The following is a 72,089-nucleotide window of genomic DNA, read 5'->3' as shown; positions in this document are numbered from 1 at the left end:
TTAGGGGGGTTAGAAATGTAAATACTTTAAAATAGAAGGTGTTACATAGCTAATTGTGGAGTACTTCTTTCAGGATCTAAGCCTTCAGATTTGGGGGTAATGTTTTCGTCGGTACAATCTCTTACAAATGTCGGTGATATCTGAGCAAGATAAAAAGATTAACAAAATGAAGATGATGGAGAAGAGTATTTAGAAGACAACGATGGTTTCCAATAAATGGTGACCTATTCGGAAGCTACCTGTTCAGCAGGATAACACAATGACACAACTGCTAACAAAGAGAAGAAGAGGAATTTCGGATGCAGGTATACATATTTTTACTGAAATATACACGGATTATAATCAATTCTTATTCTGGGATTTTTTTTAGGATTTGCGTTTCAAATCTTGGCATATTTTTCGTAAATTTGTTTGATTTGCTATTGACTTTTTTAAATAATGATAATTTTAGTTAATGGCATTAATCTGGATGCATTTGTTATTTGCAAGGATCTGTAGGAGCTTATAAACCAGTTGTGGTCAAACGTGTCGTGGATAGCATGACTATCAATTTAAGATCAAGTTGTTTCAAAAAAACTGATGTTGCTAATGTGTATTAAATTGTATTTTTTTATGACTCTCTAATCGTTTAGTTGTAATAGACTTGAGGTTTGGCCGGAACTGGAATCCAATTCCATTCCATATGGCATGGGTTGCAAATGAGTACCAGATTGAATCTAATTGAAATTCACAAATCCTTTGACATGTGGATTTCAACATTCTGTCCTAAAATCTATGAAATCCAATTTACTCGCATACCCTTTTGTTTTCAAAAGGGTAATATATATTTTTTAATGTATATTTTACATAAAAATGGTAAATGTATGAAAAAACATAGACTAACTATCTTAGCCTTTTAAGCAAGCGAGTGCCTACCATTATTATGTTCTTATTGGTTAATGCAATGTTTAATGAATAATGTTTGTGTTTTATATAAAAAAAAATTTCTATTTTCAAACTCTTGCATGAAGGGTAGAGTGCATGTAGGTGGACTGTTAATTATTTTCTTATTTTAAAGTGAAGTGGAATTCAAAAAATGAAATAATGTATGTTTTGTGCAAATGTTACAGGATGTCAAAACTGCAATTCAATATCAAAACCATGGAAGGAATAGAGTGGTGAGTACAAAAAAAATCTTCCGTTTAAATTGTGTTTATATATATTTTTTAAGTAATAATTAAAATTTGACATCTTTGTCTCTATGTTGTAGTGTTGGTAACATCCATGAAAAAACCAAATTGCCCTTTTTGTCCTTTATTCTTTCAATTGCACCAAGTCATTTACTATTAGAGTAAAATAAACAAATAATATAAACGTTTTGTTATGAAAATGTTACAACACAAAAGTATTATGTTATAATATGCTAATAAGACGATAACTATTTTACATTAAGGGCAAAAAGGACAATCATGCCCTTTTCTATTAATCTTTTATTTCTCAATAGAAAAAAAAACATGTCCCTTTTCTGTTATGTCCAGAACTATCAACAATATATCTATATTAGTATAGTAGACGATTTTAGATTCATACTTTCATTCATTTGGTAAATAGACATAGCAAAAAGTAAATTGGCCATTTGCCCTTTGAGTAAAAAAATGAAAAAATTAAACATTATGTAAAATGGCTACAAAATTGTTACAATATAAAAGTAAGACACTATAATATGCTAATAAGGCAATAAGAAAAGTAGATTGCCCTAAATGTTGCTTTGAGTTAACAAATGAAAAACTAAAACTTTCTGTTATAAAACTCTTATAACAGTAACTTATGATGCTAATTATTGGACAAATTTTTTTTTATGTTAAAAGAGTTTTACATACGAATAATATGATGCTATAATATGGTAGTTGTGTGAAGTTATCTTAACATGCCAATTTATGAAAAAAACAAAAACAAATTTTAAAAAATAGAAACATATATTATACAAAGTAGAGTATTTTTTGGCTTGACGATCAGAAAAGTATGAATTTCAGGGGCATACTTTTGAAGTTTTTCTTTATTTTATTTTATATTTTGTTTTTTTTTTCTGTAAAAGATGTAGAATTTCAAGGGCAAATCAGTCACACAGTAAAAATCATACTATCTTATGGAAAATTGTTAATTTTTTTAGAAAGTACAATGCTATATGATGCATATTTTCTAAAGTTTCATTGTTTAATTTAATTTTTCTATATAAAATGCAGAAAAAAATGATATGGCATAAATATGTGTTATTTTAAAGTAGAATTTTTTTTAGTAGGGGCAAAACAGTAAAATTCGTGGTCTCATTTGTATTTTTTATAAGATCATTCTTATAATTAGATTTGAAGAAAAAGAAAGATAACCTTGCAGAAATTTTTTTTTTATCAAAGTCCAATGCTATTTTTTGCTTACATTTAAAGTTTTTTTTACTTATAATTTTTTTTTTCTGCATATAACATTTAGAATGATAAATTACAATGTTAATAACAAAAGTGGTTATAATGAAACAAACTTAACATGGAATGGAACCTTGGATTACTATTCCGGTTTTTCATGGTCCATTCCTCGAAAAAAAAGTAACAGAAGGAGAAGAAATATCGTAACAGTTTGAAAAAAAAGTGTTTGAAACATTCTTCATTGTGTGATTATCATTTTGCTTTTATGATATTTCTTTTTAGATATGGTTCAGAAACATAACATGGAGAATAAAGATATGAATTGCAAATGAAGTAAGTGAGATAGACAGTAAGTACATAAATGAACTGATGAAGGCAGATTTTTTGGTTGAAATGGTCAAAAGTGTTGGAATAATTGTTGTGGTGATTTTGATTTTCAAATGTGAAATTTTGCCAGAAATGTCATAACAAAATACATTTTTCTTCACATAGTAATTTTAGTATATTTGTATTTATCGAATAGATATGTTTAAATATAAAATTGTTTCAGAATTGAAACACAACATTTATATCGAAATTGCCCCTGCAATATATTAATATACAGATTAGTTAAAAAACAATGTGAACATATGAAAGTTATATAAGTCTTTATTAAAAAAAAACTAATTAACAGTGTAAAAAAAATATTCATAAAAACTCATACGCTCTAAAAATAAAATAAGGACAAAAAACTAAAACACAGCAGCCCTAAATCGTATTGTCCCTATGCGAATAGTTTCAAAATAATTAGTAATTTTCGTATACTAATTCATTGTCAAATGTAAAAAACGTAAACAGTATAACTGTACAGTTGTTAAAGTGGAAGAATTAAGTACATAAACATCAAAACTATGAAAAATATATGCAGATATCGAATTTTTACAAATGAATGAATTCAGATTGCTAACCTTGTTTAGTTGTTCTTGTTCTGGAGGATGAATATGCAGCAAACGAACTGAAAATGAAGGAAATTATACCTGGTAAACAGAGGAAGGATTGAATACCGTTTGTAATGAGTTCTCTGAAGTAGAATGGTGAAGAAAATAGAAGCGTAAAGAATGAATACTGGTATATATTTCGGTATGAATTTATTTGGTGCAGATTTTTTGGGATTTATTGACTGGATAATAATTAGCTTCCCATTATAATAAACAAACTTCCATATTTTATTGGATTGCATATGAAGGAATTAGAAATTTTAAATTACGATTTCTGCATATTAATTTGATTTATTGATGCAGATTTTTCGGATTTATTGATTGACTGTATATCAATATGAGCTGGAGGGCAGTTTCGTAAATGTAGATTATGAAAAGAAGCGGGAAAAAACAATTTAGGGCTGCTGGGAGATTGACACGTGGACAGATTCTACTTATTTATTAGGATTAGGATATATATATATATATATATATATATATATATATATATATATATATAGTATGGGGTATTTTCGGGGAGCTCACTAAGCTTTGTGCTTACAGTTTTCAGTTTATATTGCAGGTACCTCCAGCTCGAAAAGGAAGGGTCCGACTTGATCGCACTACATCCAACCATGTTTTCCGCGTTATGTGATTTTAGGATTTGTACTCTGATATTATTTCAATGTGATACATTTTTGGTTGTTTTGACATGATTACTAAATGTTTTGAAATGAATTAAAAAAATGAATTTTTTGTCTCAAATTTTTGGGATGTTACAACCCAGTTGATGTTTCCAGGTTTTCCAGTTCTAGACTCACTTTACCAGGTCCCTTAACCGGAACCGAACCGGAATTAGTTCCTATATATCGGTCCGGTTTCCAGGTCCTACAAAATCCTGTTAACTGATTATGGATTTTCCGGGTTCGGGTCCATCAGGTTTGGGTTTGGACCCACTTTCATCCCTACTACGTAGGGAGTAGTGGGGGCGTGTTTCTAGTGAGTTATACAGGGTGTAACTTATGTTACGTAGGGAATAACTGCATAGAGTAAAAATCCTAATTTCGGGGTTTTGAGCCCTATTTAAGGACTCTAACCCCTTGTGGTCCTTCTTATCATCAACCTCCATCCTCTTGAGCCTACAACTTGAAACCATAGTCATCTTGTAAGGATTTTGAAGCATTTTGATCGTTCCTTGTATATTTTGAGAAGAAGGAGATCGTTGGAGGTGTGCTTGGGGAGTCCAAAGCTTGTAGATCCAGACTCTACTCTTCTTCAACATCCTCCAGGAGGTATAAATCTTGAACTTTAATAATTCATTAGATAAATGTAGCTTGTTATCGGTTTTATGAGCTTTTTGTCCCTTGATCTTCAGTATAGTGAGTATGAGCTACTACATGCCTCATGAGTGGCATGATCTAGCATTTTAGAGCTTGTAAAGTGATACAAATGGGAGCTTGGTCACTCCTATCCTCCCAAGCATTAGTATTTGGGAATGGAGTGTGTTTTGGACTTGGGATCTAGTATTGTCCTCTTTTAAGCCATGCAAATGCATAAACTTAAGAACTTTATCACTCTAGACGTATATTAGGTCCAGATATGAGAAATGGATGATTGGTCTTTATAGATTAAGAGCTAAAAATAGGGAATGGCTTAATAGGGCAAGTACGCAGGGCGTACTCTCAGTACGTATGAAAAACCAATACGCAGGACTTAAGTCAACTGGCTTTAACCGTTGACTTTTTGACCAGTTTGACCATTGGTCAACTGTAAGGGGTTGAGGAGTTGGAAGGGAAAATGGTCTTTTGCCCAAATAGGTATTAACATTGACTTTTGGACCTGTTAAGTGGGATATTACTTTAATTTCTAATTAGGGTTTGGTCTTGGATATGTTTAGTGGGAGAGACGTTAGCACCAACGGCTCATGTTTGAGATCTATCCATTACCAATCGAGGTGAGTTTTCCTCACTGTACCCATGGGTCGAAGGCACCAATGCGGACCCACTAAGTTGTATGATGTATCCTGGTATATAGGATGTTGTTATGCTGTAGTAATTTGTTAGATTGGTAGATCGTCCTAATTATCTGCTTGTTGGTTATATGTTTATTTGTTGCATATGTCGACATATTATGGTTGGGTTGAGCTGGTACGGCTTCGTGTTGTACGCCAACAAACCCAGGAGCAATCCAGACAGAATCTGAGGGTCGGTAGTGCAATCCAGACATAGGTTGTGGGCTATGAGGACAATCCAGACTTATGTTGTGCGCTCAGGGGTAATCTAGTCCGATGCCTGTGGACCCAAGGGTAATCCAGTCCAATAATTGTGGACCCAACATGCATGTTTGTATATGTTTATTGTGTGGAGTATTTTGGGGAAATCACTAAACTTTATGCTTACGGTTTTATGTTTATGGTTTCACGTACTTCTGTTTTCAAAAGGAAGGGCCCAGATTGGTCATACTGCATCCTCCAGAGATTTATTCCGCTCTGAATGTTTACAAATTACTCTGATGTTTTGAGAATACATTGACTCTGATTGTTTTTGGAATAATGAATATGAGTAGTTTTGACTTATTTAAAATGAAAAAAAAATTATTATGATTTTTGGAATGTTACAACTATGGTTATCAGGTGTACCTGCAAGCTTACCAATGGTATTGCTTTTGGTGTTATTTTTGTCTGTAGACAGGTTTGCTTTAAATCCCATTCTTTACATATTATAAATCATCATTCTCCTGCCATATGAAGTGTGATGATGGTTCTCATCAAGAGAAAGGAGTTTTGATATGTAGTAGACAGTTTGCTTTAATATGCCATTCTTAATTTACATATTATAAATCATCATTCTCCTGCCATATGAAGTGTGATGATGGTTCTCATCAAGAGAATGGAATTTTGATATGTATCTTGATGGCTTCTTTTCATTTCTCCCTTATTTTATTTGTTTTCCCCATATTTTCTCTAGACCTTCCGTTATTTTATTTGGCTGCCTCATATTTTCTCTAGACCTTTACATTGGGTGTTAAGGGTATGCAATAGTCACATTTTTTTTATTAAACAAAAAATAAAAGCCATGGAAAGTGTTCATGAAGAACTTAGAGCTGAAAATGTGGAGTTGGGAAGAAAAATAGAAGATGTATTCTTTAGTTTATTTTGATCAAACCCCATTTTCTCTGGTTTTTATTGAATTTCTTTAACTTAGTTTTAATTAAGTAATTGCAGATAAATCCAAAAATCATGTATGATTTTCATTTATGAATTAATCCAAGTGATATTTTGCATTGTGGTTTATGCGCAACAACTTTTGGATGAAATTCCTATTGTTAGAACTGGTAATGAAATCGGCCTGACCAAATTAGTTGGGATCTTCCTAAATTAGTTTGACTGCCTCTTCATAAGCAAAAACATAATTTCTAGTAATTAATTGCTTGAAACTTAAACAGGCGAAGAATATTAAGATGAATTGAAGCTATTAGTTCCAATATTTCTTCAGTTGAACAAACAAAATGGTATGGTGCATATACTCATGTAGATTTTAATACTGTTAAAAAGAGAATCCCAGTAATAAATTAGAGTCGCTTCTACATTACAAAAATAATCAAAGGATCATTATGTTAGATTTTTAATAATGCATGTGTATTACATGATAAAAAAAGAAGACAATAACATATATTTTATTTATTATTATAGAAAAAATAGCTGCAACGTTTAAATAGAGAAATATTTTAGTCTCTAATCTTTATTCCATAAAACAATAACACTTTATATTTGTAGTTCAAAATTATTACAAGTTTTTTAAAACAGATAATAATGGTGTAAATCCCTAAATACGTACTCTGATGTTGCTATCAAACAACGTCCACCAAAAAAATATAAATTATAATCTATAAATTATAGTGTTAAATGTAAAACATAAATTATAATTCAAAACTAATTAAAATATTTCCTAAAACAATTTTTATAAACATTAATAATTTCTAAATAAGTAGCTTACAAATAACTTACAACAATAATAATTAAAAGTAGCATTATATAAAAGAGTATATTGTTATCTTTAAAAAGAAACCAATGTTTATGTTTTAATCAAATACTTTTTTTAAAAATCTATTTATACAATTACAACTATAATAACATTAAACCATATATATTCTATTTAATTTTATTTAAGAATAACATAAGGACAGAAGTCATTGATCAATATTGTAATAGATTTATACCTTATTATATATTTCAAGATATTCAATGTTTTATACTATAATAAATTATTATATGAAAGTTAACGTCTATGATTTTTATATTTAAACAACATATATTTGAAACTTTATAGTTGGCGTATTAGCTTAGTTTCCGTAAACATCCACGCGTTGGTCGGTAATTCGTTAAAGCCAAAAAAAATTTCATTGGAAGAAGCAAAAGATTTTATTTTAGTTCACTCGATTAATTCCCAGAAAAAGGATACAATCAACTTATTGTTATAAAAATATAGAAGCCACGGCCATGCATGCAATGTTATGCATGGCATACGATTACTTAAAATTTAAACGTTTACATAGTTGTTTAAATAATAGGAACCAACTCCACTTTGATTTCGTCAATGGTCACATCGTCAAACCATACCTTTGGGACCAAAGTCACCAAAATAAACTCATCATCCTCCGCATGAATGTCCTCCAAAAGCTCCGTCAACCCAAACCTTGCCCCGCTAGTCATTAACATGTCGTCCCTATGGTTATGGGGCAACTACGCGAAACTACCTGCAAACTCACTATCTTCTAGAGATATTGCGCTGACATCATTTTGGACATTCACAAGCACATCAAACTTAACGAACATGTCGCTATTAAACTTGATTCCTTCAATCAACAACAGATCATTTGCTTTCTTCTTGTTTTTTTCACTTCGGTTATTGGCTGGTCTCTTCACTGGCACCTTCGTTATCTTGTCTAGCTTCAATGGGAACTTCACGTCGGGCACTTGCTTAACCGTTTCAACAGACTTCATGTTAAATGAAACGAGTGGTGGAATGGATCGCGCATTTTCCCAGAGGAGTGGGGAGTATTGGTAATCGTATTTTAGCTTTTCCAAACGGACACAGTCTTTGTTGTAGACACGTACAAGCTCTTGGTTTTCATCGTAAAACTGGTATGATGCGTTAAGCCAGTCGGAGTCACTAGGTTCTGTGTGTCACCACTACAAATGGGCGCACAGAAGGCACCTCATAAGATCCGGTTGTTTAAAAAATCGGGTTCTAATATACAAAAACCGGGCTTAATGAAGGCAAACTTTATAAGACCCGTTTTTCATTAAGAAACCGGGATCTATTGTGTAACTAAAAAACTCGGTTTCTGTCACAACAACCGGGGCTTTAATTAAAAATAATACAACCCGTTTTTTTTAAAAGAACCGAGCCTTAAAAGGGTAATACACGAATCACAGAAGGATCATTGAGCCCGTTTTTCAGCAACCGGGTTCTTTTTTTAGCAAAGCTTGGCACCTTTTGAACATATTCCCTATCTGCAACACCAAAAAACTAATTAGGAGATTTAAATATTAAACCTTATCAAACAAGTAAAACCCAGATAAAACTATCGATCATATATTTAATTTTAAAGCTGACTTTTAAGATTATCACTAAAAAGCAAATAAGATTATAAGATAAAAACCTCTTTCTGAAAATAATAATAACAAACAAGATTATCACGTTAGACAAATCATGAAACAAAGTCTATATTTTTTAACTTCATCAAATCAAATAATGATAACATATTTAGAGGATAATTTCCATTACTTTATGGGATTGGTTAGTCATACTAGGAATCCATATGACCCGTTCTCAACAACCAAGTGTTTTTACTTCATTTAGAAAATGCAAATGTGGCTTAAAGACTTATTTTTGTTTTGAACAACTATGACTTTATTAAGCAAGTAAGCAACACACAAGAAGAAAGTTGGAACAAAGTACAATATTAAGCAACAAGAAGAGCCAAAGAAACAAAAGCTAAGCTAAACAAACAGAGAACTAAAAGCAATAAGAAAACACCCCACAAGGGTAAAAATGTCCAAATAGCAAGTATGTATCCCACCAGCAACCTAGAGAGCATAACAGGCCAGAACATAAGCAAATGGATGAATAGAGGCTGAAAACTTCAGTCAACAAGCATCACACTGAAAAATGCCAAACAGGGGCAAAATGGTCAGTAAACCAAAAAAACCCCACCAACATCTAGAAAGAAATTAAAAATGAGCACAAATAGAACCATAGAAGATCAAGAAATTATGCCATCAGCTCCAAAGAACACATGAAAAACATATCAAGAAACCACCACAAAGATGCAAGACAAAACCAGGGGCAAAATTGTCAAAGGGATGAACTCATCTCAGCAAGAAAAATATACACCAGCAAGACTAGTCTAACATTTTTATTTTCGATCTAGGAATATATAGATAGCACTCCATACACATAATGTACATATTAGCCAAACCACACTCAAGGTCTCCAATTTGATCCTGGGCAGCAACAAATTATATTTTTACCCCTTCTTTCCCTGAAAATGGTTTTCCACTGTTATATCATTTATGTGGTGTTTATTTTAGTGATATATTAATATTAATATTTTCTATGCATAATAACCATTTTAAGTTATTTAACATAACATAATCATTTTTATAAAGCACCTCCTACATAAAAAGGATTTAAACGTATTCATTTTTAAAAAGAAAATCATTAATGATAAAAAATCCTAAATAGAAAAGTAAACAAATGGAATCATGGATGAGTAAACGAATAAACATATTTGAATAGGTTAAATTTATTGGGACAACTTACAAAAGGTGTCATGAACAATTAATGTCTTTATTTTAATTGTTATTTAATATATCACAATTATAATGATGATAGGAGTTATGTTAAAATATTATATTATTTTATCAAGTTGTTTTAAAATATTTAAATTTTTTTATTTGTTTGAAATTAAAAAAATAATAATAACAAAACATTAAACGTTAAGCACGTTTATAAATATATAAAAACAATTATATTACAAAATATCATCAATAATGATTATTAGTTTATTTGTTTAATTCTAGAAACCTATTTATATTCATATGCATGGAAAATGGAATATTTTTATGTATAGAATGTGGTATATTTTTAATTGATGAAAACGTTAAAAATTTATGACAAAATGTTTTAAAATTTTATAAAGGTATAGAAAAATATATTGGTTTACATAATAACTCATTATATTTTATAATTAAGTATGTTGGTTTTTTTAAATCTAGGTCATTATATATGAATCATAGGAATACATATTGAAACTTATTGAACCGTAATAAATATATTCTTCATCTTATCTAACAAATAAAAACAAGGTATTTTTTATTACTTTCAAGCGCTTGATAATATTTTTGTATCATTAACTTTGTATTATGTACATTACATATGTCTTTAGATGCATACGTTATCCTACATGCATGTTATTCATATATCTTTTATGTAATAACAGATGGATCGTAGTTACTGGATGTATGGAATTAAACGTTCATGCGATGAATATTTGGCATGTTTGAGTGGTTTTCTTAAAGTTGCAGAGGAGAATCGAGTGAATAAAGGAGAAAGCTACATATGGTGTCCTTGTGTAGATTGTCAGAATTGTTCTATGTACACTGATTCTGCCAAAATAGAAGAGCATTTGATAGTTCGTGGGTTTATGAGAGATTATACGTGTTGGTCACGACATGGTGAGATATTGGTTGATCATAATGCAACTACTTTAGAGTATAATGATGATATTGATGATACAGATGATAACAACTATGATAACTTATCTGGAATGTTACATGATTGTGAAGACAATGTTGTTGAAGATGATTATGAAAATTTTCAACAATTATTTGATGAATCAGAGAAACCGTTGTACACTGGGTGTACAAAATTTACCAAACTATCTGCTGTGTTGAAATTGATTAACTTAAAAGCAAACAACGGTTGGAGTGATACAAGCTTCACAAGTCTTCTAAAGATTTTGCATGAGATGCTTCCGGATGATAATGAGCTACCTGTGTCCACATACCAAGCAAAAAAATTGATGTGTCTAATGGGAATGGAAATTGAAAGAATACATGCTTGCCCAAATGATTGTATGTTGTATCGAAATGACTATGCAGATCTACATAGTTGTATTACATGTGGTACATCACGATACAAAAGGAAAAATTCTACAGAAGAAAACAATAATATGAGAATGAATGGACCGCCTGCTAAAGTCTTATGGTATTTGCCTATCATTCCAAGATTAAAACGGTTATCTGCAAACGCTAAAGATGCAAAGTTGATGTGATGGCATGGTGAGGAGCGTACAATAGACGACTAAATAAGGCATGTTGCAGATTCTCCTCAATGGAGAAATATCAATTCTAAGTTTGAAGAATTTGGTCATGATATTGGAAATATTAGGTTTGGACTTAGTTCTGACGGCATTAATCCATTTGGAAGCTTGAGCAGCCGCCATAGTACATGGCCAGTTCTTCTTTGCATCTACAATCTTCCGCCTTGGTTATGTATGAAAAGAAGATACATCATGATGTCACTGCTAATTCAAGGTCCAAAGCAACCGGGAAATGACATTGATGTTTATTTATCTCCATTAATCGAGGACATGAAAAAGTTGTGGAGTCCAGGTGTGGAAGTGTATGATGCATACAGTGGGGAAAATTTCCAACTTCGGGCCATGATTTATTGCACCATAAATGATTTCCCAACATATGGGAATTTATCTGGATACAGTACAAAGGGATCAAAGGCATGTCCAGTATGTGAAGATGACACTCAATCATTATGGTTGAAAAATTGCAAGAAAAATGTATACATGGATCATCGAAGATATCTTCCAAATAACCATCCGTATCGTAAGAAAAAAAAGTGTTTAATGGTAAAACCGAGAGCACGAAAGCAAGGCCACCATTACGAGGAGAAATTGTATTTTCCCGTGTTGAAAATCTAAACATTACATTCGGAAAAACCAAAGGTAAAGGGAAACGAAAACAAAAACGTAATGGTAAAGGTAAAGGTACAACTCCTATAGAAAATAATATTTGGAAGAAAATATCTATATTTTGGGATTTACCATATTGGAAGCACTTGCAGGTTCGACATTGTCTTGACATTATGCATATCGAAAAAAATGTTTGTGAAAGCTTGATAGCCTTATTGTTAAACATCAAGGGAAAAACAAAAGATGGGGTTAATGTTCGAGATGACATGGTTGAAATGGGGATTCGACCCGAGCTTGCTCCTATTAAGAATACTGGAAAGCGCACGTATCTTCCAGTAGCTTGTTATACCATGTCAAAGGCCGAGAAAACAAATTTTTGCAAGTGCTTGCATGGTGTGAAGGTTCCATCGGGCTATTCTGCTAACATTAAGAAGTTAGTGTCAATGAGTGAACTAAAACTTCTTGGTATGAAGTCTCATGATTGTCATGTTTTGATGGCCCACATGATTCCTATTGCAATTCGTGGAATATTACCAGATCGCCTTCGACACACAATCACAAAGTTATGTTTGTTTTTCAACATGATTCATTCAAAAGTTATTGATCCTGAAGTGTTAGATTCATGGCAAAGTGATATCATCTTGACGTTATGCCAGCTTGAGATGTATTTCCCACCTTCATTTTTCAATATCATGGTTCATCTAATATCTCATATTGTTAGAGAGATAAAGTACTGTGGGCCGGTATACCTACGATACATGTATCCATTTGAGAGATATATGGGTGTCTTAAAAAGGTATGTAAGGAATAGATATCGACCAGAGGGTAGTATTGTTGAAGGATACGCTAGAGAGGAGGTAATTGAATATTGTACTGACTATTTACAAGGTGTTACAAGTATTGGCATACCGAAATCTCGACACGAGGGTAGACTTGTAGGATATGGGACAATTGGATTGAAACGGGTAACTCCAAATAAAGAAGACTTGCATCTGGCACATTTTACAGTCCTACAACATATGACGATCATTGCTCCATACGTGAACGAGCACAAAAGACATATAGAAATGTCGAATAGTGGTAAGAGGAAAAGATGGTTGAGTACAGAACATAACAAAACATTCTCACAATGGTTAAAAGACAAAGTGAAAGCAAGTTATGGCGTGAACAATGTTGATCACGCCGTGGTACATCTAGCAAATGGTCCCGAACATGTTGTGGCAACGTACCAAGGGTACGACATTAATGGTTATACATTCTACACTAATCAACAAGATAAAAAACGTACGCTTCAAAATAGTGGAGTAACGTTAATAGCCTCAATAGAATTATATGGAGATAATCATGATGCAAGGTCAAGGATAGCTAAAGAGTCATATTATGGTGTCATTCAAGAAACATGGGAATTAAAATATGATACCATCATTATACCTATGCTCAAGTGCAAATGGGTTGACAACCAACGAGGTGTTAAAGTTGACAATGATGGGTTTACAATTGTTGACCTTTCCACAAACGGTTATGTATCAGAACCATTCATTCTAGCTAAACAAGCTAGCCAAATATTCTATGTTGAGGACCCAAAAGACTCGAAAAATCACATTGTCATGCATGGAAAACGGCATATACTTGGTGTTGATGATGTTGTGGACGAGGAAGAGTACGATCAGTTTGACGAGCTACCCCCATTTTCTATCGGCATTCCATCTTCAAATGATGAGGTTGACGACACTACTTACTTAAGGTCAGATCACAATGAAGGATTATGGGTGTCATAAAACCATATACTTTGAAAGGTAATAAACGAATTATTTGATACAAAACAAACAAATATGATTATAAATTTGTAGTAATCTAGTACAACCATTGTATTAACATATTTTCTTTTATTTGCGGGACAAAATCACAACAGAATACATTACAATATCAAATTGCAAACATGTGTAACAAAATTTCCAAACTAAGTTTGTTTAGATTTTATTTAATGTGTTTCAATATTTCAGTTTCAGTTTGACTTTGAATGTGGTACCTTGCTTTATCAATAGTTTTAGTATAATAGGATGTAGTATTGTTTTTTGCCATATGTACTCTTATATTTATATTAATTTTGTTAAATAAAATAGCTTCATTTTTAAGTAAAACTGTAACACTTTGTTTCGGGTCTGGCATGCCCTACCCGACCCTTAGTCCTCAGACTGGAATACAATAGATTAGCCCACAGTACGAGTCTGGCATGCCCTACCTGACCCTCAGCTCGTTTCTAGAATGCTTAGGAGTCCTCAGTATGAGTCTGACATGCCCTCCCTGACCCTTGGCTCATATCTGGCATACTCCAGGGTTTGTTGGCTACCACACGGAGCAGTACAACCTCAACCCACCCCATACAACATGTCGACATGTAACAGATAAATGCGCATACAGATAATCAAACATTATCACATGTAGTCCTACAGATCTACCAGACTAGCATATCAAACTAGCATGCATTATCTAGGTCATACTCAACATATCAATAACTACTAGGATATCAATCCAATGGGCTGAACTATCACATATCTCTACTTACCACTCAAGGTAAAGTATAGTGAGAAGACTCACCTCGGATAACTCGGTAAACCTCGAACTCGGAAATACTGATCTAGCCTTCGCCTAATCACATAAAATAATTACTCTAATTAATACGACTCTCAAAGCCTAGGCTATTCCCTCTCTAAGTTCTCTCAGGAGGGTAAAAGACCATTTTACCCCTCCAATGGCTCAAAAGTCCAAACATTGACTGGACCTTAAAAGTCAACGAAAGTCAACGGTCAACTTTGACCAGACTCGTCGAGTTCACATAGGTGACTCGGCGAGTCCAAGCGTGTCCTCTGGGTCTATCTAAACCTCACTCGACTCGCCGAGCGAACCTTCCACCCGACGAGTCACCACTGGTCATGAATCGCGGGTCAACCCGACTCGACTCGTCGAGTCCCATTATGGACTCGGCGAGTTCCTTCCATGGCAACACTCAAACGACCTTCTGAGGTCAGATCTGCTTCACCAACTAGTAGATATGACCTTCTAGCACTCAAAAGTCACGTAAAGGTTCGAACTTTAGGCCCATGCATCACACTATCATCTCTATATGCCAAAATAACCCTTAATATAATAACCTAGGCCCCAAAACTCATAAAGGATTGCATAAAGCTGAAGAATAGGGGCTATCTGGACCTCTCAAGGTCCAGATCTGATAATATTGTCACAAGGGGATATCACACACACTAGATCTCTTACCAAAGTGAAGAGATGAAATCCTATATTCATGAAATCTATTACTCAAATGAAGATAGACATGAATCCTTACCTCCCACAGCAGCTCTGAACGAAATGATGGAAGATTTGAGTCCCACAAGTCAGCCTAGCTCGAAATCCTTCCTTCTCTTTGCTAAAACACACCAAAGAATGATGAATTAGACCTCCTTTTGCACTACAAGCTTTCTCTCTGCTCTCTAGGGTTTCTCAGGGGTGCAATGGCCGTAAATGAAGGCCATAAAGGCCTTTAAATAGGGCACAGACCCCAAGACTTAGGGTTTCTGCCACCAGCACAGACTCGTCGAGTCACTTAGCCGACTCGTCGAGTCCATTCATTAATTCAATTAGCGAATCGCGATCCTACTCGACGAGTCCAGGCGCCAACTCGTCGAGTCCCTCTCTATAACTCAAAATAAAAGGTTAAAATAAAATATCTGGGAATCCGGATGTTACAGGAAAATTAGAAGAAGAGGGATGTAATGTGATATTGTCGCACGTCGGTAATCTTTAGTGTGTGTGTGTGTGTGTTTTTGATTATCAGAGAGAATGTTCATTTTAGGGTTTTCACCCTTCTTGAATTTCTTTCAATATTTTTTACCTCATTTTTCTAAATTCAACATTTGTTTTGATAAATTATACCTGCATAATTTATTTATAAAAAAGATTTGTTTATTTTAAGTAACCAACATCTATATAAGTTTTGATTATATTGTTTTGATAAATGATGAATTGAATCTATAAAGGTTATTATTTTTTATTTTATTATTTATTATTATTATTATTATTATTATTATTATTATTATTATTATTATTATTATTGTAAAACTCGTAATGCATTCACTCTCATAGTTGAATGACATTTAATCTCCTAAAATAATGTTTAAGGCATATGCTTATAAATTGCTTGGGTGGGATAAGATACGCAATTAAGCTAAATAAATTAAATTTACGATATAATTGATCATAATGTTTTTTTAGCCTCTGATTTCCATAAAAATTAATTTGCAACATATATTACCAAATAAAACAATACCGCTATCAATTTTTGTTATCCCGCCATAAATTTTCATTATCCCGCCCCTTCACACGATTCTGAAGCTACTATCTGCTTCTACAACTTTGAAAACCACCGAACGCAAACACTGACTCTCTAAATCAACATGAAATCGAAGTTTTCTGGCTGCTATATTCACTGAAGAAACGCTACGTATTGCTGTAAGATTTCGACTAAAACTTATTTTTTGTATCAAGTTTTGGAATCCGTTTACGTGACTTGAATTTCCGATCCTCTGTTTTGGTTTAATTTATGCGTGTTCGGATTTGGCTTTCTATATGTTTATTTCAACTTGTTAAAAATAAATAAAGATACAATCTCATATTTATTTATTTAAGTGAAAGGGTGTGTTGTGTTCAAATTATATTCTTGTGGGTTTAAGTGGAAATGCAGGGAAATACGCGGATCTGGAGTATGGGTCAAGTTGGATCCGTATTTGAAGGTTGACATATAAAAGAAGAGAGAGAGTGAAGATGAGATAGATTCTTATCTCTTCAGTTAGAGTTTCAGGGTTTTCTCTCGTGTTAGGGTTTTCTCTCATTCTTGCTTAGATTCATATTCTGTTCTAGATGATCTGTGATGTATTTTAGTTTTGTTTTGTTGTTCTAGATGAGTTTCATTCTAGATTTGTTATCATCAGCTGATCGTGTTAGATTAGGGTTTGAGTGATTAGTTTTGAGTGTAGATTAGGTTTCTGTAGTGAGGTTTCAGTTGTATGTTCATGAAAACCTTCTGTTTCTTAATCCTCAATTGATATAAGAAATGAAGATGTTGGGAAACTTGTGTTTGTCTAATTTCATCATGGTATCAGAGCTGTAAGGCTCGTTATTCTGATCCTGACGCTTCAGTTGTTGTTCGTCGTTTGATGTTCGTCGATTCAACGATCTGAGTAAGGTTTGTCTTCTTACTCGTCTAAACTTCTTTTCATTTGAATCTGATTAGTTTGATGTTCTTGTTCACCCTTGATTGAGGGTTATTATATGAGATCCTGGTACTGCGAGTTGTCTGATTGATCTTGCAGATTGTCGTGTTGGTCCGTTCGTGCTGTTGCTGGTTGGACTGAAACTCTGAAGTGTCGATTAATCCCTTAATCTGAAATAATCCTCTTGGGGTCGGATTTGATCACCGATAAACCCTTGTAGGGAACGGATTCAGGGAGTCGATCTTGAATCAACACTTTTGACCTAATTGCACTGTAAGGGTTTCTTGTTCCCTTTTATCTCTTTTCTTAGTAGTAGATGTGGGAGATCCTGGTGTCTTGAGTACACCAGTTATTTGTCTGTTATAGTCAGTTTGTGTTTTGATTTTGACTCTGTGTTGATTTTCTTGGGCCCCGACAAACCGTGGTGACCATCTGGACTTTAAGTCAACACAGGTGTTTGTTTTTTGTCTATTGATTTACTTGTTCTTTGCTTGATTGTGTGTCTTTTATGGCTGGTGAAGGGAGTGGTACTCCTAAAGATGTTCCTGTTGATTTTGATGATCCTTTATATGTTCATCCATCTGATAATGCTATTACATCTATAATCACAATTAAATTGACTGGTAATGAAAATTTTCGACTGTGGCGTAGTGCTATGTCTAGGGGCCTTAAGGCCAGAAATAAATTGGGTTTTGTAGATGGAACTATTACTCTTGAGAACACTGATAAAGCTAAATCTTCTAAGTGGGAACGTGTTAATGCTGTTGTGTGTAATTGGTTGTTAGGGTCAATTTCTGAAACTATATATGCTAGTCATGTTTATTCTGATAATGCTAAAGATATTTGGGATGAATTGTTTGAAACCTATAATAAGGCTGATGGTTCTGTAATTTTTAATATCCATCAGCAGATAAACACATTAAAACAAAATGGTTCTTCCCTTTCTGATTATTATAATAAACTCGATTCTTTATGGAAAGAATTTGATGGTTTGACTAGTTTAACTGAATGTGTGTGTGAGGCTGCAACCAAACTTAGTGATCACTCTAAGTTAATGAAACTAATGCAGTTTTTGAGTGGTCTTGATGATGTGTATAATCAAGTTAAAAGTCACATTCTCTTAATGGAACCTTTACCTAATGTCAAAACTGCGTTTTCAATTCTTTCTAGAGAAGAATCTCTTCAAAAGAATGGTTCTCTGAGTTCTGTTGTCTCTTCAAAACCTCAAGTCTCTGTTTTTAATAGTAAGATTACTGATTTTAAAAAAGGACAGGGTCAAAATAGGTTCAGAAATCAGGGGTTACTGTGTAAACATTGTAATCTCAAGGGTCACACAATAGAAAGGTGTTATAAATTGATTGGTTATCCAAAAGATTTTAAACCAAGAAATGAGAATAATAATCAAAATAAGTCTTTTTCTGTTAATTCATCTTCAGTTGCTCAAAATAGCAGTCCTATTGTTTCTTCTGAGTCAGTTCATTATAGTGATTGTCACTATCTTACAAGTGAACAATATACCAAGTTTCTTCGTCTCATTAATGAGAACTTTGCTAGTGAGGATGTATCTGCTGCTGCAAATATGGCAGGTACATCTACATTTCAATGTTTTAACTCTTTTGTTAGTTCAAGTAATTCTCAAAGTTGGATTGTTGACTCTGGGGCTAATCAACATATGATAGCCTCTGAGTCACAACTTCAAGACACTGTGGATGTGTCTAGACTTAATCTCATTGTGAAACATCCTAATGGTTCTTCTGCACCTATAAATAAGATTGGGAATATTCAGTTATCCTCTAATCTTACTTTGTTTGATGTTTTTGCTGTTCCAGACTTTAATGTTAATCTTTTGTCTGTGCATAAACTTTGTAAGGATAGTGGATGTGAGATTATTTTTTTCTGAGCATAATTGTAAAATTCAGGATTCACTGTCAAAGGAGATGGTGGAGAATGGTAGAGAGTCTGGGGGACTGTATTATCTAGATCATGTTCCCTCAGGTAATTTAGTGAGTTTTACTAATTCTAAATGTTGTGTTTCAAAACTAACTTGGCATAGTAGACTTGGTCATCCTGCTGACCAGGCTTTAAACTCTTTAAAGGATAAACTAAAACTTGGAAATGAGTCTCTTCCTCCTTGTGATGCTTGTCACAGGGCCAAACAGACTAGAGAGTCCTTTTCTCTTAATCAACATTGCTCAACCCAATTAGGAGAGTTGACTCACATAGATGTTTGGGGTCCTTATAGACTTGCTTCAGTAGAGGGATTTAAGTATTTCTTGACTATTGTGGATGATTTTACTAGGGCCACTTGGGTTTTCCTCTTAAAATCTAAAAGTGAAGTTTTTGATTGTTTTAAGTCTTTTGTGAATATTTTATCAAATCAGTTTAGTGTTAATGTTAAGACTGTGTGTTCTGATAATGGTACTGAATTTGTCAATAATCAAATGAAATATTTTTGCATAGAACGTGGTATCATTCATCAGACTTCCTGTGCTTATACTCCACAACAAAATGGGGTTGTGGAAAGGAAGCATAAACACATTCTTAATGTTGCACGATCTCTTATTTTTCAGTCAGGAGTTCCTGTAAGATATTGGGGAGATGCTGTTTTAACCTCTGTTTTTTTGATAAATAGAATGCCTACATCTGTTTTAAATGGCTCATCTCCATATGAACTTGTTTTTAAAAAGGCTCTCAGTTTTGATCATTTAAGAGTTTTTGGTTGTCTTTGTTTTGCTGTTAAACAAAATGTTACTGATAAATTTTCTGAACGTGCTGAAAAATGTATTTTATTAGGGTATTCTTCTGATAAAAAAGCTTATAAACTTCTTAGTCTGGATTCTAACTCATCTTTTATGTCCAGGGATGTGAAGTTTTATGAGTCTGTATTTCCTTACAAGTTAAAGTCAACTAATGTTGATAAAACTTTTGATAATTTTGGCCCTAGTGATCCTTTTTCCTATGATGTTTTTGATACTAATGAATACTTAAATGATTCTATTAACCCTGATGAGCTGAGAGTAGAACCTCCATTAGAAGGTACTGATGCAGCCACTCACCTGGATGATGTTAACTCTGATGAAACTATCAACCGTAGTGGCGAGGCAGTTGTGCCTCCTACTGCTGGTTCTGTTCCTTCTTCGTCTGGTGTGACTGAGGAAAGTAGTTGTTTACCCTTAATCCCTTCTGTTGAGCAGTCTTTAGGTGCTTCTAGATCTAGGCGTGAATCACATATGCCTGTTAAGTTTGCTGATTATGTTGTAGAAGGAAAATATAAATACGGTATAGAAAGGTCTGTCAATTATTCTTTACTAGATAATGCCACAAAATGTTTTGTTTCTAATTTGAATAAAACTGTTGAACCAAAGGATTACAAAGAGGCTTTGTCTGACCCAAATTGGGTTAAGGCTATGAATGAAGAGATGGAAGCTCTTCATCGTAATCACACTTGGGAAATTACTAATTTACCTAAGAATAGAAAACCAATTGGTTGTAAATGGGTTTTCAAAATTAAATACAAGTCTAGTGGTGAAGTAGAAAGGTATAAAGCACGCTTAGTAGCTAAAGGATATAATCAAAGAGAGGGAATAGATTTTGAAGAAACTTTTTCTCCAGTTGCAAAAAATTTTACTGTGCGTGTTATTATTTCTTTATCTGTTCATAATTCTTGGCCTTTGTATAAATTAGACATTAATAATGCCTTTTTATATGGAGATCTCACTGAGGATGTTTATATGTCCCTTCCTCCTGGTTACTATTCTACTGGTGATTCTAAGGTTTGTAAACTTACTAAATCACTGTATGGTTTGAAACAAGCCCCTAGAAAATGGAATGAAAAACTTTGTTCTTCTTTATTTCTGTTTGGTTTTCAACAAAGTATAAGTGATTATTCCTTATTTGTGAGAAAATTTGAAGGTTCATTAACTGTGTTACTTGTGTATGTGGATGATATAATTTTAACTGGAAACTGTGAACTTGAACTGAAAAAGGTTAAGGATTTTATGAAAACACAGTTTTTGATTAAAGATCTTGGTATTCTAAAATATTTTTTGGGAATTGAAGTAGTAAGAATTAATAATGGCTTGTGTTTAAATCAAAGGAAATATTGTTTGGAATTGTTGCATGAATATGGTATGCTTGGATGTAAGCCTGTAAATACTCCCTTGGAAACAAATGTTGTTATGGATTCTGGTGAAAATGATAGAGTCAATACACTATTAGATAATAAAACTGAGTTTCAAAAGCTTATAGGGAAACTTATATATCTGACTGTTACCAGACCTGATATCTCTTATGCTGTTCAAGTACTTAGTCAATTCATGCACAAACCTATAAAATCTCATTTGAAAGTTGCATTTAGACTTTTAAGATATTTAAAAAATAGCCCTAGAAGGGGAGTAGCAGTAACTAAGTCTGATAAATTTGAATTAAAAGGATATGTTGATGCAGACTGGGCTAAATGCTTGACTACAAGAAAGTCTGTATCTGGGTACATGGTTTATTTTAATAATGTTTTGATATCATGGAAGAGTAGGAAACAGCCTACTGTTTCTAGATCTTCTACTGAAGCTGAATATAGGGCTCTTGGTTCTATTACTTGTGAAATAATTTGGATTTTGAAAATCTTATTTGAACTTGAAATTAAAGATCTTATTCCAGTTTCAGTTTTTTGTGATAATGATTCAACTATTAAGTTGGCTCTAAATCCAGTGTTTCATGAAAGAACAAAACACTTTGAGGTTGAATTACATTTTGTTAGAGAAAAGATTTCTAATGGAGTTATAAAGTTAGTTAAAATTGGTTTTTCTGAACAAAATGCAGATATTCTTACTAAGTCTTTAAGTATAAAACAACATGATTTTCTGTCTAAGAAAATGGGTCTTATTGATGTTTTTAAAAGTGAAAAATAAATATTTCGATGGAGGGGATGTTAAAAATAAAGAAAGATACAATCTCATATTTATTTATTTAAGTGAAAGGGTGTGTTGTGTTCAAATTATATTCTTGTGGGTTTAAGTGGAAATGCAGGGAAATACGCGGATCTGGAGTATGGGTCAAGTTGGATCCGTATTTGAAGGTTGACATATAAAAGAAGAGAGAGAGTGAAGATGAGATAGATTCTTATCTCTTCAGTTAGAGTTTCAGGGTTTTCTCTCGTGTTAGGGTTTTCTCTCATTCTTGCTTAGATTCATATTCTGTTCTAGATGATCTGTGATGCATTTTAGTTTTGTTTTGTTGTTCTAGATGAGTTTCATTCTAGATTTGTTATCATCAGCTGATCGTGTTAGATTAGGGTTTGAGTGATTAGTTTTGAGTGTAGATTAGGTTTCTGTAGTGAGGTTTCAGTTGTATGTTCATGAAAACCTTCTGTTTCTTAATCCTCAATTGATATAAGAAATGAAGATGTTGGGAAACTTGTGTTTGTCTAATTTCATCACAACTAATCACTTTCGCACTCAATTTTAGTTGATCAAAATCGACTCACTGTTTGTTCATTTTTTCATAATCGACTCACTGTTTGTTCATTCAGCTAGACTATTTGCTCGATTCAAACTCCCCCGGTTCCACTTCCCATTTTGACCTCTAGCAGTCCAACCTTTATTTCCACCATTCCAGTTCAAGTTTTGGTTTCCAGAAAAGAAATTCTGATCCCCAGTAGTACCATACCTATTAGCACCAGCTTTTCCATTATTTCCATTATTATACTCCACCTTAGAGAACCCCTCGCCTTCTTTATTCATCACAGCCTTAGAAACATTGTTGACATCTGAACCATTCCCCGTGATAGCAGCCAAACACTTAGAATCATCATGATTAGAAGTATCCATAACTTGTCTTCCCTTATTAGCATCACCTAGAAGAGAAGGTTTCAGATTAATATTGTTGATAACAGTGGCAGCCTTCTGCAATATCAAATGTTCATCAGAAAATTTTCCCAGTGGGGCACAATCCTTGACCTCCCCTTCTTCCTTACTCAATTCGACATCAGAATCAACATCTGATTCCACCACCACATTACCACTATCATTCCATTTAGAAGATTTAGACAGATAGTCAAAATCACCATCATTCACCATAGTATTCTTCTCATTCCAGTCAATCACACCTGAAACCCCCTATCCATCATTCCATCTCTAAGACAATTAACCTCAACACCAGGTATAACCACCTTATCAGGAACATTCAACCATTTATCTTCCTCATTCAACATCTTATCATTTCCAACATTAACATCAACAACAAGTAAAATGCATACATCTTGTGATTATGAATTTGTATCAGGTGACAAGTGATTTTATACATGTTATTTTAGCTTATATAGACGAACACTTTGTTTGTACTCTAAACTTTATATGATTTATTTGCTAACTGATTTTATACATGTTATTTCAGCTTATATTATTCTTATATATTTCCTCCAGAGTAAATATGATGAATGATCAGCCACAACAAGAAGTAGAACCACAACCACAGCCACAAGAAGAACCAGAACCAGAACCACAGCCACAACCACAATCGAGGAAAAAAAGAACAGCCACAAGACTAATCGACCATAAAGAGCCACACGAAGTTGATTTCAACAATATTGGTCAGCATGTCGGGAAGAAACAAAGTAAGTTTGCTAACGAGTGTGGTGTTATTACGAGGTCGATGATTTCCGTTGAATATACAAGTTGGAAGAAAGTGCCAATTGCTCAAAAAAGATATGCTATGGTCGACAATTAAGGTTCGTTATCTACATAAGACCCATTACATGTACTTTCATCTAATTAAGATGTGTTATTAATACTTAGTATCCTTATTCTAAAACAAAAACAGAAACGTTGGAATATTCCAAATGACAACCGTAAAAAAGATGTGCTTAGAACATGCAACAGCCAGTGGAGAGCCTTCAAGAAAAGGCTTAAAAAGAAATGCGATAACCAAAGAGATCCACTTGAGACATACTCATATTTGGAAAGAAGTACATTGCAGAGCTTTAGACAGAGAATATCATCAGAGGAGTTCCAAGTATGTTGGACTTTAATTGCACGTAATTATATTACTTATTGTGTTGCATTGTTTTAACTGTGTCAATTAATTTCATTTGCAGGAGATAAGTGAGAAAGCGCGGGTGAGTTCAATGCATAATAAGAATCCTGCTCGTGTAGGACCAGTTGGTTGGTTATAGGGGCAAGAAAGCTGAGTGGGAACAAGAGATGGCATCTGGTCAATTGACATCCCAATTGTATCAGATAAAAAGCGAGCGTTCACTGCATTATGTTATGGGTAGAAGATCTAAAAATGAGTTGGGGTCGAACATAATACCGCCTACCATACAACCCCCCATAGTGGATAAGCTTGTAAGTAAATTCTTTTAATCATTTATATCTAACTAATTACTCTCACTGTGTTTGCTGTTTTCGTTAACAGGTCGATGTCCAGACTCAAATCTCTGAAGGAGATTTGGAGCTCAGTCCAGGAGAGGACTTGTTGACAAATGTAATAGGACCGGAGCACCCGGGCCGTACCAGGGCTGTTGGTCATGATGTTGGATTGAGAAAAGGGATGCAAGGGACTGATAAAAAAAAAAGAGGAAAAAACATGAAAACGAAACTATTGTTAAACTGCAGGAAACGATAGATCTGATGGGCTCCCAATTGGAAAAGCTACAAGCACACTTTGACTTACAACAGGGGTCTAGGAACCATGCCCCAGATAATGTAAGCTTAGGGGTTCAACAAAATAATTGTGGCTCGACTCCAACATTAGATGCTTTGGATGCGATAAAGGTAAATGACTGTATTTATTTTCCGGTAACATCTAGAAACAATAAAAACTAAACATGTTAACCTGTTAGTTGAGAAATTATGCTCAGGACTAGGGATGAGCAACAAAACTGAGTACTAATGTTTTTCTAATTATTTTTTTAGTGATAATATACTTGTTTAACTGATTTAACTAATATTTTTTTTCTTGGATATTAAATATTGTTTGATTCCATATCATAGAAGTGGTACTATATTTCTTTATATATTCTTATAATTGCACATATTATTTTATTATAATATTTGTGATAGAAAATGCAACATTGTAAGAATTGTGTTTGAGTTTACCTTAATATCATCATTTTGGTTGTATAATTGAGACAAACGACTGTAGTTTTTTTAATTAAAATGTTTTGTTAGAAGGGTTTGAACTATAATAGATACACTTAGAATGGTTAAAAATTCAAATATAGTTATTACATTATTATGCACTTTTTTTGTTTATTATCCTTCAAAGATCTTTTATTATTATTTTTGTTTTACTATATGTGTACAGATGCCTACCCCTTGTGAATTGGTGTTACCCTATGGGGAGTTGGACCAAAAATGTGCCAAGGGATTGGTCTTTCCATTTGGGAATGGGTTAATACACACATTGCCTTTACGAGAAAATCACCTGAAGGTTCTAATAGACGACATCGATAGTAGATATGAAAATTTTCCTGTTCCTGTGATGACAAAAGAAGTTGCTAACCTACAAGGGGCGGTTGGCACTGTAATTCAATGACCCCGGCTTGCAATTATTCTTGCAAAGGTATATATGCATTATCCTTTACTTTTTAAGCTACTATGTAAACAACAAATTATAATTGTATTTGATAGTCAAATGAATTAAAATGTAGGAACAAAGAGGGAAGAAACAAATTCCAACCACAAGTTTGGTGCCAACAATTGCAAGGGCTGGTACAAACAAGAACATACCCAACCAAACATCCAGCAAGGCGAGGCCGATTGAATATCTTCGTGATTGCTTGAAGACCAACCAAGTGGTTAACATTGTAGCCGATTCTGGGATTTTGGAAGTCGGGACATATGATTTTTCGGTTACATGTGAAGAATATTTTCGGCTGCTGAGAAAACAAACAACTGATGCTTCCATCATAACTGCTTGGCAACTGTAAGTCCATAAAAATTTTACTATTATTGGTTGACCATAACATTTTTTGTTTTCTTGTTTGTAGGATTCTTCATTCAATGGTTCGGACACGTATGAACAAATGTGCTTTCTTGAACCCTTATAATATTCTAGGGGAGGCATGCCAGAAAAACCCAGAGGGTGTCGTTAGTTATCTTGTTGATTCCATTCGTCTGCATCACGGAAAATTGTTTCTCATTGCACCATATTTGCAACAGTACAATAATTTCTTATCTTTATTATTATTATTTTGTTTTTTTTTTCTTATTATTTATACTAAATGTTTAAACATTTCTAGTAAGCATTGGGTGCTTTTGGTGATTTCCCTTCGCAATCGCGTTGTCTATATTTTGGATTCTCTTAAGAATCGTATAGAAAAGTCTGCCGACTACCATTACCTACTCAAAAAACATGTGGACATGTAAGAAATTACTTACATCATAGCAACATATAAATCTTTTTATTATTTTGAACACAACACTTGTTTATTTCTTTTAAGGGCTTTCATGAGGTATGAAAAAGACACTTCAACTCCAATTGGATGGATTTTTGCTGAGGTATCTTGTTATATACCAAAACAAATAATTGTTGTAGTTTCATTTGTTTGATTAGTGTTTATTTTTTGCTACAATTTTTAGTGCAACCAACAACTTGGTGGTTTAGAGAGCGGACATTATGTAATGTGATGGATGTTTGATTTCTTGACGACAAGACAACATGGATTTCTAAGTAAAGTAAGTACCTTTTTAATATTTGTTGATTTTGTTTATTGCAACAAAATATTTGGTCTGTTAATGAATATGTTTAATTTTACATTTAATATAGTCCGGTAGCATTTTGGATGACAAAGGTCCCTTTGAGGAAAAGATGTTGCTTGCAACTGTTGCTACCTGGTCTAGAGAGTTTTTGAATAACTACATGAATGATGTGGTCCTCTAAAAAAAGCATATATGGTTAGTTATTGAATTCAAAAACTTCCTAACTTTGGTTTAATTATCTTTTGTTGGAGTTCTTACCTTTTTACTTTCATTTGTTTGTTTTTCAGGGACGTTAGAAGAAACAACCACTACAATTGATTTTTTGGACAATCCCTATGCCAAGTCAAGACAAATGTTTTTTTTTGTAAGTTTTCATGCAAGTTGTATGATGTATGAAATTACTAAATCCATGATTTCTTTTGCTACTTAGACAATTGTCTTTGTTTGATTATATTTTTATCAATGACTATTATGGTTTATTTAACATTTCCACATAAAAAACATTGTTTATTTGTACAATATGTCTTATAAATTGATAGTCTATAAGTATTGTACTGTTATTTTTATAAAATGATATTAAAAAAATATATATAAAAGTGTTAAAAGGAACCGGTTGCTTATCTAGAAACCGGGTTCTAAACCTGTTGTGGAAAAAAGGGTAAAAGTCTATTATGACCCGGTTGTTTGTATGAACGGGTATATATTTTGTTTTCATATGTCTCGGTTATATTGAAGGGAACCGGTTCTAATATTCGTATATAGTTGGCACGGAAAATGTTATATGACCCGGTTATATAAATACAAACCGAGCTCTATTTGTAATAAAAAGACCCGGTTTAGAACCGGGTCCTATTCCGGATTCCACATAGGACTCGCCAGCATCAAACCCGGTTGCAAAACCGGCTTCTTTAAGCTATTTAACCGGGTCTTTTAGCGCTTTTTGTAGTGGTGCATGTGATAAAGCTAGAGGCACAATGAATATTAAACTTCTTTGTTTTCAGTAAACATCATGCAATGAGAGGGAAAGAGAGGTGGGTCCTCCTCTTTAACTTTTTAAACATTGATTTTTAAATAAAAGAAAAAAATATTTAAGAAAATGGGAAAAACAAATTAAAAGGATATGTTAGTCTTTTCAAGTTTAACAGGAACAATTCCATAATCAAACTAGCTGAAAATGACTACCAATCCAGAAAAATTGTGATTTGCACCAAAACTCGAAAAAAATGCATACCAGATGGAACATTTTTGAAGTATTGTCTTCAAACTAATTTGGAGTGTGTCTTCTTGTCATAAAACAGAAAATGCAAACAACAAAAATAAATACTTTATTACATATCTGATAAATTATTACATATTTGTCCTTCTCTAGTATCTTTTTATGTATAGCTAGCAAGGTGGCTTAGAATTCCACTCCTGGTGAATTCCACTACTGATCACTTATTTTCCCAGAGAAACCTTGCAACCCACCATCCTTCATCCTTCCATACATCCACCAAATCATCTCGAACAAAGTCAACCTATGCAACTGGAGGATAGGGTCAGATCTTTCTCTCTGTTAATGTCTCCTCTAATGGATTAATTCCTTCTTCTTCAACCCTAGTCTCATACCTTACCCTGTACATTCCATGCGACTTGGCAATGATTCTTGCTGCAAAGTGAGAATCCATGAAGTCTGGTTCCCTCTTCACCACTTCAGGTCGATCTCCAACCTCATACTCCAGTTTCCTTTTGCTTATTTGAAGTTTCTTCTTGTGATATGCTTGCTATGAGTTGTGGGTATACGAAAGCCACACGAATTCTTTTATAGACATAAATGACCATCAACTCTACTTTCAAAAAGACTTGTAGGTCTAATAACTCTCCTCTCGAAAACCCTAAAAACAAAAAGTCACATCTGAAAGAAAAGATTCATTTCTTCAAAAAAAAAAAGACGAGTAATTATGTCTTTGAGCTCCAAGATACCACTCACTGTAAGGGCCTTAAATGTTAATAAATGATATTAAAAGTTGAGCATCAGTGGTTCTTCCCCTGATGGTCGATATTTTATCCATTGATGGTACCTTTATGAAGAATTAACTGTGAACAATATATTCTAATTTACACCTACATCAGTGGCTGACTCACTGACAACCACATCAGTGGCTGACTCGGCCTCATCTGTTTTGACCATAGATTGAGATATGAAACCATACAGTCTATTCCCAATTGTACGAAAATTGAGTTGATGAAGAACTTCTTGTTCTAGACTGAAACATACATAAGTGACTAAATTCACTGATGAAATTGCTCATTCACTAACAATTGTACCCTAAATTGACGAAGAACAAATTGTTCTAGATAGTAACTAATGTCGGTGATATCTTATAAAGACATATATTATGTGAGACACGCCCCATATGTTAGTGATCCTAATTATTACGAACATAGTCACAGTGAGGCATTGAATACCTTTTTCCTTTTGTACCAATATAATTGACGAAGAACTTTGGTTCAAGTTTGCAACCAAGGTTTCCTATCATCCTCTACCGACCATCAGCTAATAATGTCAACAAGGGGAGCATAAAGCATTCATCTAAGGGGGATCATCTACACTAGAATCTGGTATTGTTCATTTGCTGAAGGTTGTTACTTCATTCATTATGAAGTTTCATTATATTTTCAAAAAAATTCACGAATACATTAATGACTTAGGCTATTTCTCCATGTTTTGTACTTTTTTGTATACTTTATAGTTACTTTTCAGTATATTAAAGAAATAGTATAATTAGTATAGTTAGGATTAACATTATCGAATAGGAGGAGGTTGTTAGGTCCCTTGTTTGATTTGATAAGTTAATTACTGTTTTGCATTAGTACCACTGGTCATCAATGGTTACATCCCCTGATGACATGAAGATCTATACAAGACCACTTGTTCATTGAAACATTTTAATCAATATATATTTTGGTTTTGAGTAGTCCTCTTGTTATTACTCATATTCGTTTCATTGCATCTAGAATCTGTTGATTAGGGACCAACAAGAACATATATATTTGGTGATTATTATTAGTTATTAATAACAGACATGTAAATGAAACAGATGTATGAAAGCCAAATGGAAGAACACACGAAGTCAAAATTTTAATTAAAAAAATTCGTTAAAGGAGGTTAATTAACCCGGAGTCAAAAGCAAAAAGTTGGACCAAAAAAACAGGAATCCATTGTAATCCCCTATAATCCAACCTCTAACAACTGAACGAAGCAAGTATACTCATAACATGAATGTTCAGTGATGAACATTCAATATGAACAAAAAATAAATTGTTAATGGAAACACATATGTTCATGATAAATCATTAATCACTTAAAATAAATCAATTATGCAAAGAAAAAAACCTAACCAAAGTCCGTGTAGTCGATTCAACCACAACTATTCACTTATTAACATAAACTCAAATTAATAAAACAATCGATAATCGAAACGAATATGGCGGTATTCGAATATTAATAAAATATTAGCAACAAATTACGCAAACAAAAACCCTAAATCTTATCTTAGTCGTTGAAATCAGTGAATGTTCACGAGTGAACATTCAAATGATTATGAAATCATTTCATTACAATTCATATATATCCTAAAGCATAAAACATTAATCACTTAAAATAAATCAATTATGCAAAGAAAAAAACCTAACCAAAGTCCGTGTAGTCGATTCAACCACAACTATTCACTTATTAACATAAACTCAAATTAATAAAACAATCGATAATCGAAACGAATATGACGGTATTCGAATATTAATAAAATATTAGCAACAAATTACGCAAACAAAAACCCTAAATCTTATCTTAGTCGTTGAAATCAGTGAATGTTCACGAGTGAACATTCAAATGATTATGAAATCATTTCATTACAATTCATATATATCCTAAAGCATAAAACCAATTAATTCATAACTTAAAGTTTTAAAATTGTTTAATTGCAAGGGACTATTAAACATAAGGAACTCGATTATGTTACGCTGCTTTCAATGGTTAAATGCGATATTTAAACATTCCAAAAATTCATAACCAAAAATTTTGTTTTAAACCATTAATAAAACCATAGTTATTAAAATCATTCTATCAAAACATAAGTCATAGTATCCAAACATCAAATCAGAGTATCATATCAAAACATCAGAGTAAACATCTCCGGTCAAATATCGTGGTGTGTGCAATGCAGTCATCCCGAGCTCTTCCCTTTGCTACCAGAAGTACCTGAAACCAAAACTGAAAACCGTACGCACGAAGCTTAGTGAGTTCTGCATACTACGACACACCATACACATAATCACATATACTCGGCCCCCGCCCGGCATCAGGCTCAGCTTGGCATCAGGCCCCGCCTGGCGTCGAACCCCGCTTGGTATATAGATCTGTTTATCCGAGGCCCCGCCCGCTATACACATACAATCAATACCATATAATCATGTTAGGACATAAAGAAAACAAACGCAGTACCATGTGTTCCAGTCCTAAGGCCTCGCCTATCATGGGCCCCGCCCCTACTATGCTAATGATGAGATACGGGACCCCGCTCACACTCACTTCCCTAACCAAGCACATACAAGTATCACACAGGCAACAAGTATAACTAAACATGCACATAGTCATTGGGTACCACCCGGCATCGAACCGTAGTCCGGAAACATACATATAAACATTCTTAGGGACCCGCCCGACATCAGACCGTAATCCGAAAGCATACAGACATTCCTCGGGCATCACCCGACATCGGATCGTAATCCGGAAAACAAATAAACATACATCGGGCACCTCCCAACATCGGACCTTTGTCCGGAATACATACAGTCCTAAATACGGGCCGACATTGGTGCCTTCGACCCGTTCAAACAGGAGGAAACTCACTTCGAATGCTGAAGCTTACTGCACGAAATTCTTAGCTGTTGTCCTGACAATTCCTCAAGCTATCAATACAAAAATATCACCCAATTAGCATATGGGTCCCAAACCATGATCCATAATCCATACTTGGGGGTAAAATTACCATTTTACCCCTGGCCCAACAAGATTCATAACTAAGGCCCAAATCCACACACAAAGGCCAAATTACTAGTTAGCCTTCCCAAGCCCACTAGTGGCCCTCTAATTGCTCAATTTCCTAAATTGGGCCCAACCCGTCTGATGGGCCTTACCCTAAAGCCCAAACATATCCTTAGCCCAAAATATATGAATTCTGATGGCCCACAAAGACCCAAAGTAGCGAAGTCCAATGAATGGCCCAAACCAAGGCCCACTTGTGCAACACCCACTCTGACTGAGTACGTAGAGCGTACTAAATTGTATGTAGCGCGTACTAGGTTCGTGACCTGTATGTTGCGCGTACCAGCTTGTACGCCCAAGGTACTCCTTTGTTAAGTCCTTTTTGCTATTAAGCACTTAATGCTTCAAACCAAAGGACCAAATCACAGATCCGAGCTCTACTTAACGTCTAAACCCATAAAGTCACTGACTTGGTGACTTTGCATGCCCCACATAAGCCCAAACTCTAAAAATGGCATTCTACTTCCATGAAAGTGACCTTAACTCATGCATGGGTGCATTTCAACCCCAACAATGACAACTTTATGATTCTAGAACTCAAATAACACTGAGAGTGGAAACTCTAAGTTCCAAAACGACATGGTCAGAAGGGACTTCATCCATGGGACCAAAAGAGTCCATAAACCCAATCTAAAAGAGATCTAAGAGAATAACCACCAAGTTCCAAGCTTTATGCCTTATAAGAATGCCAAATGTTGATAAGGTTTTGGATCAATAAGTCTTTGCTCCTATGATGATGCTTCAAAAATGGCCACCTTCCTTCAAAACACCAAGATGCACTCCAAAATGGCCTTCTAAGCTCAAAATACACAAACAAGGGATTAGGGTTTCGTGGGAGATGTCTAAGGGTGAGAGGGAGGCTGATCTTTAAGGACATAATTTTCTTTATATAGTGCTTATCCCTAAAATTAGGGTTTTCAAGATCTGATCGTACGCCCAGCGTACGAGGTCTCCCACCACGGCCTAACCCTCGTGCCTACGTTGCGTGTATCGATGCTACGCCCTGTGTAACTTGTCTCGTATAAGTACGCCCTGCGTACTAGGGTTTTCCCCAAACCCTAATTCTTTCGAAAACCATAACTCTCTTGGTACAACTCTGATTTCGACGAACCTTATATCCATAAAAAGGTGGCGAGAAGCCTTACGCTCCTAACAAGACACTTAAGCCTTAAAACCTACCGAACAAAACCCAAAACCCACAAAAGACCGAGATATCAAATTACGATTATACCCTTGGCTTCTGAAGGCACAATCAAATACTTGGACCACTTATACCATGATACCCACATCCGAACCGGGTCACATCCTTCCTTTCCCAAGGCCCTAAACATTATGACAACTGATGATTGGGCTGCAGCCCCGAGTAACGAAGCACTTTCAAAATCGGGTGTTACGACTCTCCGTGACTTAAATTAGATTTTTTCCTCAAAATCGTTCCTTACTAACACCCCAATCAAAACCACGATCTGGAGATAACCAACCCTGAGCCTCCGAAAGAAACCACTCTTACCTCCCTATATCAGAAATTCGCATTGATCTAACTTCCTGACAGACAACCACGTCAGGCTTTTCCACGCTTAGTCCTTCTCGAATGACCGACCAAACACATATTTCAAATCCTGATTATCTCGATGCTACCATCAGAACAAATCACTAACCATAACCAGCTGTAGAATACTTATACTTGACAGAAGGTTCAGATAATCCTTCGAGTAGAAGATTCATCCCCGCAACAATTAGACTCAAATGAGAGTTGCGCAACAGGGTAAAATCAATTACTCTGAGATTATTTAATCCCGCTGCAAGTGACTTAACACTTTCGATCATTAAGCTACTCCACACTGTAATGACGTGAAAATTTAAAACAATTTTTCATTTTTCAAACATAACATGTCTAATGCAAATCATCTCAAAACTCAAGTGTATCAAATGTTATCACGGTAAAACATATCCCAGAATCTCAAATACAAAATCCTCTATCAGTGTGTACAAATCATGCCGACGCCTTCCCGCGATCCTCGCTAGTACCTGAAACACGTATCACATAACACGGTAAGCATAAATGCTTAGTGAGTTCCCCAAAATACACACACAACACATAAGCCACTCGAGGCTATAACTCGGTCTGACCCTCCGGTCAATGTGTCTCAGCGGGACCCTCTAGTCCCGTAGCTCGTTGGACCTTCTGGTCCGGTCTAGCTCGTTGGACCCTTCGGTCCGGTCTGATCGAGGACCCTCTGGCCTCATGAGTCGTTGGACCCTCTGGTCCGGTCTATATAACACATAGCATACATATAACACAATGCACATATATCTCAAACATACACATACACATAAGACCCTCCGGTCTGCACATAGATACCATTCAAGGTAATGTATAGTGAGAAGACTCACCTCGTATGATGTCTAGTAACTCACGTGCTCAATATCCCCGAACTCGCAACAATGACCTAGCTCCCGCCTAATTACATAAAGTAATTATCTCAAATCAATAATGGCTCTCAAGGATAGACCAATCCCTTCCTATGTTCTCTCAGAAGGCTAAAAGACCATTTTACCCCTCTAATAGTCCAAAAGTCCACACGTTGACCAAACCCTAAAAGTCAACGAAAGTCAACTGTAGGGAGTTACGCTGTGTGTACCGGCTCTGTACACGGGGCGTACTCCGCAGTCATCCAGAATCGGGGTACTCGACCCCCTACGCGGCGCGTACTGGGATTACGCCCATCGTAATGCCCAGTTTCATACTTTCATGATTTTTGGTCTGAATAGATTAAGACCTAAGCTCATATCTCAGATCCAGGCACTCTACTGTCTCTTAAGCCATAAAGTCGAAACCTTTAAGCCTTTGCATGGCTGTAAAGGTCACCAATCACTTCAAACACATATCCTCTTTCCCCATTAAGCCCTAATCTCATGCATGTCTTAATCTTAACGTCCAAGATTGGATTTTTATGGATCTACAACACAAAATACACTGAAATGGGGTAGATCAAGGTCCAAGGAGTTCCTTTGCTCAAAAAGTCTCCACCTTTGGGACTTAAACCCTAAAAATGCTCCTGTATGAAGTTCATAACAAAAGAGTGGTAAAGTTTGAAGCTTTTTACCTTTGTGAGAAGCTCCCCACTCAGTTAAGCTCAGATCTAGAAACTTGGACTCCAATCCTTCCTCTTCAAGACTCTCTCTTCTTCTTCACAAGCACACAAAGAAACTTTCAAGCTCCAAAAACACACACACACAAGTTTAGAACGAGGGTTTAGCTCCTTTAGGGTTTCACTCACTGGAATGGTGGCTGGGATGGAGGCCATAGCATTCCTTTTATAGTGCACAAGTCTCATTTAGGGTTTCATGACTGAGCCCAGTATGCCCAGTGTACTGGGTAGCACTCGCGTCAAGATCACGCTCATGAGTACGCGCAGAGTACGCCCAACGTACTCATTTGCAACCATTTCCTTCCATGGACTAGTTTTGACAACTTGGAAAAGAAAAGGGATTAAATAGGTATACCTGATTTCTGGATGTTACAATTCTCCCCCACTAGGATCAGACTTCGCCCTCGAAGTGTCGCTCTGCAAATAACTCTGGATGCTGCTCCCGCATCTCCGACTCCGGCTCCCAAATCAGCTCAGACCCTCTCCGATGTTGCCACTGGACCTGAACCAGAGGCACCTCCTTGTTCCTCAGAACCTTGATCTTCCGATCCAAGATCGCGATCGGCCTCTCAATGTAGTTCAGGCTTGCATCCACCTGAATATCCTCTAGCGGCACTACCGCCGTCTCATCGGCTATACACTTCCTGAACTGGGATACGTGGAAGGTATCATGGATCTGACTCAACTCCTAGGGTAGCTCTAAACGGTATGCTACCTTGCCCACTCTAGCGATCACCCTGAAAGGACCAATGTATCAGGGCCCCAGCTTGCCCCTCTTCTTGAATCGGATCACTCCTTTCCAAGGAGATACCTTCAGGAGTACAAAGTCTCCAACCTGGAACTCGAGCTCGGATCGCCGCCTATCCGTATAACTCTTCTGGCGGCTCTGGGCTGTCAGTAACCTCTGTCTGACCTGCTGTATCTGCTCAGTCGTCTTAAGCACTATCTCAATGCTACCCATCACTCGCTGCCCTACCTCTCCCAAACAGATGGGGGTCCGACATCTCCTCCCATATAAAAGCTCAAAGGGAGGCATACCAATACTCGAATGGTGGCTGTTGTTATAAAAAAACTCAGCCAAAGGTAGATAGGTGTCCCAACTTCCACCGAAGTCCATAACACATACTCGAAGCATGTCCTCGAGCGTCTGAATCGTCCGCTCACTTTGTCCATCCGTTTCTGGGTGGTAAGCAGTAATGAAGTGCAATCTCGTACCCAACTCCTCATGGAACTTCTTCCAGAACCTGGAAGTGAAACGTACATCTCGGTCTGACACAATCGAGATCGACACTCCATGCCGCAACACCACCTCTCCCACATATATCTCTGCCAGCCTCTCTGCAGAAGAGCACTCACTGATAGCAAGGAAGTGAGCGCTCTTCGTCAACCGATCCACAATCACCCAAATTGCATCAACACCCCTCGCGGTCCTCGACAATTTGGTGATGAAATTCATAGAAATCTGTTCCCACTTCCACTGGGGAACCTCTAGCGGCTGCAACTTGCCATGCGGACGCTGGTGCTCGGCCTTAACCCGACGACAGGTCAAGCACCTCTCTACTACCCACGCAACATCCCTCTTTATACAGGGCCACCAGTAATCTCTCTTCTGGTCCAAATACATCTTAGTGGCCCCGGGATGGATCGAGACTCTTGATCTGTGCTCCTCCTCCAACAATATGCTATGTGCCCCGCCCATAAACGGCACCCAAATCCGACCGTGAAAGGTCATAAGCCCTCGGCTATCAGTAACAAACTCGGACACCTGCCCAATCACCCGCTCTCTCTTGCGGTTCTCCAGTCTCGCAGCCTCTGCCTGGGTCTCTCGGATGGTATCCAGTACCGGAGTCATCACCGTCATCCTCATGCATATATCTCGAATCATGGCACTCTCCGCCCTGCGGCTCAGAGCATCGGCTACCACGTTAGCCTTGCCCGGGTGGTACAGGATCTCACAGTCATAATCCTTCACCACATCCAACCATCTCCTCTGGCGCATGTTCAGGTTGGGCTGATTCATCAGATACTTCAAACTCTTGTGGTCCGTGTATATGGTACACCGAACCCCATACAAATAATGGCGCCATATCTTGAGGGCGAACACTACTGCCCCCAACTCCAAATCGTGGGTGGGATACCTCGTCTCATGAGGCTTCAGCTGCCTCGATATGTATGCTATCACGTGCCCTCTCTGCTTAAGCACCGCACCCAACCCTAATATAGACGCGTCACAGTACACCACAAAATCCTGCATTCCCTCTGAAAGGGCTAACACTGGGGCTTCACATAATCTCTGGTGAAGAGTCTCAAACGAGTTCTGCTGCTCGGGACCCCAAGTAAATGCAACGCCCTTTCGGGTCAATCTGGTGAGGGGAACGACAATCTTGGAGAAATCCCTGATAAATCTCCGATAGTAGCCGGCCAACCCTAGAAAACTCTTAATCTCGGTGGGGGATCTCGGCACCTCCCATATCATAACAGCCTCAATCTTGGCCGGATCGACCAATATCCCGTTCTGATTAACGAGATGTCCCAAGAACTGGACCTCCCGTAACCAGAAATCACACTTGGAGAACTTGGCATAAAGCCTCTCCGATCTCAATACTCCAAGAATCTCCCTCAGATGCTCGTCATGTTGCTCTCTGGATCTCGAATACACTAGAATATCGTCAATGAACACAATCACCGATCGATCCAACATCGGCATGCATACTCGGTTCATGAGATCCATGAACGCTGCTGGTGCATTGGTGAGCCCAAAAGGCATCACCACGAACTCGTAATGCCCATAACGACTCCTAAACGCCGTCTTCTGGATATCCTCATTCCGCACTCTCATCTGGTGATATCCAAACCTCAAGTCTATCTTGGAGAACCAAGAAGTTCCCTGCAATTGATCGAACAGATCATCGATCCTCGGTAGCGGATAACGGTTCTTGACCGTCAACTTGTTTAACTCCTGGTAATCGATGCACATCCGATGTGAACCATCCTTTTTCTTGACAAAAAGGATCGGCGCTCCCCACGGCGAGCTACTCGGTCGGATGAATCCCTTCCCCAACAGCTCCTGAAGCTGCGAGGATAACTCATGCATCTCCGGTGGCGCAAGGCGATAAGGTGCCTTGGCAATAGGCGCCGCCACCGGAACCAAATCGATGCGAAACTCCACCTGCCTCTTGGGAGGCACACCCGGCAACTCCTCGGGGAAAACATCCGGAAACTCTCGCACTATCGGAACCTCACCGACAAAACTCGGCCTCTCTGCGGCAACTCGTGTATCCATCATATAGGCTACAAACCCCCTACAGCCCTGCTGTAGACTCTGTCTCGCTCTGGCAGCCGAGCAAAATGCTGACCCAAATTGGGTACCCTCGCCATATACCGTAAGTACTCCCCCACTAAGGTCTCGTATGGTCACCAACTGACGCTCGCAGTCGATACCAGCTCCGAATCGGCTCAACCAGTCCATGCCCACGATGACACAGACATCCCCCATCATAATTGGTACCAAATCGATCGGAAACTCAACACCGAAAATCTCGAGTACACATCCTCGAATCTCATTAGTAGCAAAAACCGCTCGCTCGTCAGCTATAGAAACTTGCAGAGGTCTACTCAACGCCTCTCGTCGGATACTGATGTGTTGACTAAATGCTAATGACACGAAAGATCGACTCGCACCCGAGTCAAATAACACCAAAGCAGGTACATAATTCGCAAGGAAAGTACCTAAGCATACCACAATATAAGCATAGTATCTCAAACTCAGCATAAGTAAATAAAAGAATACATACCAGCCACGACATCGGGTGCTGCGCAGACCTTCTCTGCTGTCAACTGAAAGGCTCTCCCGCGAGCCTGCTGTGCCTCGGCCTTCACTGGACGGGCCTCGGTGGCTCTAGTAGCAGCAGGTGCAGATCCCTAAGCTGATCCCTGAAGTAGATGTGGGCACTCGGCCTACCGATGGCCAGTCTGGTTGCAGTGGAAGCAAACTGCAAACCCCTTGGGGCAATCCCTCGCGAAATGCCCCTCCTTGCCACACTTGTAGCACACCCCTGCTCTGCACACTCCCTCATGGCTCTTTCCGCACTTCCCACAAGTGCGGCCCTTTGGTCCTCCAGATCTTGAATCAGCGGGCTTTGCCCGCTTGGCTGCCGGCTGAGACTGTGCCGACCGCCTATCCCTCCTCTGAGACTCGGCCTCCTCCCTGGCCTGAGTCTCTAACTCGATCTCCCTCTTTTGGGCATTTGCTTGGAGCTCGGCAAATATCCGGTATGACGAGTTCACCACGAACTCACGAATGTCTCTCCTCAGTATGCTCAGATATCGACTCATGCGTGCCTGCTCAGAAGACACATGCTCAGGGCAAAACAACGCCCTCTCGTGAAACATCCGTGTAATCACAGTCACGGACTCCGTCCCCTGCTTGAGGGACAAGAACTCCTGGGCTAGACGTTCCGTCTCTACAGGGGGAAAATACTCATCTCGGAACATGGTGGTGAACCTCTCCCAGGTCACCGCTGTAATCTCCACAGGAGTAAAGTCAGCCATCACAAACTTCCACCAATCCTTCGCTCCCAAGCGAAGCTGGTTCAGCGCGAACCGTACCCTCAAATGCTCAGGACATGAACATGTGTAGAAGCATCCCTCAATGTCAGAGATCCAACTCATCGCGGCTATCGGATCTTGAGTCCCGTCAAACTCTGGTGGCTTCGTGTTGCTGAACTCTCGGTACAGCAACGTGTCACCCACCTGTGGCCTCGCGGCAGCGACAACTGCAGTGGCTGCAGCAGCAACCGCCTCAGTCAGAGCAACATATCGCTCGTCGAATGTCTCAATCAGCGTGGTCGTGATAAACCCAAACATCTCCGGTATCTCAGCCCGAATGGCTGTGACCACCTCCTCGTGAATCATCTTACGGATGTCCTCATCACTAGTACCACTGGTACCACTGCCTCCTGGGTTGTGGCGCGTTCCTACCATGATGCCTCTGAAATATGACATAAAATAATCAGAGACTCGACCAAGATTACACACACTCAATCAACCGTTCCTTACTTGTTCCTTAGCACCCTAAGGATTCTTACTTGTGATGTTTACTGATCTGGTGCTTTCAGCAGTACGGGCCCAATACTACCTTCCACACCGTATCCGTATCCACACCAAGTCCTCCTCCTAGGATCTCAATTCGCAAGTACTCTATACCCCCTGAATTCTGCCTACTCTCGAGCAGACTTCTCACAAGCTACTCTCTGCTACCTACATGCACTCAAAGCAACTCACAGCAGCATAAACTCCTAGGCTAAGGCATCAGATATCAGGTCACCCTAGTCCTAAGATATGATTTACCTAGCCTATTATAGCATGCATAACACATCACATAATATCTCATAACACATAATGTAAGGGTATTTTGGGAAATCACCGTTCGGGCGTTGGCTGATCGTACACACTGCTCCTTTTTGCTTTTCTCAAAAACCTTTACTCTTTTTAGAAAAATTGTTTCTTTTATGAAAGATTTTCTCAAATCCTCAGTTTGAGTTCAGATACGCCCGTAGGTGCATCCGAATCCCTCAAACCAAGGCTCTGATACCAACTTGTAATGACATGAAAATTTAAAACAATTTTTCATTTTTCAAACATAACATGTCTCATGCAAATCATCTCAAAACTCAAGTGTATCAAATGTTATCACGGTAAAACATATCCCAGAATCTCAAATACAAAATCCTCTATCAGCGTGTACAAATCATGTCGGCGCCTTCCCACGATCCTCGCTAGTACCTGAAACACATATCACATAACATGGTAAGCATAAATGCTTAGTGAGTTCCCCAAAATACACACACAGCACATAAGCCACTCGAGGCTATAACTCGGTCTGACCCTCCGGTCAATGTGTCTCAGCGGGACCCTCCAGTCCCGTAGCTCGTTGGACCTTCCGGTCCGGTCTAGCTCGTTGGACCCTTCGGTCCGGTCTGATCGAGGACCCTCTGGCCTCATGAGTCGTTGGAACCTCTGGTCCGGTCTATATAACACATAGCATACATATAACACAATGCACATAAATATCAAACATACACATACACATAAGACCCTCCGGTCTGCACATAGATAACATTCAAGGTAATGTATAGTGAGAAGACTCACCTTGTATAATGTCTAGTAACTCACGTGCTCAATACCCCCAAACTCGCAACGATGACCTAACTCTCGCCTAATTACATAAAGTAGTTATCTCAAATCAAAAATGGCTCTCAAGGCTAGACCAATCCCTTCCTATGTTCTCTTAGAAGGCTAAAAGACCATTTTACCCCTCTAATGGTCTAAAAGTCCACACGTTGACCAAACCCTAAAAGTCAACGAAAGTCAACTGTAGGGAGTTACGCTGCGCGTACCGGCTCTGTACGCGGGGCGTACTCCACGGTCATCCAGAATCGGGGTACTCGACCCCCTACACGGCGCGTATTGGGATTACGCCCAACGTAATGCCCAGTTTCATACTTTCATGATTTTTGGTCTGAATAGATTAGGATATAAGCTCATATCTCAGATCCAGGCACTCTACTGTCTCTTAAGCCATAAAGTCGAAACCTTTAAGCCTTTGCATGGCTGTAAAGGTCACCAATCACTTCAAACACATATCCTCTTTCCCTATTAAGCCCTAATCTCATGCATGTCTTAATCTTAACATCCAAGATTGGATTTTTATGGATCTACAACACAAAATACATTGAAATGGGGTAGATCAAGGTCCAAGGAGTTCCTTTGCTCAAAAAGTCTCCACCTTTGGGACTTAAACCCTAAAAATGCTCCTATATGAAGTTCATAACAAAAGAGTGGTAAAGTTTGAAGCTTTTTACCTTTATGAGAAGCTCCCCACTCAGTTAAGCTCAGATATAGAAGCTTGGACTCCAATCCTTCGTCTTCAAGACCCTCTCTTCTTCTTCACAAGCACACAAAGACACTTTCAAGATCCAAAAACACACACACACACACACATAAGTTTAGAACGAGGGTTTAGCTCCTTTAGGGTTTCACTCATTGGAATGGTGGCTGGGATGGAGGCCATAGCATTCCTTTTATAGTGCACAAGTCTCATTTAGGGTTTCATGACTGAGCCCAGTACGCCCAGCGTACACTATGGTACGCCCAACATACTGGGTAGTACCCGCGTCAAGATCACGCTCATCAGTACGCGCAGGGTACTCTTCAGTACGCCCAACGTACTCATTTGCTACCATTTCCTTCCATGGACTAGTTTTGACAACTTGGAAAAGAAAAGGGATTAAATAGGTATACCTGATTTCTGGATGTTACACACACACTCGAATCCTCACATTACTACTTTTTCCCGAACATAATGTTGCCTCTTATCTATTTTCCGAATGAACCGATACCTCCCAGGTCCCAACTTATCTGCCAACTATCTGGAATACCGGATTCCCACTCGGTTGCTGAGCCAAAGAACACCCTCCTAGTTGTTCTCGCGACTTTCAAAGAAAACTTTGGCTATCGAAACTACCCTATCCACATTGCAAATCTTGGCTCCATAAATCCTAGATTCCCCGATCCCATACCCTTACCAACGGGCTTTGCCATGTCCCACCTGCATTGTTATAATCACAAGGGCCTTGCCCACGGGTCCCACCCAAACCATATCATGGAGCGGCCTTGCCCATAGGTCTCACCTATCTAGGGCCACACAGGCCCAGCCCCACCTCGAACCCCATTAACCTATCCCTTCCTGATTCCAATCATGATGTGCCCCTTCCACGATCCTACGAACTGACCCTCCTTGGCCTAACTTATCTGAATGAATATGTGAATGCTACGACTCATCCTACAGTCTTACAACACTTTCCCCACACTATCTGGCCACCTAGAGGACGCTACGGCTGCCCCGCAGTCGTACGATACTCTCCCCTGCTATATCAACCTTCGCCATGGCCCTACCACTAATTTTCCAGTCCGAACACATCTCACGGTCGATCACGCACACGGTCTAGCATCCTGACTGAGCTCGTGTCCTGACGGGAGTTCCCAACCTGCTTCCTCAACACCAACTATCAAACCCCTAGAAGACGCGAACCCAACGTTTGGGAAGTTTCCTAAACTCCCAACTCACACACTCCTCAATCTAGACAGCCACTGGGGCCGCCTTCCTCCCCAGCGAGAATGAGAAATTCATCCTAGTTTCGCACTAGCTTCTGTTCCTAGATATTTGAACGATTCTCCCGTACTTCAATTCATCTTAGATCTTACAGAACTCAATATTGGAAAGATTCCCCATCCTTCTTATCATTCAATGATCATTTTAATGACAACCATTGTTTACTACTGCTAGTGTTCCAAAACTAACCAATACTAAATCAGTAAAACTCTTGGATACTAACGGAGCACTTCCCAAGTTCCAATCCCACTTATTACAACTACTGCAACTTGGAAACCCTCTATATAAGGAGACTACCTCACACTACTACTCTAAAATTCATGGTATGCAGATGGCATATAACTCGAACATGAGCACAAAATATAACTCTAAGATATACTTACTCATACTGATGCAAGACAATAACAATAAAATCATAAATCAAAACTAATAGGAAGCAAAAGATACACACCTGTGACATCGGAAGCTTCTCGCGCCCCCTCTGTAGTCATCTGGAAAGCCCTGCACCTCGTCGCAGAGGCCTCTGCCCGGCCATGACGGCCGTCGGTGATCCTCAATGTCGCAGGGGTAGGTGGCATCACCTTTCCCATTTCAGCCAAACTAGGATATTGGGCCTTCTTGTGGCCACGCTGACTGCAATGAAAGCAGATCAAGTCTGATCTCTGGGTGGTGGTAGCAGTACAATCCCTGCTATAATGACCGATCCGGCCGCACTTGAAGCAGCCAGAATCACCATCACCACCACTCCTACACGCACCCTCGTGTGTCCTGCCGCACTTGCCACAATGGCTACGGTCCTGATGACTCCTCACTCTATAGTCTGATGTCTTGGGCCTCTTGCCTGATCCCGAAGATGTCTGAACCTCGACTGGCTTCCTCTTCCTCTCCGCCTCTAAGTCGATCTCTCTCTCCCTGGCTCGAGCGATCATATCCTCTAGCGTTTTGCAGCTGGACCGGCTCACAAATTGCCTGATGTCGCTCCTCAACATCTCATGGTACCGGGCCTTCTCCATCTCCTCGTCCGCCACATACTGCGGGACGAGAAGGGCCCTCTCCCTAAACGTAGCGGTGATCTCAGCCACCGTCTCCATAGTCTGCCAGAGGTCCTGGAACTTACGTGCCAGCTACTGTACCTCAATCACTGGTGCAAACTCGGCCCTGAAACTGGTCGAGAAATCACTCCAGGTCATCACATCAATAGCGGCATCATCTCCAATAGCATGCCTAATCTCCTCCCACCAATCACGTGCCCTGTCCTTCACGAGGTAGGAAGCAAGTCGGACCTTGTCCCCCTCGGGACATTTGCTGGTGCGAAAGCCGTTGGCGATATCCGCCAACCACCTGCTGCTAGCAATGGGAACCTAGCCACATGGTAGTCTGGAGCTCCACAAGCTCTTAACTCCCAGAATGTCAATGTGCGCGCCCCCATCATGGCCGCCATGTCAGCACGGAATGCTCCCAGCCTCTCATGAATATGCATACAGTAGGCATATAAGGCATCCTTCCTAGATCCTTAGCCCTAATCTAGCATGCAGTTCACATATTCACAATTCATATCATAACATAAACGTGTATGGGTAATTTGGAAGAACTTACTTGAGCTCGGCTGATTGCATGCACCACACCCTTTCCTCTTTTAAAATTCGTTTATATAAAAATGATTTTCTTTTGAAAATTTTCATACCAAGCCCTCATTTTGAGTTCAGACACACCCAAGAGTGTGCCCGAATCCCTCAAACCAAGGCTTTGATACCAACTTGAAACATCCCAAAAACTCATGACCAAAAATTTTGTTTTAAACCATTAATAAAACCATAGTTATTAAAATCATTCTATCAAAACAAAAGTCATAGTAGCCTGAGCTCTTCCCTTTGCTACCAGAAGTACCTGAAATCAAAACTGAAAACCGTAAGCACGAAGCTTAGTGAGTTCCCCATACTACCACATATCACACACATAATCACATATATTAGGCCCCCGCCCCTTCATGGGGCCCGCCCAGCATCAGGCTCAGCCTGGCATTAGGCCTTGCCTGGCATCAAGCCCCGCTCGGTATACAGATCTGTTTGTCCTAGGCCCCGCCTATCATTGGGCCCCACCCGCTATACACATACAATCAATACCATATAATCATGCTATCACATAAAGAAAACATACGCAGTACCATGTGTTCCAGTCCTAAGGCCTCGCCTATCATGGGTGCCGCCCCTACTCTGGTAATGATGAGATATGGAACCCCGTCCATACTCAGCTAGTGGTGAGATACGAGACCCCGCCCACACTCACTTTGTAACGCACTAAATTTTCAACAAATTTTTCATTTTTAGACCACATAAAACTCAATATCACGTTTCTCAAAAACCATAAATGAATCAGTTGTCAAAACACAAATCAACAAAATGACTGATAATATCCCAGAATCCTCAAACATAATCTCGAACAGGTGTGTGCAATCAAGCCTACGCCTTCCTGCGATCCTCAGAAGTAACTGAAACACATATCACACAACACGGTAAGAACGAAGCTTAGTGAGTTCCCTAAAATACCACAAACACAAATAATAAGTCTCTCATGGATATAACTCGGTATGGACCCTCCGGTCTCATGCGTCTCGGTGAGGACCTTCCGGTCTCACGGCTCGATGTGGACCCTCTAGTCATGTGTCTCAGTAAGGAACCTCCGGTCTCACAACTCGGGTTGGACCCTCCAGTCCTATATCTCAGTGAAGACCCTCCGGTCTCACAACTCGGTTTGGACCCTGCGGTCCCAACTCAGTAAAACACAGAATAATATAGCATATATCACAAAGACAAAATGCATAATATCACATAGCTCAGTATAAGCACATAGGACACTCCGGTTGATAACTCAAATAAGACCCTCCAGTAACACAGTATTACCACTCAGGTAAGTATAGTGAGAAGACTCACCTCGGAAGTAAGCAAGTAGATCTAGTACCCTACGAACAGTCTAGACTCTGCCTACATAATATAATTATCTTTAATAAGTAATTTGTAATAAACACTATGGGATGCTAAGCTAACCCCTCCACTACATCTCAAAAGGGTGAAAAGACCATTTTACCCCTCCATGGTCTCCAAGGTCCACAGTTGACCAAACCCTAAAAGTCAACGCTCAAGTCAACAGTCCATGTTGACTAAACTCGTTGAGTGCATCTATGCGACTCGTCGAGTTCCTTCGCTTTCTCTGAAGTATTGGGAAAATCCAACTCAACTCATCGAGTTGTGTCATCAAGTCGCCGAGTTGTAGCGCGTCCAGTCTATCGGGTAAAACCCTAGCTTTCTCGTCGAGTTGGCTCATGTACTCATCGAGTCCCTCTAGACCAATTCTCATTAAGACGATTCTAGGCAGAAATAATGTCCCGAACTATAGATCTAGCCTCCCAAGGCTGATATACCACGTAAAGCTGCAAGCTTTATGTCCATGCATGGCATCTAGGGCTCGAAATGCCAAAACAAGCTCTATATAGGGTTTAATGCATAAAAACTTGCCACCAGCTTGATAAAGCTTGGATCTTTGGGCTCAAGGGACTACACATGGTCCAGATTTGAAGTCTCAACTCCATGGCAAGCTCAAAACACTTCAAGAACTCAAAGAGGGATGTAAAAAGGCCCTAAACTCCCTAGAAACGAGATCTAACCAAATAATGAGCAAGGTGGTGACTTTTTACCTTCAAACGAAGCTAGGAATGAACACCGGATCCAAAAGCTCCCTCTTGTCTCAAGCCTTTTGGTCCTCAAATTTCCTCCAAAAATGCACTCAAACAGACAATATTAGCCTCTCTTTCTCTCACACAAGGTTATAGCTCGATTAGGGTTTCTCACAGAGTGATCGGGTGATAAGGCAGGTGGAAATGAAGGCTTAAGGTCCTTTAAATAGGACACAAACCCTGAAAATTAGGGTTTTCTCACTCAGCACCTACTCGACGAGTTGGGGTCCTCCAACTCGTCGAGTAGACTTTAAAAATCATGCGGCCATTAACTCCTCTACTTGGCGAGTTGGGGCATCCAACTCGTCAAGTTGCTCTGACATTATGAATGTAAATTAGTTTAATATTATACATGGGAGTCGGGATGTTACAATTCTCACCCAATAGAATCAGACTTCGCCCTAGAAGTCATCCTCTGGAAACAACTCTGGGTACTGCTCCCGCATCTCGGACTCCGGCTCCCAAGTCCACTCGGATCCCTTCTGATGTTGCCATTGAACCTGAACCAAGGGCACCTCTTTATTCCTCAAGACCTTCACCTTCCTATCCAAGATCGCTATTGGCCTCTCAATGTAGTTCAGGCTTTCATCAACCTGAATGTCATCTAAAGGGATCACGACCGTCTCATCGGCTACACAATTCCTCAGCTGGGACACGTGGAAGGTGTTATGAATCTGGATCAACTCTGCAGGAAACTCCAACCGATAAGCTACCTTTCCCACTCGGGTGATCACCCTAAAAGGACCAATGTATCTAGGGCCCAGCTTGCCCCGTTTCCTGAATCGGATCACCCTTTTCCATGGGGATACCTTCAGGAGGACAAAATCTCCGACCTGGAACTCTAGCTCTGGACGGCGCCGGTCGGCGTAACTCTTCTGACGACTCTGGGCCGTCAGTAGCCTCTGTCTGACCTGTTGGATCTGCTCTATCGTCTTGAGCACTATCTAAGTGCCCCCCATCACTCTCTGCCCTACCTCTCCCTAACAGATGGGAGTCTGACACCTCCTCCCATATAAGAGCTCAAAGGGAGGCATACCAATACTGGAGTGATGGCTGTTGTTGTATGAAAACTCATCCAAGGGAAAATAAGTGTCCCAACTTTTACCTAAGTCCATAACACATGCACGTAGCATGTCCTCGAGCGTCTGAATCGTCCGCTCACTCTGCCCGTTTGTCTGGGGGGTGATATGCGGTACTGAAGTGCAACCAGGTACCTAACTGTAACACCCCAAAAATCATGACCAAGATTTTCATTTTTAATTAAGTAGCTTATAAAATTGTTTACTGAAAAACTTCATCGATATCATATCATCCCATAATCCCTCAGATCAAATGTCATAAAACATGTCATGGAATAATAATAATGTCAGAGTACAATCCCAAGAACATCATAGTGTGGAAATCATGTGTGTGCGATGCGCTGCTACCGTGCCGACTCTTTCCCCTTCGCTGAAGAGGTACCTGAAACAAAACTGAAAACTGTAAGCACAAAGCTTACTAAGTTCTCACATCATACCACATACCATACAATTTCTAGCCAGACATATCTGGGTGCCGGCCTCCCCTTCAGTCTATTTCAACCGGATAATTGCCTAGCATATCTGGGTGTTGGCCTCCCCTTCGGTCTATTTCAACCGGATAACTGCCTACCATATCTGGGTGTTGGCCTCCCCTTCGGTCTATTTCAACCGAATATCGGGGACTATTTCACCCCTACCTCTACCACATAGAATCATAACATATTGGAACATAGAACATAACAGATAGTGGCATACCAGACAATTATCACACAGACAATCATCTAACTACAAGCTCCTACTAGTGGGCCGGCATTGTGGCCTTAAACCCACCTCTGCTGGAAGGTAACTCACCTCAGTGTTGTGAGGTGTCTGAACTGTCCTCGCTGCCAGAATCAACTCCTCTCGATTCATACACATAACAATCTTCCTTAATTACCATTTCATGGTCAACTCTAGTCAAAGTCAAAGTCAAGGTCAACACCTTGGTCAAAGTCAACATCTGGTTGACTCACCTCGTCGGGTTGACCCACCAACTCACCGAGTCTTTCAAGAACTTGTCGAGTTCTCCTTCATACAAGGTCGGGACTTTCTACCACTGACTCGCCGAGTTCATCCTTGAACTCGTCGAGTCCTTCTTCAAGCAAGAAAACACGTCTAGTCCTGGACTCGCCAAGTTCCTTATGAACTCGTCGAGTTTGTCTTCATGCAGTTGGGATTTAGCCTTGAACTCGCCGTGTTCTATTCTTAAACTTGCCGAGTTCCATGATCTCTAGGCCTACAATGAACCGAATTGGCTAAGTGTTCTTCCAGCTTAACAAATTGCCCAATATCAGAAGAGGTTTGGAGGAAACTGCAACCCGACTCGCCGAGTCACATGAGTGACTCGCCGAGTCCCTCCATGTCCAAAACTATTCAGTTGACTTCAGTCTGGCTTAATGCATTCAAAACCTTGATCTGACCTCCTAGGGTCCATATTACACGTAAAGTTACAAACTTGTCGTTCATACATGGGGTATTTGGCTCAAATGGTACTAAAAAGAGGTTTATATGGTGCATGGGAATCTTATAGCAATAAATTTGGCACCTTTATGCCATGAGAACCTTCCAAGGTTCAAGATCTGAAGTCAAGACTCTACATTACGCTCTAAACCCAAAGGTGACTTAGAAATGCCCCAAAAATGAGAAGATTCAAGCCCTAAAGAAGATCTAATAAATGGGAAGTCAAGGTTGAAGCTTTTTACCTCAAACAAGCTGGAAATGCAACCAAGACTCTAGATCTACTGCCTTCTTCTTGAACCACCAAGCCTTTCCTTCCTTCTCCAAGCTTCAAATCACTAAAATGGCACCAAAATAGCTCAAGAACACTCACAACTGATTAGGGTTTCGAGAATTGGGTATGAAGGTGATGGAGGCTAGAGTGGAGGCCACTTAATGTGTTTAAATAGGGTGCAAACCCTCAAATTTAGGGTTTCATCCAGACAGGTCTACTCGTCGAGTCGGGGATTTCGACTCGGCGAGTAGATCCTTTCACCCACGTCCAAATTTAGCCTCCATTCGACGAGTTGGGGCCTCCAACTCATCGAGTCCCAACAAAAATTCTTATTTAAAATACCTACCAGGAACCGAGCGTTACACCAACTCCTCATTAAATTTTTTCCAGAACCTAGAAGTAAAACGCACATCTCGACCGGACACTATCGATGTCGACACTCCATGTCGTGCTACCACCTCTCAAACGTAGATCTTAGCTAATTTCTCCACAGAAGAGCTCTCACTGATAGCCAGAAAGTGAGCACTCTTCGTCAACCGGTCTACAATCACCCTTATCGCGTCGATACCTCGCGCTGTCCTCAGTGATTTGGTGATAAAATCCATGGAAATCTGTTCCCACTTCTACTGGGGAATCTCTAGAGGCTGCAACGGGCCATGTGGATGTTGGTGATCCGCCTTGACCTGTCGACAGGTCAAGCATCTCTCGACTACCCATGCCACATCTCTCTTCACGCAGGGCCACCAATAATCCCTTTTTAAGTCCAAATACATCTTGGTGGCTCCCAAATGGATCGAGAATCTTGACCTATGGGCCTCCTCTATCAAAATACGTCGAGATCCACCCGTATATGGCACCTAAATCTGCCCACAGAAGGTCATAAGCCCTCGACTATCCGTTTCAAACTCAGAAATCTGCCCAATCACCCACTCTCTCTTACGGTTCTCTGGTCTCACGGCTACCACCTGAGCCTCTCGGATGGTATCTAAGACTGGAGGCATCACCGTCATCCTCATGCACACGTTTCGGATCAGAGCACTCACTGCTCTGCGACTCAGGGCATCGGCTACCACATTAGCCTTGCCAGGGTGATACAGAATCTCACAGTCATAGTCTTTCACTACATCCAACCACCTCCTCTGTCTGATATTCAGTTTGGGCTGATCCATAAGGTACTTCAGGCTCTTATGGTCAGTGTATATGGTACACCAGACACCATAAAGGTAGTGGAGCCAAATCTTGAGGATGAACACCACCGCCTCCAACTCCAAATCGTGGGTGGGATACCTCGTATCGTGAGGCCTCAACTACCTCGATGCATATGCTATCACGTGTCCCCTCTGCATCAACACCGTACCTATCCCTGATATAGATGCATCATAGTAAACTACGAAGTCCTCCACTCCATCGGGAAGGGCTAAAACTGGAGCTTCGCACAATCTCTGGCAAAGAGTCTCGAATAAGGCCTGCTGCTCGGGCCCCCAAGCAAAAGTAACACCCTTCCTTGTCAATCTGGTAAGAGGAACATCAATCTTGGAGAAATCCCTGATAAATCTCTGGTAGTAGCCTGCCAGGCCAAGAAAACTCCTGATCTTGGATGGGGACCTCAGCACCTCCCATCGCATAATTGCCTCAATCTTGGCCGGGTCGACCAAAAACCCATTCTGGTTAACGAGGTGTCCTCAGAACTGGACCTCTCGTAGCCAGAAATCACACTTGGAGAATTTGGCATAAAGCCTCTCCATCCTTAATACTCCAAGAATCTCCCGAAGATGCTCCTCGTGCTGCTCTCTGGACCTCGAGTATACCAAAATGTCTTCGATGAACACGATCACCGACCGGTCCAACATGGGCCTGCACACCTAGTTCATGAGATCCATGAACACTGTCGGTGCATTGGTGAGTCCAAAAGGCATCACCACAAACTCGTAGTGCCCATAATGAGTCCTAAAGGCCGTCTTCTGGATATCCTCCTTGCAAACTTTCATTTGATGATACCTAAATCTCAAATCAATCTTGGAAAACCAAGACGCCCCCTGCAACTGATCAAATAAATCATCGATCCTCGGTAGTGGATAACGGTTCTTGACCGTCAGCTTGTTCAACTCCCGGTAGTCGATGCACATCCGGTGTGAACCATCCTTTTTCTTGACAAAAAGGATCAGTGCTCCCTACAGTGAGCTACTTGGTCTAATAAAACCCTTTCCCAGCAGCTCCTGGAGCTGCGAGGATAACTCCTGCATCTCGGGCGGCGCAAGGCGATAAGGTGCGTTGGCAATAGGCGCCACACCCAGAATCAAATCGATCTGGAACCCCACCTGCCTCTCGGGAGGCACACTCGGTAACTCCTCGAGGAAAACATCTGGAAACTCGCACACAACCGAAACATCGGAGATAGAACTTGTAACGTCCCAAAAACACAGTCTGAAAATTTCGTTTAATTTAATAATAAAAACCATAGTCGATAAACCTCATATAAAAATCATAAGCAATGTATCTCAAAATATTATAACAACTGTCAAGTATATCAGAGTATAAACATCCCAGGCTGAACAAATGGTGTGTGCACTGCAATCTTCCCGAGCTCCTCTTTTGAAAACTGAGTACCTGAAACCAAAATTGAAACTGTAAGCACAAAGCTTAGTGAGCTCCCCCAAACTACCACATACCATACAACAACATATAAACACATATTAGGCCTTGCCCACTGCATCAGACCGAAGTCCGGAAACTGCATCGGACCGAAGTCCGGAACTAACTAGGGCCTTGCCCTCTGCATCGGACCGAAGTCCGGAAACTGCATCAGACCAAAGTCCGGAACTAACCAGGGCCTTGCCCTCTGCATCGGACCGAAGTCCAGAAACTGCATCGGACCGAAGTCCGGAACTAACCAGGGCCTTTCCCTCTGCATCCGACCAAAGTCCGGAAACTGCATCGGACCGAAGTCCGGAAACTGACTGAACATAGCATAGCATAATCATAACTACTAGCATGAACACATATACTTCATACTGCAACGGACCAAAGTCCGGAACACATAACACAAAGACATGCTTGGATCACAAAGACATCAAGCACACTGAACTACTGCATCGGACCGAAGTCCAGAACTAACCAGGGCCTTGCCCTCTGCATCCGACCAAATTCCGGAAACTGCATCGGACCGAAGTCCGGAAACTGACTGAACATAGCATAGCATAATCATAACTACTAGCATGAACACATATACTTCATACTGCAACGGACCAAAGTCCGGAACACATAACACAAAGACATGCTTGGATCACAAAGACATCAAGCACACTGAACTACTACATAACCATGAGTACATACTTTGGATAATTACTACATTACCCCAAACATGGCTTTATGCAAGCCCAGGGCCCAATCCATAGGCCCAGAGTCAACTAGGAAATCAAAGCCCAACATATGGCCCAATTTTCCAAATTGGGCCCAAGCCCATATATGGTCTTATTCTAAGGTCCAACATCATATAATCATTAAGGCCCAAATTGTGGCCCATCTATGGCCCAATTTTCCAAATTGGGCCCAAACCCCTTACATGGGCCTTACCCTAGGCCCATTAAATTATTCTAGTCCTTATGATTATTCTTGGATGGCCCATTAATAATCCAATCAAGGCCCAATTGAAAGGCGCAATAATAAACCCAAGTGAAATTAGGGTTTCACATAAAATGATGATTAGGGTTAAGTTTCCTACTTAACCCATTAAGGACTTAATCCATTAAGTCCCACATGGCCTTAGGTTAATTTGCAATGATTATTAATTAATATCTCAAGTTATTACATAATTCCCGAGTGTCCCGATTAATTCCCCAAATTAGGGTTCTATTGGCATTAGGGTTTTTCCATCCCACATTAACCCATTAGGCCCATTAGCTAGGTCCATTGACCAATTAGGGTTCATTGGGCCCATTATGATTCTACTAGGCCCTTTAGGGTTTCACTAAGCCCATTAGTCACATGCTTGGGCTTTTAGGCCCATTAGGGTTTTAGTCCCTTGACCAAACATCCCAAACTAGCAATCCCAACACAACTAAGCACACCGCCACCCGACACGGCGGCCGGTGGCGGCAGGAGGAGTTAGCCACCACCTTACGGTGGTGGTTTGATTTTTTTCCTTTCATTATTCCAATTTGTAATTTACACTTTACAATGCTAAGTCTCAAAATAAACACACACTAAACAAAATAAACACACACAACCACCTTTATGGTGGCCGGTGGTGGTAGATGGTGGCAGCCACTACCTCACGGTGGTGGTGGTGGCCTTCTAGGTTTTCTAGCCACGCAAAACACCAACAAAACGAACAACAAAATCAGATTACACACATACATGCGACCCACAAACTGAAAAGTCCACTGCAACCTTCCTCACGGCGGTGGCTGTTGGCCGGAGCAACAAGAACAAGCCCTACGGGCGGCAACAGTCGTGACTATGGCGCTACACCGGAGAAATGGGGAGGAAGGGTTGAGACTTCGCTAATGGCAACATAAGCAACAACTGAAGATAGCCCCTTTTTTTCGATCTTCGTTCACGACAACACCAACAGCCAAGAGCCACGGGAATGGTGGCGCTTCGTTGGCAACTGCAGGCGGCAGGTGACAATGAGAATCCGCCATCGTCGGCAGCGGTGTAACAACGATAGCAACGAACGGCGTCAGAAGGCAGAATTAGAAGAGACATGAGGAGGAGGATGACGGAACGACTACTGCTATGGGTCTCGGTGGCTCTCCCGATAATCCACGACGTCCGATAGGAGGGTAACACGGTGGTGGTGCGATAATGACACTGCAGACGGCGGTTGTTTGGCACATCATCGGTCGAAAACGAAAGGGAATGGGTGGTGGCTGGAGGAGGGCACGAGGTGAAGGTGGCTGATGGAGGTCTCCCGATGATGGCGGCTGCCTTCATGTTAGGGTTAGGTCACAAATGATTCATCGTAATGCATATATACCTGGTCCTTATTGCAACTCTCCCATAATTACATCTCCAGCCCCTCCTTCTCTTATTACTTTCAATCTAAGTCCCTATTTTACCCTTTCAACCCCATCCTCTAAAATTCTTTACAAATAAACTCCATAATTCACTCATTATCCCCTTGACCTCTAAAATTTTTTAATAATCCGGAGATTATATATTTTTAACACCCTAAACTTTCAATTATTTATTTTGGGCTACTATTTGTTCATTAATTTATTTATTTATTTAATAAAGAAACGGGTGTTACAACTCTCCCCTACTTAAATTAGATTTTGTCCTCGAAATCATTTCTTACCATTCCTTACGCGCCCAACTACTCAAGTATCATGACCACAATCCTGGGCACACCCTAGCTTTCCCAGGGCAACCAAAACTATCCCTCGCAGGGTTCTAGAACCCTAAGATAAGCGAATTTCTTGCATTACGATCACGTTACTCACTCAGAAATCTGTAGTTTCAGGATGATCTGACCCTCTAACAGATCGCCCATACTGAATCATTACTGCTGAATCCAATCAACTTGTCTCTCAGCTGCCTACTCATCTTCTGATAACTCAAGGCTCCCACTAGAAGAACAGAATCACAGACCCCCTTATCCCTGCAATTCACTTATACGCAGCCAAAACTCATATAATTATGTTGTAAGTGACTTAGCTTAACCCAAGCTATCTGTGACTCTAACCATACATGAAATCCCCAAATACCGTTACTGCTTGAGACATTGACTGTCTGAAGCATTGAAATTTCTGAAACGCTGAACTGCCTGAAACACTGACTTCCTGAACACTGAACTGCCTGAAACACGGAACTGCTTGAAATACTGAACTGCCTGAAATACTGAACTGCCTGAAACACGAAACTGCCTGAAATACTGAACTGCCTGAAACACGGAACTGGCTGAAATACTGAACTACCTGAAACACGGAACTGCCTGAAATACCGAACTGCCTGAAACAGCATGCTGCTACATGGCTGCTTTCCAACATCTATTAAGACCTTCCTGGTCTCAATTCATTCGCCAATCATCTGAAATACCGGGACCCAACCCGACTACGGAGCCAAAGGACTCCCTACTTAGTCGCCTCACACGACTTCTAAACAAAATCCTTCTCTGGAACTATTTGCTACTAATTATCTTGTCACTATGGCTCTAACAGCCTTCTGATCTAACTGATCGATTCCACCCGTCGAATCCTGAGGTTACTAACCAACAGCTAAACGCGATTGCTACATGACTAATTGTAGCCTTATATAACAAGCAACCTTTAGCAATTCATTGCTTCCTCGGTCTCAAAACTGTAGTGGCGCTTTCCACAGTCTTACCACTGGCTTAACCAGGTCTAATCCGTCTGGGTAATTCCGAAATCCAATCCGTGGATTCCCATATCCTCACTGCTACACCCGAACTGGTGGGTAGTACTGTTCTTTCCTCGTCCTAACAACGCACTCACGCTATCTATCAACCCAGCGTACGCTACGGCTACACCCGCAGACTTACAACACTCTATCACTATCTGGCTGCTAGTGAATGCTACGGCTACTCCCGCAGACTTACAACACTCTAATACTATCCTCAAACCATACAGCCGCTTGGGCTGTTTTCCTTCCAAACAAGGATGTGAAACTTATACCAGTTTCAAAACTGCTCCTACTTCTGAATCCTTGGATGATTCTCCCCCACTTTGATTCAACTAACATTCCACAACACATAATACTGGAAGGATTCTCAATCCTTCTTATCATTCTATGCCCCATCTGCTGAAAACCACGTTTTCCATTGCTAGTGTTTCAACACTAGTCAGTCTAAAAGGTCACACCACCTCTAAGAACCCGAATAAATCTCCGGTAATAACCCGCTAGACCTAGAAAGCTCCGAATCTCAATTGGAGACCTCAGAATTTCCCACTGCATCACGACCTCTATCTTGGCCGGATCGACTAAAATATCCTTCTGATTGACAAGGTGCCCAAGAAATTGCACCCCGCGCAACCAGAACTCACAATTGAAGAACCTTGCGAAAATTCTCTCCCTCGTCAAAGTCTCCAGCACCTCCCTCAGGTGCTTCTCGTGATGCTCCTCAGTCTTGGAATAAACCAAGATGACGCTGTACTTTCCCGAACCCATAATCTGAGGAATTGCTCTATCACTATTCGCTAATGCTTCTCGGCATGCAATTGGCATATGACATCTCTTGAAAATATATTTGAAACACAGATAGAGGATAACCTAGAGTCACACTTACTCAAACCCTTGGAACGAAAGGCTCCCTTGTGCAGTTTCCCGCACGTGCTGTACTGAATCTAACCCTACTGGTCCCTCAAAAGCTGATCCGAAATCTAGGGTCCCCTTCCGAGACCCCTCAATATAAGCAACTGATCTGATTCCCTCTTACCAATGTGCTCCAAGTCCAAATCTCGTTCTCAAGCTCTAGAAGTCATATCATTCAGGGTCTTGCACCCCGAGATACTCACGATCTCCCTGCTATCATTCTACAGTGTGTGCTGGTAACTTACCTTCTTCTTTTCCTCATCTGCTGCATACTGCGGTACCATATAAGCTCTTTCTCGAGACTTAGCAGTGATCTCTGCCACGGTCTCTGTCGTCTGGTGGAGATCTAACAACTGTTGCGCCAACTGTTGCGCCTCAATCTCCTGGGCACACTCTGCCCAGAATCTAGTCTAAAAGTCATCCCATGACATAGCATCAATCGCATCATCACTCAACTCACTACCAACCTCTTCCTATCAATCTCGTGCTCTATCCCTCAAGAGACAGGAAGTAAGTCAGATCTTGTCTCCTTTCGAGACAACAGCTGGTACTAAAAGTGTTGGTGACATCTGTCAACCATCTGCTGCTAACAATGGGGTCCCTAATCCCCATGACAATCTGAAGCCTCACAACTCTGAATTCCCGAAACATCAACGTACGGGTCCCCATCATGACTGCTATCTCAATACAGATTGCACTCGACCTCTCAACACAAATCTCTATAATGCCCTCCTTGATCATACTGAGGATCATAGGAGTCTGGTCAATGATACTGCACGTAACCTCAGATGGAATGAACTCCCTCATCTGATCATCGAGCTGCCCGGCTACAGAGTCCGAGCCTGATCCCTCGTCGACACCATAACTACCATCTGGTCTACCACGTAGCGTCACTATACTCGGTAATATACCATCATTAACATCACAATACTCATCAAAACTCGAGGGATCTCACACACTACAAGCTCCCTGGTCTTATCTCAACCTTCCTTGGTTCGAGTACGGATCCTCTGCTTTCAGTAGTACGGGCCCATACTACCTTCCACATCTATCCGTACTTTCCTCAAGAACTGCCTTGACTCCACCAAGTCCCTTTTACTGCTACTGCTCTCTGCTACTCTCATCCTAGGCTTGCCCTAGGGAAAATCTCTGACTCCACCCAAACCAATCCTCAGCTGCTGAAGGCCTCCTTGTAATGCCAATTAGCCATCACCTGAATACCATCACATGTGACGAGGCTCAGATAATCCTTCGAGTAAAAGACTTGTCCCTACAACGGTTAGACTCAAACAACAGCTGCGCAATAAGGCCAAATCCAGCACTCTGAGATTATTCAACCCTGATCACATGTGACGTGACGTATTCACCTGATGGCTAACTCCCATCACTCAGAGCCCTATAAAGCACAAAGCAAGCAGCATTCGGACACAGGAAACTACTCAAGCAAATCTATTCTCATAACGAGAAACTGTACTAGCATACAATGTTAAGCTCATACTATCAGGCATAACCTAAACAGGCTATCCTACTACTGTCTCCTCAATACTAGCATGCAATTCTCATAAAGATGAAACACATATAGCAGGCACATAAGGCATCCTCCTAGATCCTTAGTCCTATTCTAGCATGTTGTTCTACTGAAACTGAAACTGATAATCATAACATAAACTTGTATGGGTAATTTAGGAGTACTTACTTGAGCTCGGCTAATCGCATGCACCACACCCTTTTTCTCTTTCTCAAAACTCTTTTCTTTTTAAGTTTCTTTTTCAAAAACTCATTTGAAAACATTTTTCTTTCTGAAAACCTTTTACCATTTCCTTAGTTTGAGTCCAGTCGTACCCGAAAGTATGCCTGAATCCCTCAAACCAAGGCTCTCATACCAACTTGTAACGTCCCAAAAACACAGTCTGCAAATTTCGTTTAATTTAATAATAAAAACCATAGTCGATAAACCTCATATAAAAATCATAAGCAATGTATCTCAAAATATTATAACAACTGTCAAGTGTATCAGAGTATAAACATCCCAGGCTGAACAAATGGTGTGTGCACCGCAATCTTCCTGAGCTCCTCTTTTGAAAACTGACTACCTGAAACCAAAATTGAAACTGTAAGCACAAAGCTTAGTGAGCTCCCCCAAACTACCACATACCATACAACAACATATAAACACATATTGGACCTTGCCCACTGCATCAGACCGAAGTCCGGAAACTGCATCGGACCGAAGTCCGGAACTAACTAAGGCCTTGCCCTCTGCATCGGACCGAAGTCCGGAAACTGCATTAGACCGAAGTCCGGAACTAACCAGGGCCTTTCCCTCTGCATTGGACCGAAGTCCGGAACCTGCATCAGACCGAAGTCCGGAACTAACCAGGGCCTTGCCCTCTGCATCGAACCGAAGTCCGGAAACTGCATCGGACCGAAGTCCGGAAACTGACTGAACATAGCATAACATAATCATAACTACTAGCACGAACACATATACTGCATACTGCATCGGACCAAAGTCTGGAACACATAACACAAAGACATGCTTGGATCACAAAGACATCAAGCACACTGAACTACTGCATCGGATCGAAGTCCGGGACTACTGCTAACTAGACGGGTCGGCATTGTGGCCGCAGACCCGTTCCTACTGGAAGGAAACTCACCTCACACTGGTGAAGTCCCGTAGACACAATCCCACACTGTTGAAGTCCCGCAGACTCAACACCAGCTGCTGGATGACAGATTCCCAAACTGTTAACACCAAAATAACACCCAATTAATAATTGGGTTCCACTACATAACCATGAGTACATACTTTGGATAATTACTACATTACCCCAAACTTGGCTTTATGCAAGCCCAGGGCTCAATCCATAGGCCCAGAGTCAACTAGGAAATCAAAGCCCAACATATGGCCCAATTTTCCAAATTGGGCCCAAGCCCATATATGGTCTTATTCTAAGGTCCAACATCATATAATCATTAAGGCCCAAACTGTGGCCCATCTATGGCCCAATTTTCCAAATTGGGCCCAAACCCCTTACATGGGCCTTACCCTAGGCCCAGTAAATTATTCTAGTCCTTATGATTATTCTTGGATGGCCCATTAATAATCCAATCAAGGCCCAATTGAAAGGCCCAATAATAAACCCAAGTGAAATTAGGGTTTCATATAAAATGATGATTAGGGTTAAGTTTCCTACTTAACCCATTAAGGACTTAATCCATTAAGTCCCACATGGCCTTAGGTTAATTTGCAATGATTATTAATTAATATCTCAAGTTATTACATAATTCCCGAGTGTCCCGATTAATTCCCTAAATTAGGGTTCTATTGGCATTAGGGTTTTTCCATCCCACATTAGCCCATTAGCTAGGTCCATTGACCAATTAGGGTTCATTGGGCCTATTATGATTCTACTAGGCGCTTTAGGGTTTCACTAAGCCCATTAGTCACATGATTAGGCTTCTAAGCCCATTAGGGTTTTAGTCCCTTGACCAAACATCCCAAACTAGCAATCCCAACACAACTAAGCACACCGCCACCCGACACGGCGGCCGGTCGCGGCAGGAGGCGGTAGCCACCACCTTACGGTGGTGGTTTGATTTTTTTCCTTTCATTATTCCAATTTGTAATTTACACTTTACAATGCTAAGTCTCAAAATAAACACACACTAAACAAAATAAACACACACAACCACCTTTATGATGGCCGGTGGTGGTAGATGGTGGCAGCCACCACCTCACGGTGGTGGTGGTGGCCTTCTAGGTTTTCTAGCCACGCAAAACACCAACAAAACGAACAACAAAATCAGATTACACACATACATGCGACCCACAAACTGAAAAGTCCACTGCAACCTTCCTCACGGCGGTGGCTGTTGGCCGGAGCAACAAGAACAAGCCCTACGGGCGGCGGCAGTCGTGACTATGGCGCTACACCGGAGAAATGGGGAGGAAGGGTTGAGACTTCGCTAATGGTAACAGCAGCAACAACTGAAGATAGCCCTTTTTTTCAATCTTCGTTCACGATAACACCAACAGCCAAGAGCCACGGGAATGGCGGCGCTTCGTTGGCAACTGCAGGCGGCAGGTGACGATGAGAATCCGCCATCGTCGGCAGCGGTGTAACAACGATAGCAACGAACGACGTCAGAAGGCAGAATAAGAAGAGACAGGAGGATGAGGATGACAGAACGGCTACTGCTATGGGTCTCGGTGGCTCTCCCGACGATCCACGACGTCCGATAGGAGGGTAAGACGGTGGTGGTGCGATAAAGACACCGCAGGCGACGGTTGTTTGGCACATCATCGGTAGAAAACGAGAGGGAAGTGGGTGGCGGCTGGAGGAGGGCACGAGGTGAAGGTGGCTGCTGGAGGTCTTCCGATGATGGCGGCTGCCTTCATGTTAGGGTTAGGTCACAAATGATTCATCGTAATGCATATATACCCGGTCCTTATTGCAACTCTCCCATAATTACATCTCCAGCCCCTCCTTCTCTTATTCCTTTCAATCTAAGTCCCTATTTTACCCTTCCAACCCCATCCTCTAAAATTCTTTACAAATAAACTCCAGAATTCACTCATTAGCCCCTTGACCTCTAAAATCTTTATAATAATCTAGAGATTATATATTTTTAACATCCTAAACTTTCAATTATTTATTTTGGGCTACTATTTGTTCATTAATTTATTTATTTATTTAATAAATAAACGGGTGTTACAGAACTCGGTCTCTCAGTGGCAACTCTCGTATCCATCACATATGCTAGAAAGCACATCCATCCTTACTGTAAACTCTTTCTTGCCCTGGCGGCAGAACAGAAAGCTGATACAGATATGGTCCCCTCGCCATACATAGTAAGCACTCCCAACCGGCTCAACCAATCCATGCCCACTAAGACACATACATCACCCATCGCTATCGGCACCAGATCTATCGAGAACTCAACACCGAAAATCTCTAATACACATCCCTAGAATACATCAGTGGAAAAAACCGGATGCTCGTCTGCTATAGAAACCCTCAGTGGTCAACTTAACGCCTCGCGTCTAACATTAATGTGACGACTAAAGGATAAGGACACAAATGATCGACTCGCACCCGAGTCAAATAACACCAAAGCAAGCATAAAACTCACAAGAAAAGTACCTATATACAACACAATATAAGCATAAACAAATCTCAAAATAATATACATAAGGAAATATGTACCAGGAACGACATCAGGTGCTGCGCGGACCTCCTCCACGGTGAACTGAAATGCTCTCCCACGAGCCCTCGGAGGCTCGGCCTTCCCCAGCCGGCCATCGGTAACACGTAAAGCAGCAGGAGCAACAACCTGGGTTGATCCTTGAGTGAGTTGGGGAAACTCGACCTTCCGATGGCCCGTCTGGTTGCAGTGAAAGCAAACTGAAAATCCCTTGGGGCAGTCCCTCGCCATATACCATTCCTTGTGACATTTGTAGCAAATCCCCGCTCGGCAAGACCCCTCGTGGCTCTTGCCGCACTTGCTACAAATGCGACCCTTCTAGCCTCCAACTCTCGAATCAGCGGGCTTAGCCAGCTTTGTCACCTGCTGCGACTGTACCAGTCTCCTATCTCTCCTCTGCTGCTCTCCCTCCTCCCTGGTCTGAATCTCCAGCTCAATCTCTCTCCTCCTGTAATTGGTCTGCAACTCAGCCAATGTCCGATAAGACGAATTCACTATGGACTCCCGAATATCTCTCCTCAATATGCTCAAATACCGACTCACACATGCCTGCTCAGTGGACACGTGCTCAGGGCAGAACAACGCCCTCTCATGAAACATCCTCGTAATCTCTATCACTGATTATGTCTTCTGCTTGAGAGACAGAAACTCCTGTGCCAAACGTTCCCTCTGCACCTGGGGAACATACTCATCTCGAAATAACTTAGTGAACCTCTCCCAAGTTACTGTAGCATGATCTGTAGGGGTAAAATCAGTTGTCACAAACTTCCACCAGTCCTTCGCTCCCAAGCAAAGCTGGTTCAGTGCGAACCGCACTCTCAGATGCTCTGGACATGAACACATATAGAAACACCCCTCAATGTAGGAGATCCATCTCATGGAAGCGATCGGATCCTGCGTCCCATCAAACTATGGTGGCTTCGTGTTGCTGAACTCAAGGAACAACAACGAGTCACCTCCCTGTGGCCTAGTTGCAGTTATGGCCGCGATGGCTGCAGCAGCAGCAGGCTCCGTAACAGCAGCGTATCGCTCATCCAATGTCTCAATCAACGTGGTCTTAATAGACCTGAACATCTCTGGTATGGCCTCTCTGATAGCTACGACCACCTCCTCATGAATGATCCTGCGGATCTCCTCGTCACTGGTACTATAGCCCCCGGGGTTGTTGCGGGTAATCACCATAGTGTCTCTGAAACGCAAAAACAAAATCATCAGATACTAGCTCAATACACACACACACACTCGATTACCCACCCCTACATGCTCCTTATCATCCAACTCGTTGAGTTGCTCTGACATTATGAATGTAAATTAGTTTAATATTATACTTGGGAGTCGGGATGTTACACACTTCCCTAACTAAGCACATACAAGTATCACACAGACAACAAGTATAAATAAACATGCACATAATCATCGCGTACTACCCAACATCGAACCATAGTCTGGAAATATACATATAAACATTCCTCGGGACCTGCCCGACATCGGACCGTAATTCGGAAAGCATACAGACATTCCTCGGGCAGACATCAGATTATAATACGGAAAACATATAAACAAACATCGGGCACCGCCCGGCATCGGACCTTAGTCCGGAATACATACAGTCCTAAATACGGGCCGGCATTGGTGCCTTCGACCCGTTCAAATAGGAGGAAACTCACCTCGAATGCTGAAGCTTACTGCACGAAATCCTTAGCTGTTGTTAGTGAATTCCTCGAGCTATTAATACAAAATATCAACTAATTAGCAATAGGGTCCCAAACAATGATCCACAATCTATACTTGGGGGTAAAATGACCATTTTACCCCTGGCCCAACAAGATTCATAACTAAGGCCCAAATCCACACACAAAGGCCCAATTACTAGTTAGCATACCCAAGCCCACTAGTGGCCCACTAATGGCCTAATTTTCTAAATTGGGCCCAACCCGTCTAATGGGCGTTACCCTAAAGCCCAAACATATTCTTAGCCCAAAATATCTTAATTCTGATGGCCGATAAAGACCCAAAGTTGTGAAGTCCAATGAATAGCCCAAAATTCTGCAGCGCGTACTGGGTTCGTGACTTGCACGTTGCGCGTACCAGCTTGTACACCCAACGTACTCCTCTGTTAAGTTCATTTTGCTATTAAGCACTTAATGCTTCAAACCAAGGGACTAAATCACAGATTTGAGTTCTACTTAACGTCTAAACCCATAAAGTCACTGACTTGGTGACTTTGCATGCCCTACATAAGCCCAAACTCCAAAAATGGCATTCTACTTCCATGAAAGTGACCTTAACTCATGCATGGGGGGATTTCAAACCCAAAAATGGCAACTTTATGATTCTAGAATCCAAATAGCACTGAGAGTGGCAAATCTAAGTTCCAAACACAACATGGTCACAAGGGATTTCATCTATGGGACCAAAAGACTCCATAAACCCAACCTAAAAGAGATCTAAGAGAAAAACCACCAAGTTCCATGCTTTATACCTTATATGAATGCCAAATGTTGATAAGGTTCTAGATCTATAAGCCTTTGCTCCTATGATGATGCTTCAACAATGGCCACCTTCCTTCAAAACACCAAGATGCACTCCAAAATGGTCTTCTAACCTCAAAATACACAAACAAGGGATTAGGGTTTCATAGGAGCTGTCTAAGGGTGAGAAGGAGGCTGATATTTAAGGACATAATGTTCTTTATATAGTGCTCTTCCCTAAAATTAGGGTTTTCAAGATCTGACTGTATGCCCTGCGTACCACCTCGTACGCCCAGTGTACGAGGTCTCGCACCCCGGCCTAACCCTCGCGCCTACGCTGCGCGTATCGATGCTACACCCTGCGTAACCTGTCTCGTATAAGTACGCCCTGCCTACTAGGGTTTTCTCCAAACCCTAATTCTTTCGAAAACCATAACTTTCTCGGTACAACTCAAATTTCGACGATCCTTATATCCACGAATAGGTGGCGAGAAGCCCTACGTTCCTAACAACACACCCAAGCTTTAAAACCTCCTGAACAAAACCCAAAACCCACAAAAGACCGAGATATCAAATTATGATTATACCCTTGGCTTCCGAAGGCACAATCGAATACTTGTACCACTTATACCATGACACCCACATCCGAACTGGGCCAAATCCTTCCTTTAATAAGGCCCTAAACCTTATGACAACTGATGATTGGGCCGCACCCCCGAGTAAAGAAGCACTTTCAAAACCAGGTGTTATAGATATAGTAGCTTCACTCATTCCTCATGGTAATTGGTAACAAGAATTGCGTTCTACTTCCCTTTTAACAATGTGGGTAACTTGATCTCTTTTTGAATTTGAATTATAGAGGATAGTATGAGTAGAGATGACAAAAATCCCCATACCCAACGGGGAACCCGAAACCCACACCCGTTTTGACCGGGGAATCGCCAAGTTGACCGGGGATGTGGACAGGGATGGGGAATCCCTAAATAAAAAAGTGAGGATGGGGATCGAGATACACTAGACCCTGACCTGGACCCGACACCAATATATGTATATTAATATATACAAATAATACAAAACATATATTTATAGTATACTTTATAATATCTTAAAGTTTATCCAAGTAATCAAACTTATTAGTTATTACTTGGTTGAAATTGTACTTTTCATTCTTCTTTTATCTAAATTAACACCATGTATAATTTTTTTCTTCTTGGTTTATCTATTTTACCTCAAATATCACTGTGATATATATATATATATATATATATATATATATATATATATATATATATATATATATATATATATATTTTCTATTTGATTTTTCATTTATGTATTTAAATTTTTTAGAAAATTTGTTTATAGTTTTTATGCAATCTATGAATAATTTTATGTTTTTAAAAATATTTAGACTTGTGTAGGTAAAAATGAAATTTAGATTTTTTTCCTTACGAAAATATTTTCATATTAAAAGAGAAAAAGAAATCATCGATTCCCCGTTGGGATCCCCGGTCCCCATTAAGGATAGGGATGGGGATTCATCTATATTTCCCGGTGGGAATAGGGATGGGGATTGGGGTCCATGTATTCCCCGCCCCCGTTGCCATCTCTAGATATGAGCGACAATCGAGGGATCCTCTAGTTTTGTTTCCTTTCTTTTGGTAAGGGGTATAAGACTCAAGGGAGTAGGGTGCGGTTTGGCCGCATCCTTGCCACCTTGGCAGGGGAACAAACTCCCCTCCCCCCAAATGTGGTTTTGGGTGTGATCTAGCCGCACAACGATACTATATGGCCACAAATTTTGATTGGTCCTCATTTCATGACCATTTGAACGATTAAATATTTCAAAATTATTTTTTTCAATTTTTTATTTTACCTATATATAATACCTACATTTTTTTTACCAAACCTCACTCAATTTCTTAATCGTTCACCATCTTTTTTTCAAAAACTTTCAAGATGTCTTCTAGAAATTGAACCACAAAGAACTAAAAAAGGAACCCAAAATGTGTGAAATCACAAAAAGTATAATGGATGAAGTTTTATACCGGTGAAAAGTGATGAATGAGCGTTGGAAAACCATCGCCAGTCGAGAGAGTTTTGGGATGATCCTTCATGTACGACCGTGAATGACAAGGGTTTAGGGTACCGAAGACATCCGCACCCTATGTTGTCGTTGGTATAGGGTTAATGAAATCGACATCGTATTCTATTTATTGCAAATAAAAAAATAATTATTTGTGCGGACATGTCACCAGGATACATTTCACACGGATTGCCACATTTTATGCCGACGACTTGTTGTCGTCGGCATAGCTTTTCAAAAAACATTTCTTTTTTCTACACCACATAATATAAATAAATATAAATTATAATTTTTGCAACCTATACCGACGACTTGTCGTCGGCATAGGTTTTGAGAAAACCGCGTAAATACTTTTCGTTCCCACCGAAGCTATGGCGACGCCATGTCGTCGGCATAGATTTTCTGGTCAAACAAATGTTGGTAAACCTTGTACGGACACTGTTGTCAGCGTAGCTGCATTTGTAGCTACGACTTGTGTCGTCGGCATAAGTGTCTATCACATTGGACAATTCTTGTTGTGTATCAGCAAACAATTATGGTTAACATAGTAGCTACTTAAAGACATGTTGGGGAAAAATATATTCCGTATGGGCGTTGACGGGGTAAAGTGAGCAGCTGCACAGGGCCTAATTAATTTATTATATAATTTTATTTAAAAATCAAAACTTATAATAACGATAAGGACCATTTTTCTTTGATTCGTCTTTGGCCGCCTTTGAGGGTATTTAATTCCTCATGACAAACGTTGCTAACTTCTTAATTTTACCAATGGCTGATGGACCGAATTTGGAACTGTTGATCTTATCTTTTTAAATAATATCTTGCCATTGATATGTTGCCAAACATCCATTTTCTGTGAGGGAATGCGTTGGTCCGTAATTCGTTTAAGCTAAAAATTTGTTTCATTGGAAGAAGCAAAAGATATTAATTAAGTTCACTCGATTAGTTCAGAGAAAAAAGATACAACATATGCACTTATTATTATAAAAATATAGAAGTCGCGGCCATGCAATGCAATGCATGGCATACGATTACTTAAAATTTAAACGTTTACATAGTTGTTTAAATAATAGGAACTAACTCCACTTTGATTTCGTCGATGGTCACATCGTCAAACCATACCTTTGGCACCAAAGTCACCAAAATAAACTCATCATCCTCGGCCTGAATGTCCTCCAAAAGCTCCGTCAACCCAAACCTTGCCCCACTAGTCATTAACATGTCGTCCCTATGGTTATGGGGCAACTGCGCGAAACTACCTGCAAACTCACTATCTTCTGGAGATATTGCGCTGACATCGTCTTGGACATTCACAAGCACATCAAACTTGACGAACGTGTCGCTATTAAACTTGATTCCTTCAATCAACAACAGCTCGTTTGCTTTCTTCTTGTCTTTCTCACTTCGGTTATTGGCTGGCCTCTTCACCACTACCTTCGTTATCGTGTCTAGCTTCAATGGGAACTTCACGTCGGGCACTTGTTTAACCGTTTCAACAGACTTCATGTTAAATGGAACGAGTGGTGGAATGGATCGGGCATTTTCCCAGAGGAGTGGGGAATATTGGTAATCGTATTTTAGCTTTTCCAGACGAACACAGTCTTTGTTGTAGACACGTACAAGCTCTTGGTTTTCATCGTAAAACAAGTATGATGCGTTAAGCCAGTCGGAGTCTGTAGGTTCAAAGTGTCCTTTGATGCCCAAATCCTTCCAAACTTTCCACATACGATCGATATGTGAGTGTAAACCTACTTGGGTGTGAACCTGCCATGAGTAGCTGTACCACCCTCTTTTGTTGACAAATGAATGCCTCCTTTGTTGACAATAAGAACTCAAATGGCAACTTCGTATGTTCACATAATGAACACAATAAATGGTAGCAGTAGTAATTGTAGGCTTGTTTAAGTATAAATAGAGGCTCTAACCTCAGTTGTAAGACACCACAAACAGAGAGTGTAGTGTGTAATACTTAGAGTGAGTATTAGAGGGTTGTTTCTTTTTCTTGTAATATTGAGCGTGTAAGCTCTTCTCTTTTGTTCTAGTTCTGAATAAAAGTGTGTTTCAACCCCAACAAGTGGTATCAGAGCTTGGTTAAGCTCCGGGGGAAGCATTCTCTGTTTTTTGGTTAAAATTTTTTTGTCTCAAAAACAATTTCGGAGTACACCGTTGGAAAGGTCTCGTTCTGAGGATTCCGAAAATATATTTTTTTAAATTTTTTGACCACTGGAAGGCCTCCAAATCACCGGTCAAAGTTGGTCAAATCTGCCCGAACAGTCGCCGGAAAAACCAGGGTTCGCCGGAGAAGACGACACTGTAGCAAGCACTGTAGCAGTGACATCAGCAGTGACGTCAGCAGCTGACCAAAGTTCTGGAAATTGCAGTTTAGCCCCTGTTCTTCCGGAAAGTGCAATTTAGCACCTGTTTTTCAGAAAAATTGCAATTTTGGTCCCGTTTTTCAGAAAAATTTCAATTTAGCCCCTGTTTTACTTCTATAAAAGTTCTATTTGCCCCCTGAACTTCTGAAAAGTTCATATTGGTCCCCGTACTTCAAAAAAAAAATATTCTTACTCGTGTATGCCCAAGTATATGCCAAGAATGACTACACCAACCTCGTCATCTTCTCAAGCCGGAGTTGAAAGTTTTCAAAGGACTGGGAAAGACGGTAGTGTTACGTTACACTATCCAATGCTCACGAAGATGAACTACGCGGTGTGGGCCATAAAAATGCGAGTGAATTTACAAGCACAAGGAGTATGGGATGTAATTAAAAATGCAGAAACGGACGAACGTAAAGATCGGATGGCTCTTGCGGCTATTTATCAAGCAATTCCAGAGGACGTACTTCTGATGTTAGCTGAGAAGGACACAGCTAAAGAAGCATGGGAAACGCTCAAGATGATGCACATGGGAGCCGATCGGGTCAAGGAGGCTAAAGCTCAAACCTTGAGAAGTGACTTCGAGGTGATCCGGATGAAAGACAGTGAATCGGTAGATGATTTTTCCATGAGATTGAATACTATCGTAACCGGTATTCGATCTCTAGGTGAAAAGATTGAAGAAATTACGGTTGTGAAGAAGCTTTTGCGAGCCGTACCGATACGATTTATACAAATCGTAACATCGATCGAGCAATTCGGAGATTTGAAGAATATGACGGTGGAAGAAGTTGTGGGTCGTCTTAAGACCCATGAAGAGAGACTTCGAAGCTATGGAGAAAAAGAAGAAGGACCTTCTCTATTGCTTACACATGCCGAGTGGGCATCTCGTTCGAAGCAAACTGGCGAGAGAAACTCGTCAAACACTTCAAGAGGACGAGGAGGACATGGTAACCGAGGCCGGGGACGAGGCCGAGGTCGTGGACGTGGCCAAGGAGGTGGTCGCGAGTACAATACAAATCGGAATGACCATAATCCTTCTCGAAAGGATAAAAGTAAAATCAAATGCTTTACTTGTGAACAATTTGGTCATTATGCTTCGGAGCGTCCAAACAAGAATCGAGGTGAGGAGGCAAACCTCACTCAAGCCAACGAAGAAGAGTCTATTTTAATGATGGCAACCTCACAAGAATATGCACACAAAAAAGTGTCTCTAAGAGAGAAGATTTGTGTTAATCTTCTTGCATCAGGAGAAAGTCGAGTCGAGTCTGAGGTATGGTATCTCGACAACGGTGCTAGCAATCACATGACTGGAGACCGCTCAAAGTTTCGGGAACTAGATGAGCACGTTACGGGCCATGTGAAATTTGGGGATGGTTCGACCGTCGCTATTTTGGGAAAAGGGTCGATTTTATTCGATAGCAAAAATGGCGACCAAAGACTCCTTAATGAGGTATATTTCATTCCAAGTCTAAAAAAACAATATTATTAGTCTTGGACAAATGACGGAGGAAGGGAGTCAGGTCATAATGGATGGGTCGGATCTGACATTGTTTGACAGAAACAAAACTCTACTTTTGAGAGTTAAACGATCCCCAAACCGGTTATATAAAACTCCTTTAAGGACCGGTAGATGGACTTGTCTTTTAGCAACAAAAGACGAACCAGCTTGGATATGGCATTCTAGACTCGGTCATGTTAACTTTCTCGCCTTAAAGAAGTTGTCCGAAAAGAATATGGCAATCGGAGTCCCAAAGATTGAGCACCCAAACCAAGTATGTGAAGGGTGCGTTCTTTCCAAACAAACCCGAATTCCTTTCCCGGATCATGCAGTTTTTCGAGCTCAAAAACCTCTACAACTTGTTCATGCAGACTTATGTGGTCCGATCACACCTACGTCTGTTGGAGGGAGTAAATATTTTCTCCTTTTAGTAGACGATTTTAGCCGGTGGATGTGGGTTTACATGCTATCGGAGAAGTCTCAAGCCTTGAGCGCTTTCAAACGGTTCAAGTTGATGGTTGAAAAGAATTCGGGTTATAAAATAAAGACACTTCGAACGGACCGAGGGGGAGAGTTCACTTCAAAAGAATTCTCATTATTTTGTGAAGAAAATGGTATTCAAAGGCATCTTACGACACCATATTCACCTCAACAGAACGGAGTTGTAGAAAGGCGAAATCGGACCGTTATGGACATGGCAAGAAGTTTGCTCAAAGGTAGAAATGTTCCGGGAGAGTTTTGGGGAGAAGCGGTTAGACATGCAGTTTATCTTCTCAACCGCCTGCCAACAAAAGTACTTCCCGACAAGACGCCTTATGAAACGTGGTTTGGTAAAAAGCCCAACCTTGAACATCTAAAAGTTTTTGGTTGTGTTGCTTTTGCTAAACTTGTAGGTGGTCACCTGAAGAAGCTTGATGATCGAAGTAAGAAG

The 72,089-nt window shown here is 40.0% G+C and overlaps 3 protein-coding genes and 2 long non-coding RNA genes across 10 annotated transcripts; 4 read left to right on the top strand and 1 right to left on the bottom strand.

Annotated features, from left to right (window-relative positions):
- Positions 1-103: 103 nt before the first annotated feature.
- Positions 104-4,111, top strand: LOC145123877 (uncharacterized). 2 transcript variants are annotated; one of them, XR_013715386.1, is made up of 4 exons: positions 104-305; positions 1,110-1,157; positions 3,370-3,515; positions 3,677-4,111. It is a non-coding gene; the product is annotated as an uncharacterized LOC145123877 (long non-coding RNA). The 2 variants fall into 2 exon arrangements; XR_013715385.1 differs by lacking the exon at positions 3,677-4,111 and having other exon boundaries at positions 3,370-3,665.
- A 6,747-nt stretch (positions 4,112-10,858) lies between these two features.
- LOC145127343 (uncharacterized) lies at positions 10,859-14,124 on the top strand. The gene is made up of 4 exons (XM_079062559.1): positions 10,859-11,688; positions 11,809-12,283; positions 12,380-12,415; positions 12,499-14,124. The coding sequence occupies exons 1-4, from the start codon at positions 10,859-10,861 to the stop codon at positions 14,122-14,124; spliced, it is 2,967 nt and encodes a 988-aa protein (XP_078918685.1).
- An 8,616-nt stretch (positions 14,125-22,740) lies between these two features.
- On the top strand, positions 22,741-27,795 carry LOC145123979 (uncharacterized). 5 transcript variants are annotated; one of them, XM_079059182.1, is made up of 13 exons: positions 22,741-23,769; positions 24,033-24,337; positions 24,430-24,621; positions 24,704-24,953; positions 25,024-25,382; positions 25,915-26,172; positions 26,261-26,535; positions 26,600-26,770; positions 26,852-26,974; positions 27,053-27,110; positions 27,192-27,287; positions 27,379-27,506; positions 27,599-27,795. In XM_079059182.1, exons 8-11 carry the CDS (start codon positions 26,613-26,615, stop codon positions 27,237-27,239), a joined length of 387 nt encoding a protein of 128 aa, XP_078915308.1. In that variant the 5' UTR covers positions 22,741-23,769; positions 24,033-24,337; positions 24,430-24,621; positions 24,704-24,953; positions 25,024-25,382; positions 25,915-26,172; positions 26,261-26,535; positions 26,600-26,612; the 3' UTR covers positions 27,240-27,287; positions 27,379-27,506; positions 27,599-27,795. The 5 variants fall into 5 exon arrangements, with proteins under 5 accessions (XP_078915308.1, XP_078915312.1, XP_078915311.1 ...); XM_079059186.1 differs by having other exon boundaries at positions 24,004-24,337; XM_079059185.1 differs by having other exon boundaries at positions 22,741-23,892.
- Positions 27,796-28,667: 872 nt separating this feature from the next.
- Positions 28,668-30,268, top strand: LOC145125388 (uncharacterized). Its single transcript, XR_013715960.1, has 2 exons — positions 28,668-29,007; positions 29,807-30,268. It is a non-coding gene; the product is annotated as an uncharacterized LOC145125388 (long non-coding RNA).
- A 38,076-nt stretch (positions 30,269-68,344) lies between these two features.
- LOC145127342 (polyphenol oxidase, chloroplastic-like) lies at positions 68,345-69,007 on the bottom strand. The gene has a single exon (XM_079062557.1). The coding sequence runs from the start codon at positions 69,005-69,007 to the stop codon at positions 68,345-68,347; it is 663 nt and encodes a 220-aa protein (XP_078918683.1).
- Between the last annotated feature and the right edge of the window lie 3,082 nt (positions 69,008-72,089).

This window comes from Lactuca virosa, chromosome 7, assembly GCF_052849685.1.
Source record: "Lactuca virosa cultivar CGN04683 chromosome 7, Lactuca_virosa_CGN04683_v6, whole genome shotgun sequence".
NCBI lineage: Eukaryota > Viridiplantae > Streptophyta > Magnoliopsida > Asterales > Asteraceae > Lactuca > Lactuca virosa.
This window is presented reverse-complemented; position numbering and strand designations above follow the sequence as displayed.

What these genes read in the sequence shown, in the direction of transcription:
- LOC145127343 (XM_079062559.1), top strand. Translation starts at nt 10,859, where the DNA reads ATGGATCGTAGTTACTGGATGTATGGAATTAAACGTTCATGCGATGAA. An exon ending in GCTAAAGATGCAAAGTTGAT is followed by an intron (nt 11,689 to 11,808) that starts GTGATGGCATGG and finishes TGGAAATATTAG; the next exon opens with GTTTGGACTTAGTTCTGACG. An exon ending in AGAAAAAAAAGTGTTTAATG is followed by an intron (nt 12,284 to 12,379) that starts GTAAAACCGAGA and finishes GAAAAACCAAAG; the next exon opens with GTAAAGGGAAACGAAAACAA.
- LOC145123979 (XM_079059182.1), top strand. Translation starts at nt 26,613, where the DNA reads ATGGTTCGGACACGTATGAACAAATGTGCTTTCTTGAACCCTTATAAT. An exon ending in ATTGCACCATATTTGCAACA is followed by an intron (nt 26,771 to 26,851) that starts GTACAATAATTT and finishes AAACATTTCTAG; the next exon opens with TAAGCATTGGGTGCTTTTGG. An exon ending in TTGGATGGATTTTTGCTGAG is followed by an intron (nt 27,111 to 27,191) that starts GTATCTTGTTAT and finishes TACAATTTTTAG; the next exon opens with TGCAACCAACAACTTGGTGG.
- LOC145127342 (XM_079062557.1), bottom strand. Translation starts at nt 69,007, where the DNA reads ATGTGGAAAGTTTGGAAGGATTTGGGCATCAAAGGACACTTTGAACCT.